This window comes from Rhinichthys klamathensis, unplaced genomic scaffold (genome assembly GCF_029890125.1).
Source record: "Rhinichthys klamathensis goyatoka isolate OS25496 unplaced genomic scaffold, OSU_Roscu_1.1 h1tg000018l_1, whole genome shotgun sequence".
NCBI classification, from domain to species: Eukaryota; Metazoa; Chordata; class Actinopteri; order Cypriniformes; family Leuciscidae; genus Rhinichthys; species Rhinichthys klamathensis.
Window position 1 is genome coordinate 1281033 of NW_026606569.1, and position 72089 is coordinate 1353121.

The 72089-nt window shown below is 41.2% G+C and overlaps 2 protein-coding genes across 2 annotated transcripts; both read right to left on the reverse strand.

Annotated features, from left to right (window-relative positions):
• Positions 1-636: 636 nt before the first annotated feature.
• Positions 637-43860, reverse strand: LOC130070832 (uncharacterized). The gene is made up of 10 exons (XM_056235377.1): positions 43751-43860; positions 43532-43613; positions 43089-43311; positions 19528-19778; positions 14059-19430; positions 13785-13950; positions 5822-6039; positions 4044-4316; positions 1674-1780; positions 637-854 (listed from the first exon to the last, which is right to left on the reverse strand). The coding sequence occupies exons 2-10, from the start codon at positions 43598-43600 to the stop codon at positions 637-639; spliced, it is 6897 nt and encodes a 2298-aa protein (XP_056091352.1). The 5' UTR covers positions 43601-43613; positions 43751-43860.
• A 25204-nt stretch (positions 43861-69064) lies between these two features.
• Positions 69065-69778, reverse strand: LOC130070837 (membrane-spanning 4-domains subfamily A member 15-like). Its single transcript, XM_056235390.1, has 3 exons — positions 69580-69778; positions 69274-69384; positions 69065-69181 (listed from the first exon to the last, which is right to left on the reverse strand). Exons 1-3 carry the CDS (start codon positions 69757-69759, stop codon positions 69065-69067), a joined length of 408 nt encoding a protein of 135 aa, XP_056091365.1. The 5' UTR covers positions 69760-69778.
• Between the last annotated feature and the right edge of the window lie 2311 nt (positions 69779-72089).

Genomic DNA, 72089 nt, shown 5'->3' on the forward strand with positions numbered 1-72089 from the left:
TAGACATTTTTACTGATTTTGAGTTTTAAATGCTCTTATTCTATCACTAATAAATGCTTAAAAATGACCAAAACGATAACCAATGTATCAAGCCATCTTTACTTGCTAAAATAAAAAGAATGTGCTCATTTGCTATTTTCTAAAGCCATCATCTTCATCACCATAATCATCTTCAAAATGTTTTACATGTGTAAAATTTAATTTATTAAAAACTCCCTTAATTTCAATAATTATGAAGAATTACATGATTAAAAGTAAAATGATTTCACAGTGTGTTATTTCTCGTCTACTGAAGAGAAAAACTGCTTTTGGATAACCCTCTACATGTTTAAACCTTAAACACACACATTAGAACATTAGTATCATGAAAACTAAAGTAACTACAATAAAAAACTTTTTTTCAATAGAACACAGAATGTTTTTAGACATTTTTACTGATTTTGAGATTTAAATGCTCTTATTCTATCACTCCTTCCTAGAAATAAATTATTACAATTACCAAAATGATAACAAATAGAACTGCTTCTTTTCAAATAGAAAATGCTTTTTTTTTTGCTTCCATAAATGCGATTTTAGGGGTAGAGATCAATCATTTTCTACTTTCTATAGCCATCATCTTCATCACCAGCATCATCTTCATTTTCCCTGTAATCCCTGCAGAAGTTGTCTGTACTCCTCAGTGTTGGTGTCTTCGTGTCGATCCTGATTCACCCACTCATCGAGACGCTCGCGCTGCGTCTGATCCAGGATTCCCACGCGGCTGTACTCCGACACCAGGTTTCGGTATCCTGCTTTATAGTAGCCTCGGATGCCTTCATCCGACAAAACACAGCTCTGAGACTGAACGCTGTCACCTGGAGTTACACACAAGAATATTATCAAGTGCAGCAACACAACAGCTCTGTTAATCTATCAGTCGTGTTATGCTTTACATTTATCTTCAGTCCAAAGCACATTTCATGACAGCAACAACGCTGACCAAAGTGCTGTACAATATAAAATAAAATAGTAGTTGAACTATCCCTTTAAGACAGAATTTTAAACAAGACACATTCAAAGCAATAACATTTTACATGTATGTATAAGAGATTAATAACAATTTTACAACGGTCTATGGTCAGATCTCATTATATAGACAAAACATTTTAGCTGGCTGTTTTCATTTGTCATTATTTACAGTAAAAGATGTATGTACAATAGCAGCAAACAAACTTTTGGTAAACAGGACAAAACAAACATATGCTGAAATAGTTTCATATTCACAAAGAAGAATCAAAACAACACCTCATTGCCCTTACGAAAAGCATCAATTTTTACTTAATTACACTAAATATCTTGTGTTGTATTTATTGTCTTGTCCGTTTTTTACTGCCAGTTTGTCTTCCTCTAATCTGTGTGCTTCATGTTGTTGAGTGTGTTCACGGCTGTCTGTGACTTCTATAATGTCACACCAAGGCTTTAGAGACTTTTATATCGTTCTACTGTATCGTTGTATATGGCTCAAATGACAATAAAACTCTTTAATCTTTCTTATCTAATTGGTCAAAGATTATATTTCCACCATAAAAGCTGTTGCATTATCGTGTCTATCGTAAACACCCTGGAAAATCACAGTATCTGGAGGGTAGTTTATACACGTGTTTAGCAGGATTATCACCTCAAGAGTTTCTTACCTAGAGCCTCTCTGAGCTTTTGAGAGGTAAACGGGTGATGAAGAGTCATGCAGTGTTTCAGCAGAAGCTCCACGTCTCCACTAATCATTGTGTCTGCTAGAAGTTTCCTGTAAAAAAACAAATGTTAAAAGCAGATTTAAAGGAGCTGTATGTAAGAAATGTATTTCAATTAATCATAAAATGGCCCTGATATGTCACTAGACATTAACCTGTTAAGCTTCAAGCCCACTTTTGAAAAATCCCCAGAAATCACATACCCAAACTGAAACAGATACAGTTCATGAACCCTTTGCACTAAAAGCACAAGTATGATCTCATTTGAAAGCTGACACCTGGTTGTTTATTGTAAATGTAGAATGAATTATTGTCATAATGAAAAAAACAATTTTAAATAGCTTCAAAGTTTTGTAAAGTTATTAGAAATTTATTTTTATGAAACATCTTTATGAAAATAAAATGGAAGTTGGCCCTGGAGCAATCTAGAAATGCACTGCAGCTAAAGCCACATGTCTGACCATTTTATATTTAAAATCTGAAAATGATAAGTATAAAACTCTGTATTTAGTTAAATGTTTTTCAAGATCATGTCAAATTACTTTATTTTGATTAGACTCTATTAGCAAACTGATGTTTAGTCATCCTCTGAGTCATCTATTCAGTCTATTGTCTCTATTGTTTTGTGGTGCCCCATTCAGTGTCAGTCTCCCCTGTACACATTCACACCTCTCCAGACTGGTTATTATGGATCTAAATATGCATTTCTTTTGTCTGCATTATAGCTACTAACGACTGGCTATTCACAGGCTATTCATAGGGTTTCAAACCCTAATTTCTTTTATCAAAATTCTCACTAAATATTTGAAACTGGTATCAAATGCACTGAAACATTTCAGTAAGCATTCCTATTTAGAAAAAAATCATAAAACAATAACTGCTCGTGGCAGGTGCGCCTGGGCTCGCTAGCATGTTAGCTTAGCACACCATCAATACACGACCATTTATGAGATTAAAATTATGTTTGTGCTCCAAACTTACTATATAACGCAAGTCTAGTGTTTTAAATAATCTTCTGTGATCTAACTTGGCTTCATATTAAAAAAAAATCCGACAGAAAATGTATTATTTAGTGTTCTGAACGATGATGAAATCTATATCGATTAGCATTACATTATAAATATAATCTATTATTATGAAATACCTGGCATGGCTTGAAGAACACAGGTAACTCAAATATCATTGCAATCATGTTTATTGTTTTCAAAACATCTTTATCTGCATGTTACAGCGATCTCTGTCAGCTACTTTCTGTATCACTCAGTGACGTCCTGGAATGTCACATGACTATGGGTCTTCTTCATGATCCATATATGGACTTTTATTGGACATAATAGCGCCCCCATGCCATTGGTATGAATGGAAAACACAGCACATCTCAGTAAGAAGCGATCATAACTTACATCGACGCATTTGGGTATAAATTCAATAAATATTATTCCTGTCTATAGAAATATGATGTGAATCTATGAGAATATATCAATATTTCTCCACATCTGCACATTGTTGAGCTAAAAGCCCTCAGGGACGTTGTTTTGTGAATCGCTGTCATGACGACAGCACGGAGTGTTTTTTATGAATGGACCAGCTGACGCTCATAATTCATATTAAAGGTATCGACTCATTGTTTTCATTTCATAACTCCTGACACAAATTAAGACATAACTGTCACTATAAGTTTCTCAGAATACAATAGTGGTCAAATACTGAATCTTGAGGCTTATATCTTTTTAATGATGTATAGTTTGTCAAGGTATAACATTAAATCTGATAGTATATTTGAACTAAATAAAAAAAAAAACGCTTCAGTGCGCCGACGCTCTGGAGACGGTTAAGAGGTTAAGAAATCATTTTCATTTCAAATACTTATATCACTGACAACAGTAGTCCGGCCAGGATATTGTCATTTAAAAAGTGCAGTTGCAGCCCTCAACTGATGTTGATGTTGTCATGTTGTGTTTTGGTCTGATGCTCCGCCCTCCTCCTATCTACCAATCACTGAGTCAGTAGTGTTGCGGCATCCGGGTTGCCAGCTCTGCTCTAGTTACCACTTCTTGTAGCAGCATACGTTCCTGTTGGATCCTGCAGCCTATCTGGCAACCTCGAGTCAGGGGAGAGGGGGAGGGGATACAGCGCTCTACAGTCATTTGAAAGTGATTACAGTACCAGTTTTGTCCACAATCTTACATACAGCTCCTTTAACCTTTGTGATGCTGTACCTAAAATATTCAATGTTAAATACTACTCTAAATTCCTGTAGTGTTCATTCAGTATAATTGTCTTGATGAGGATTTGGTCCGTAACTGTGAACGTTACCTGGCCATCTGTGAGCGGCTGCTTGGGCCTGTAGTTAAAGCTCGTCTGTGATCTTGTCCCAGAACCTCCATGGCAATCAGGTTCTGTCCATTATTGTCAGTCTTTATGCTGCTGATCAGTTTATGAAGCTCAGGGTTTTTATTTTTAAACTCGCTCACTGAGTTTGGGTTTTCTATGAACGTCAGAGCTAGTCTGATGGAGTCCTTGGGTGGAATATGGCTCGTGTTGAGTGTCCCAGTGTTGTTCTTACTGGACCTTCGGGCACTTTGAACACTGTCCAGAGAGAATGAGAATTACTGACAATTTGATTGAATGAAACTAGCATGAAATCTGCATACCGTATTTTCCGGACTGTAAGTCGAACTTTTTTTCATAGTTTGGCTGGTCCTGTAACTTATAGTCAGGTGTGACTTATATATCAAAATTAATTCATACTGACTGACATAAACCAAGAGAAAACATTACCGTCTACAGCCGCGAGAGGGCGCTCTATGCAGCTCCTGTAGCCTACTCCTGAAAAAATTTACTGAAAACAACTGAAAACTGAAGAACTGTTAACTGAAACATTAACTTCAGAAACCACTGAGAAAGACTGAACACAAACAAAATGCCCCAAAAAAGAAAATCCTATTTTGCAGATTACAAACTGCAGGTAGATAAATATGGAGCCGAAAACGGTAATCAAGCAGCAGAAAGAAAGTTTGTAGTGAGTGAGAAACTTGTGAGGGACTGGCGAAAAGCAGGGGTTACTCTAAAGGGGGTCGCACATCGGATGAGAAGCGCAGAGCCATATCTTTCAAATTCAAACACATTATTCTCTATGACTGTACACACACCAGTGGCGCCACTCGGCGTCTGTCCGCGGCACCCAGCAACGGCTCAGGACCTTGTTCAAAACCCTGCCGCGCCACAGAGTGCCATTTACATTTATTACATTTACATTTATTTGTCTCAAATCGTCGTTAACGTATATACTGACTTCACCCTGTGCTGCAATTTACATTTAGTTTTACATTCATTTACAGAAATCAGCTGCTTGAATTAAAATTGCAGATGTTATCGGATTTTCAGGAGAGATTCTCAATTCATTTAGTTAACAGATGCTCTGAGGTAAAGTGTGTTCAGACTGCAGACTTAACCACGATTGTATTTAATTGTACAGTACAATCATAACATACTACAGACATTATCTTAATTCCATAATGTCCTTAAACATAACAATATTGCTGGCCATAAACGGAGAAAGTGCGCGTCCGGTGTGCGATACCTCGAGTTGTTCTAGAGACGCAGCGCTGCGTTTCTCGTCCAGTGTGCGACCCCCTTAACTGTAATAAAGAAAACAAATAAAGCTAAGTCTGAAAGCAAGATGGCCAGAGCTGGAGGAACAAGTCCACAGATGGGTGCTTGAACAACAAAAAAATAATTGCGACTTATAGTCCAGTGTGACTTATATATGTTTTTTTCCTCTTCATGACGCATTTTTTGACTGGAGCGATTTATAGTCCGGAAAATACGGTATTTAAACTAGTAAGCTGATTTAGAGCTCATGTGAGTATTTGATCTTCCTCTAGATTCTGTTGCTGTGTGGAATCAAATAAATGGAAAATTACACTCCTGATTATGTATACTATTTTTCAATACCTAAATTATGTATATATATATATATATATATTTGGTGTATCAGGTGAATCTTCTCTTTTTCCTTTGTGGATCTCCAGACACAGTCTTATTGTTGTGAATAAATAACAGAAAACACCTTCAGCAATCAGAAACTTTACCTGTTATATTCACCAACAAATCCAAGATGGTACATTTTGATGAGGATACGTTCGTCACTTCTGATGAATTTAACACTCTGTAAGTATTTCTGCAGAGCAACGTCTGTCTCCTTTATAATTCCTCCAGTTATGTTGTATATCCTGGGGTTTTTGTGACTGAAGTCGTATCCTCTCTGGAGAATAAGCAGGGGTTTGTACGATTCAAGGTTTGTCTGGATCTAATGAGAAAAAAATTAAGATTGTGAGATTAAACAATCCTGATCATCTGTACAATGATTGGTCAAGAATGGGATTTTCATTAATCTTTCTTCTGTACCACTTATCCTACACAGTGTTGTGGGAAGCCTGAAGCCTATCCCAGGACACTCGGGGCTCAAGGCATGGGACACCGTGGACAAGGTGCAAACCCACCGCAGGGCACGATCACATAAACACGTTCCCTTATCAGTCGGTCACTCTCGACATATATCATGACCGACTGATAGAAATCCCTACCAAAGAGCCACAGCTGCTGCACCCCATCCAGCGCCCTGTGCAAGCCTCTACCCCTTCTTGCCTGGAAGGACGATAGGAGTCTGTCACTGTTGTTCCGTGATAACCCATACAGTGAGACATTGAATAACACTGGGAAGCGTGCCCTTTCTGTTTAGGAAGGATAACGCTGCGGATGCCACTTTCTTCAAGGAGTTATGTGGGAAAAAAAACATATGGACTACCCCGAAGGCTGTACAACATACAAATTACTGGGTGACTTTAGCCCAAGGGAAAGACACGGGCTTCCGTAAGGAGCAGTCGTGGAGAATATACACATATGGGATCCCCGTAGGGTCACACATATGGGACCCAGCCCAGATCCGGTTCTCAAGGATTCAGCGGATAAAGGGCTGACACCTGACGCTCCACCATGTCCGGGCCGAGGGTGTTGGAGGACTCAACAGGTTTTTCACTCTGGAGTAATAAAGGTGCACAGTAGGGTGCAGCAAGCAGACAGAGCCGGATGTGTAGGAGCCAAATGTGTGTTTATCTTTTATTTGGGCCACTAGATGGTGCTGTAGGCTCATATATATATATATATATGTGAGGGGTCAACAGGTAGTTGGGAGGTGTTGACCCCGGAAGGGCAAACAAGTTTTTGACCGCTATGGTGGAGTTTGATAAACGCTGTTGTCGTGTTAAGTTCTGGGAATCTTGTTGTGGCCAAACAAAGAATACAAGGCCTTAGAAAGCGATTTAAATTCAACCAGCACTTTCACCAGGAGTACTTAGAGTACATGAACAATGTCAACTCATGCTGCTATGCAGAGCGGGTACCTGAACATCTGTTACATTGTAACAATGGAAGAATTTGGTATATCCCTCACCATGGAGTCCATCACCCTAGAAAAGGATCACTACGCGTTGTGTTTGATTGTGCTGCAACATTTAAGGGAGTGTCTCTGAACAGTGAGCTATTGCCAGGGCCCAATCTCACGAGCACACTTCTGGGCGTCCTCATGAGGTTCAGACAGGAACCAATAGCCATCATGGGAGATATTAGAGCCATGTTTTATCAGGTGCGTGTGCCTGAAGAGGACAGAGACTTCCTCCGCTTTCTCTGGTGGCCAGAAGGAGACACTACACAAGAACCAGTGCCTTACAGGATGATGGTGCATTTGTTTGGAGCAGTTTCATCTCCAAGCTGTGCGGCCTATGCCTTAAAGAGAACTGCCAAAGACAATCAGAATGAATTTCCAGCAGAGGTCACAGAAACTGTTAGACACAACTTTTATGTTGATGATTGCCTAAAGAGTTCAGCTACAGACAAGGAAGCAATCAAGATGATAAATGATCTTGTTGCGCTGTGTGAAAGGGGAGGCTTCACGTTGGAAAAATGGATAAGCAACAGTCGCGTTGTTCTGCAAGCCATCTCAGAAGAGCAAAGAGCTAAGGATTTAAAGATGTTAGATCTGGATATTGATAAGCTTCCAATGGAAAGAGCTCTGGGTCTCCAGTGGTGTGTGGAAAGTGATGCTTTCAAGTTTAAGATGGATCTGAAACATCAGGCCCTGACCAGGCGTGGAATGCTGTCTGTCAACAGTTCTGTTTTTGACCCATTGGGGTTCCTGGCGCCAGTGACATTGCAGGCAAAAATGATGCAGCAGGAACTGTGTAAAAGAGGCTGCAGCTGGGATGATGCATCACCTCAGGACATTTTACACCAATGGAAAAGGTGGCTGGAGGGGCTGACCCCGCTGGCTGCATTAAGTGTAGACCGGTGCATAAAACCTGTCGGATTTGGAGCCATAAAGCGTGCACAATTACAAAAAATTTCAGACACCAGTGAAGCAGGCTATGGGACTGCTACGTACATTCGTATGACAAACCATGAAAACATCATCCATGTTGCCTTTCTCCTTGGCAAGGCCAGAGTAACACCACTGAAGACCATAACCATTCCACGGCTTGAGCTGTCTGCAGCCGTTCTAGCTGTAAAAATCGATGCTATGGTCAAGGCAGAGCTGAACATACTGTGACACTGCCACAGCCCTGCACGATGCTCACTTAAGTTAAATATACTGTAAACTATATATATATGTTTATGTGTCGTGCCAAAATGTTTGTTTATTTTTTCTAATCTGCCTGTATGTTGATTTTGAGCATTTGCCTATGCTTTTTTGTTGGAGGGGGAATAAGGGGAACTTTTATTGGACTCTTAGGACTCTTATTATGATGAGCCTAGGGTAAAGGGAGGGGCGGCCATTTTGAAAGGTGTGTTTTTGATGAGGTGGCAGGTTTATTGTTTTGGGGAACCGAGAGGGGCCATAAAAAAAAGATCTCTGGGAAGAGAGACATGGTGTGTTAGACGTTGGAGCTGTTTCTTATGCGCACGCTCTGGTCTGGGATATACGTGGTGGACTATACTTTGGGGACTTTTTTCCAACTGGAGGATAACCTGTTTTTTGTGGGGCCTTGAACCAGTGGATTTATACTTTTTTCTCTTTTTGGGGACATGGTTTTTTCATCCGGACTTTAAATTGCCTACCTACCCCCAAAGCAGAAAAGGACTGAGACAGGACTGTTGAGTATTGTCTTTGCTATTTATATTTTGCTTCCACGGACTTACTACTCTTGAACTTTCTCTTTATGGACTATTTTGTTTGAGTTTTATACAAAGATTCAACAGCTTTATGTTATGTTTGTGTGTGCCCTTCAAGCGTCTAAGTTGCCTTTAATTTTTCAATACTATGTTTTTTGGGAACTTTGCTGTCTTTGCAATCATGCTGTTTTTGTGAAGTATGGTGGTGCTGTATGGTGGCTGTATGGTGGTGGTGATGGCGCAGTGGATAAGACACATGCCTTTGGTGTGAGAGACCCGGGTTCGAATCCACTGTGAGACACCAATGTGTCCCTGAGCAAGACACTTAACCCCTAGTTGCTCCAGAGGCGTGCGACCTCTGACATATATAGCAATTGTAAGTCGCTTTGGATAAAAGCGTCAGCTAAAATGTAAAAATGTAAATGTAAGAAATATTGTGAAGTGGTTTTGACAAAGAGTAAAAGGAAACAATAGTCATCTCCCCTTGTTGTAATGATTCAACCATTTTTTGAAGAGTTGAAGTTGTTATAATACGACTGGAAAATTCTGTGTTCTGGACTGATAGCACATCTGTGTTGAAGTACATTAATAATGAGGACAGGCGCTTTCACACATTTGTGCCTAACAGAGTTGCAACCATCAGAGAGTTGTCTGAGCCCACTCAATGGAAACACATCAGCACAAAGGAAAACCCAGCTGATTATGTGTCTATAGGACTGAAGGTATCAGACTTCCTGAAAACCAGTGCGTGGTTGGAAGGACCAGCATTTTTGCGGAAAGAAGAGGAAAAGTGGCCTGAAAATGTGTTGGATGTGGCTTTGGATGTTGGAGACAAGGAGGTTAGGAAGGAGGCTGCAGCTTATGCAATCAGCATTAACACTCCTACTCCCACAGACCAGCTTATTGCACACTTTTCAGACTGGAGAAGACTTAAAAGGGCAGTGGCCTGGTACTTGAGGTTGAAGAGTGTGTTGAAAGAGAAGTGTAAATGTAGAAAACAGTTGGACATTCTAGTGAGAAAAAATCCAGTTGTGCACAAAATGAACACAAGAGGGCGCCAGAGGACCACTAATGACCCAAAGAGCAGCAGTCTGCCCATGGCAGAGTTACAGAGTGCAGAGTTCTTCATCATTTTGTACTGCCAGCAACAAAGGTTCAAGTTTGAGATTGAAGCTCTATCGCAGAACACCAGAGTGAGCCGTCAGAGTTCCATCTATGTGTTGGATCCTGTTTTGGAGGATGGGCGTTTGAGAGTTGGAGGCAGACTTCACAGAAGTGCAATGCCAGAGGAATCTAAACATCTAATAATCCTGGCCAAAGAACAACACATCTCTGAATTAATCCTCAAATGCTTTCATCAAACTCTCGGACATTCCGGATGAGCTCACACTCTGTCGGCTGTAAGAAGAAAGTTTTGGATTACAAAGGGAAATTCTGCTGTGAGAAGGATTATTGGACAGGGCAGTATCTGCAGGCGATACAATGGACGTCTCTTAATGCAAAAAATGACTGACTTACCTGCTGCAAGGATTCTCCCAGACCATCCCCCCTTTACCAACACAGGGGTTGATTACTTTGGACCAATTGAGATTAAAAGAGGAAGAACATGCTGCAGAAGATATGGTGTTATATTTACCTGACTGGCGAGTCGAGCCATTCATTTGGAGGTAGCAGCTACTCTTGACACAGATTCCTGCATAAATGCGTTAAGACGATTCATCAGCCGAAGAGGACAAGTGAAACATCTGTGGTCTGACAATGGAACAAACTTTGTTGGAGCTGAGAGAGAACTGAAAGAAGCTCTTGTCAAACTGGACCAGGACACAATAAATTCGTTCTTGGCACAGGTAGAAATTAATTGGACTTTTAACACACATGCTGCCTCCCATTTTGGTTGTGTTTGGGAGAGAATGATCCGTCTGGTGAGAAGGGTGCTGAACTCAGTGCTGCGTCAACAAACCCTGGATGATGATGGGTTAAATACAGTGTTGTGTGAAGCTGAAGCCATTTTGAATGATCGCCCTATTACAAAACTCTCAGACGATCCAAATGACTTGGAGCCTTTAACACCAAACCATCTGCTCCTGCTTAGAGGAAAGCCATCATTTCCTCCTGGGATTTTTAAGCCAGAGGATCAGTATGGAAGGAAGCGATGGAAACAGATTCAATACCTGGCTGACCTTTTCTGGAAGAGATGGGTTCGAGAATATTTACCCTTGCTTCAAGAAAGACAGAAATGGAACGAGAAGAGGAAAAATCTTGCTGTTGGAGATGTTGTGGCCATTATGGATCCATCTGCCCCTCGAGGATCTTGGCCTCTTGGAAAAGTTTTGGAAGTTTTTCCAGATAGTCACGACCTAAATCCAATATTATTGAGAGACCAATTTCTAAGCTTTGCATGGTATATGGAGTCTAATTACTGTGTATAAGCCACATATGAGAAACTCATTTGGTCTCCTTTATGGTTATTGTTTGAGGAAAAATTGTCATGTTTGTTTATCATGCCAATTAGGGGCCGGTGTGTAGGAGCCAAATGTGTGTTTATCTTTTATTTGGGCCACTAGATGGTGCTGTAGGCTCATATATATATGTGAGGGGTCAACAGGTAGTTGGGAGGTGTTGACCCCGGAAGGGCAAACAAGTTTTTTGACCTCTACGGCGGAGTTTGATAAACGCTGTTGTCGTGTTAAGTTCTGGGAATCTTTGTGCTTGTGGACCTTGTGTGCTGTGCATCTGTGTGGAGGACAATAAAAATGGTAATATTGCAACGAAGACGATGCCTCTGGATCTAATTTACATGTAACAACCGGTTCAACATTAGCTGCCTGGCGTGTCATCACAACTAGCTACGGGACAACAACTCTAGCACAGTATTAGACTGGCTACTATACCGGACCTCTCGGTGCTTCTACCCGTTTAGGGTAAGAACACGGGAGGAGACCGGCTCTACACGTAGGCTATAATATCTAGCGAGTGTGTTAGGTGTCGACCCAGCCCGCAGCTCTACAGATATCTGTTAGCGAGGAGCCACGTGCCAGCGCCCAGAAGGATGCAACGCCTCTCGTGGAGTGAGCATGCAACCTGAGCGGGCAGGGCATGCCTTGTGCTTGGTAAGCCAAGGCGATGGCATTCACTATCCAGTGGGCCATCCTCTGCTTGGAGACAGCCTTTCCCTTCTGCTGGCCTCCGTAACAGACGAAGAGCTAGTCTGAGGTCCTGAGACAGAGCAAAGTCAGGGCTGGGTTTGCCTCCTCCGGGGGCAGCGCTTGCAGGTTCACTACCTGGTCCCTGAAGGGAGTGGTAGGAACCTTGGGCACATAGCCAGGCTGCACACGTAGTCTTAGTACTACGTGGTTGTCACCTGGCCCGAACTCTAGGCACGATTCGTCGACCAAAAATGCCTGCAGGTCCCCTACCCTCTTGACAGAGGCCAGTGCAACCAGCAGCAAAGTCTTCATGTTAAGAAGCTCGGTGAAGGGTTCCACTCAAGCCCAATCCTGTTGGCGGCCCGGGAAAGCTTGGCCATCATCTCTGGGTCCGACTCGGGTACCGCTGGCACTCCGAGCAGTCGTCCACGGAGATGTCTGACCCACCCTCCGATGCAGCGATCGACATCTGGTCATCGCGGGGAGCACCAAAGGAAACGACTGGTACACACCTCGAGGATGGTCCAGCACGTTCGGTTGTTAACTGCGGAGCGTGTTGGCTGCGGAGCGTGAGAGAGATGAGGGTTCCTAGGGGGTTGGTTCCCCGAAGGAAGTGAGCGTGGGCTCACCGTGATCCTCAGGTCTCCCGTGTTACTGCCTGAAGCAACCCTCTGGGGAGGGTTAGAACGAGGCAGAGGCACGGGGACTCCGCCCCTTTGCAGGAACGAGAGTCTCGACCTTAGCTTCAAGATGGTCATATACTACTGTTGAATCAGATCAAATGCATTAATATTATGAACAGCAGCTACGCTAATTATTTCCCATCTGCTTTTCTGCTGTTATCTCAGGACGCTAGTCCCGAGGTAAATAGCGTTCGTCAGCTCCAGTTTGTATCCAGCCTCTCACGGAGACTTCAGATGCCCCAACACCTGCGATGAGACGACTCGACGCCTGTGAAGAGACGACTCAACGCCAGCGATATGTTATGCCCTAAATTAATACATGATGATTAACTAACTATATTCTTCTATGTACATTTCTGAAATGCACTTTCTGTAAAGCTGCTTTGAAACAATATGTATTGTGAAAAGCGCTATTCAAATAAATTTGAATTGAATTGAATTGAATTCCCAAAATGGGTACATGCCTCATCCACGAACGCTGCCTCAGCGAATCCGAGGCCCAGACACACGAGGCAGCGATCGTGACCATCCCATGACCCCAGGTAACGACCACATCCAGAAACAAGTTGCTGTGCAGCTGATGCAAATGATTGCACGCCAATGTGCATTGGTTTGTTTAGTTTCAATCCAAGTAGATTGGCCTCTCTAGCGAGATTCCTATCAGTCGGTCACAACGTACGTCGAGAGTGATCGACCAATAAGGGAACTCTGCTTCATCACTCCACCCGGTGTGTGTTTTATTTCTTACAAAGGAATAATGTTTCATATTTCATCAGGAGGGTGACATGAGCTGGCTAATAACCCACATTTTGTGCTTTTGTATTTTCATAAAAGATAACCTGCTGATAAACTTCTGAGTAGTGATGATTTTTTGTGAATTTCCCTCTGGGATGAATAAAGTGATCTATCAGTTGGTAGTTCGGTCTGTCTGACAATCAGCTAGTGATTTCAGTACATCAGTAAATCTGAGCATATCTTTAACTAAAATCTGGCTTTTGCACTCAGGATGTGCACACATTATCCCATGAAGAAATCGTAGACAAATTAAGTGTACTCACCTCATTTTGCACTTTCTTGCGTAGCATCAATGCTTCCTCCATCTTACTGCCAGTTGCTTGTGCTACGGCATGATAAAGAGCATTCTGATGATCCGAGTTAACACTAATTATCTTGTCATCATCCTGCACAATGTCAAAATGCCCGCTGTACAGCTGTGCATCAGCTCTGTTTTAAAAATTAAAAGTAACCACATTCAGTACACAAAGTTCATAAACATTAACTGAAATGTATTTCTATATGTGAGCAGTATAATGCTCAAGTAATTAGTCTTACTGTGATGTATGTGGGGCTTTTTCAGATTTGGTTAATCTCAGTTTTATATCGCCTGCTGATTTGCTGGTTCCTGGGTAAAGTTCCTCAGTGAGCTGTTTGCCATTTTCATCAATGACAGTGAGTTGAATTCCTTTTCCATCGAGCAGGTTACTTTTTGTGAGCACGTACACTTCAAAAGCTTTAACAGGCTGATCAGTTTTGCACATATCTTCTGTATACTGCATTAGTTTTGTTTTGTCCTCATCTGACAGTTGTTCCACTTCCTTGTGGCTCGCAGATTTCTTGTTGTGTTTTCCTCTCTGGTCATCAAAGAAACGCTGAGTCTTATGTCTGTGCATGACCTTGTCTACCGCCTGTCCTGCAGCACTGTTCAACTGTCTCTTAAATGTGCCGGTCATTAAAGAAGTCATGTGTTCAGAACATGAACTGATGAATTGCTCTGAAACTTTCTGTGCGATAATCTGTAGAAGTTCTCCTTTAAGGCGTTGTACATCGTGTAAACTGTGTCGTCCATCTTGGTCATACTTTGTCATTTCTTTCTCAAGCTCACTGATGCTCTCCAGTAATTCAGGAACAAATTTTTGTTGTATTATTTCCTTTGTTGGTACAGCACCCAATATTTGACAGTAAGTTGTTGAGTACTCATCTACTTTCAGAGCCAGATTTGCCATTTCAAGCACACCTGACAGTTTTGCCTTATTCATAAGCTCTGTTGCTGCTTCACACACCTCAGAGAGTTTGCTGATTACGTCTCGTGCTGTGGTACAGTCCAGTATGTGGTGAGGAATTATCTTTTCACAGAACATATCAACTGATTTTTTTATTTGCTTCTCATAATTCTGGTCAATCTTGAAATTCTCTTTTTTCAATGCAGCTTTCGGAATGCCTGAGCTGATGAAATCGACAAGAGCATGATCCAGTTCACTGCTCTGCTTCACTGATAAAGTAATAGCATTCTCAAAACTGCTTTGTAAAATCTTCTTAAAGACTTCCTGAAGTGCTGAATCGATTGCGTAGTTCATGGCAGTGAGCACAGTATTTTTCTCCATCTCCTGAACTGCATACTTAGTCGCAAGTTTGAAGTTCTGTCTGAGCACTGTAGAAGATGTCATGTTTTTCATTCCAGACTTAAAAGATTCTTTACCAAGGGACGATAAATCAGACTTATCACTTCCTTTGAAAGAAGTAAACACTGCATTTCCTGAATTAATGAATTCAGATGCAATAGAGGAGAAAGACTTTGTACCATTGAGGAGACTTTTTGTTGCTTCAAACACTGCAGGAACTGCTTTCTTGATAACGCTAAAGCCAGCCGTTAGCAAAGCAAGCCCAATGCTCATACTCTTAGATATTGCCCATGACACCCAATCAAATGTGCCCTTTATCATCCCCTTTATTCCATTGACCATGTCAGACACCCCTTCTGAAATCAGGCCCATTCCAAACTTACTGGCTGTTCCAAATGTCAGAGCACAAAGAAGAATCCCAGCGAGAACCTGCAACACCCCGAGGATGAAACAAATCAAAGCATCAATGCAGAACTTGGGCTTCTTTTTCACCTCAAAAACAACACCGAGGCCATAGTCGTATAGCGATCTCAGCTCAGTAGTGATGATGACGTTTTTTTCTTCAGACAGAGTGTAGACTGAACGGTCTTCTGTAATGGCGTCACTGTTGTTTTTCTCCAGCTCTTTAAGTTTATCCAATGCATTATCAATGTACGTCTTCCAAGACTTAAAGATGTTCATTCTGGCCTCCATTTGACTCTGAAAGTTGTTATTGTCTGAACTCTGATATTTGTTACCAGTGACTGATAAGTTACATGAGACCATTGTGTTTGAAACTTCTGAGACATAAACATCAATGGATTTCTTTGCGTCTTCCAGCAGTTTCATAGCGTCTGCTTTATAGTTACCCTTACCGAGGTTGATGGTGATGTACGCCTGGTTATAGAGTGCCACAGCCTTGTAATGTGGGTCAGAGTTACCAACTTTTTGCCAATAGGATTCAGCTCCAAATGCATTGTTGGATTTGTCGCGGCAGTGTAGATCAGTTCTTACAATTGCCTGTTTGATGTGATCATAGAAATTATCACATTCTCCTCGCAGCAGCTTTCCACTTGTTTCCTTTATTGTCCTGATAAGGTCTGCTTCAAGTTGTCTGAAGTCATCATGCCTATTAATGTGATCTTCGTGAAGGGTCAACCACAAGGCCCAAGATTCTTTCAAAGCGTTGATGGCTGGCTGATAATCAAACTTAGGCTGATGATGTTTAAAGCAGTCAGGAATATTTTGGAGCTGCATTCGCATGGGGTCCAGTTTTTCTTGCTGTGTGTAATGAACATCAAAGTCCTTTAGCAATGTACAAAATGTGGAAAACAGATTTTCCTTTAGGTTTATTTCAACCAGCTCATCACTTTCCATGTCGTGGATTCGTTTAATTTCATAATCCTCTCTTAGCTGGCGCATGATTTCCACAGACTGACCTTGGTAAGCTGGTGCGAGATTATCACAGTTCACAACCATCTGGACCATCCCAGGATTGCCTTTTCGAGATGTACGACCAAATATTTGTTTCTCCACTCTTCGGTTGGGTGGAAAGTGAGTAAGAAGTACGAAAAGACCACCACACTTATTCACACTTTCATCAACCTTGATGTCTGTACCCCGTCCTCCGAGATTTGTAGCAATGATGATTCTGCCTGCACAGAATTTCTCTTTTTCAATGTTGTGCTTCTCGCTGATTGTGTACAGAGTAATCTGTTCTGCCTTAAATCTGTCACCATCTTGTATTTTCTCATGTAGATCATCTGCTGTTCTAACATCTTCACAAATTACCAAGACAACTTGCCCTCTGTCTGCTACTTTCCATGAAGTTTCACAAATAGTCTGAATCCATTGGTGATTCCCACCTTTCACCTGGATGACTGGAAGCTCCACCACCCTTTTATGGCGATGTGCAGGTACAGTGTAGCTCTGTGCTTTATAATGTCTCGCCAGAAAGTCCTGATCTGCCTTACCTCCTAAAGTACCAGAAACCCCAAATATACCACTCCCACTGAGATACCTTTGAAAATAATGGAAATTTGACATGTAATTTGTCACATTGGATATTGGTGAAATTGCAAGTTGGTGCTTCAACTCCAAAAATTGTTGCAGACCATTACCCCACTTCTTGTTTTTCTCCAGCACACCGCTTGCTTTGAAGTCCACTGGAATTATTGCATTATACTCGTCTCTGTCATGACTGTCAGCAACTCTTTCACCGGCCGGTGAGGTGTCGATCATGTATTCCCGGCCACGTGACATCTCAACAGCCTTTAGTGCATTCTCAACAAAAACTGGTAACTGATTCTCAACATAGCTTTTCAAGAAAACAGGGATGACAATGAAGTTGTTGAGTTTGTTGGCTGTTTGAGGGTTATCTGAGTACATGATATATGACTTTATTGTGCTTACAGTTGCATCAATGAGGGATTTCTCAGACATGATTTCACATGCCAGTCCTCCTTCCAGCAGAAGCATTTCAACATTAAGGTCACCTCGTTTTTCCCGAGCTTCAAAACATTTTGCTTTCTTGTTCTCTAACGAATAGCACTTAAACACTGCACTGTTCCCCAAGACCTCCTCAAATATACTCAGTAGATCATACTGTTGTGAAACTCCAAGTTTCTTCATGACTTCAGGTAATGCTTTAGACATTCCGTCCTCTTTCATATTATCTTGATATATCATTTCAATATCCTCCTGGGTGTAGAATCCCAAATTTACACCGGGTAGCAAGATCTCTTTTGCTGAAAAGCTGTCTGTTTCCAGTCCCATAACGGCTGCTGTTACGGCTTTGTGAACATACTGTATCCGGGTCGCCCATTTTATCTCCCCCGTTTCAAGCATTTCAATTGGTTTACAAGGAGATATTATGGTCCATATGTTGGAAAGCACTTGCTCCACGTGCCTAAATCCAGTAGATTCATGGGACAAGAATGTTACTTGAACTCCATTGTCCAAGGTCATGTAGTCCACTTCATCCACTATTACAAGCTCAAATTGTCTTGTACCGCGAGTAGTCCTCTTCTCAAATTCCTGTTTAAGTGTGTCAGCTGCAAAGACTCCCACTGTGCCATATACTATTTGTTGCCTGTAAGCATCTTTAAGATGTTCCTCTTGTTCCTCTGGTGAATAGTCACTTGAGTAACATGGAGGTACTACAGACGAGGTGACACCAAACATTTCAAAAAACTTTTTCCACTCTTCTTGATCTCGTCTGGCTAGAACTGGAGAGCTTGTCACAATGTCCACTTTTGTTCCACGGATTGCCAGAATTGTTGCAAACATGGCTAAGATACAGGACTTTCCCTCACCTGTGCCAATCTCTAGAAGACATCCTTTATCTTCTGTCAGCTGTGCCAGTAGGAGCAAAAGCAATGATGCTAGTTGTGTACATCTTGGAAAATAGCCTTGAATCTTCATGTTGTCTTTTGTGGTGATTGTTGAGCAGTCTTGCACTGCTATTGACATTCCAATTAATACGTCTTTCAGAATTTTGATATCTGGGTTTGTAAGATTAAGAGATATTATCTTCTTTATCAAATCAGCAACTTGTTCTTCAGTAAGGTCCACCAATTTATATTTTGGGAATTCCGACTCTACGTATCTAAGCACATCCTTCAACAGCAACAAGACTTTCTCTGGACAGTTTGCTTCACGAAGTTCCTTCACAATTGTATCAGCATCTTTTTCCTTGTCGTTTTTTATTTGTTCTTCAAGAAACATTAGAGGGTTTTCATTCGTAAGAGCAGAGAGAACGTGGATGCAGTCCAGGTGGTAGGTTTGTGCTGTGTGGAGAACTGAATCGAGTTGATCACATTTGATACCTGGACTTTTGCAAATGAAAAGCATTATTTCTGTTGGGGTCCAGATTCTGTTGAACAACATTTGACCCAAAATGCCCCTACTTTGTGGTGAAAGCTCTGAGATTATGTCAAGTACATTTAATAAAATGTGTTCTGCCAAAGTTGCATTTGTGGCATGAAGCTGCTCCACCAAACCCAAGAGAAAGTCATACTTCTTCTCCCAGCCAAGTGGCTGATATTCATCATCTTTAGCGTCTTCAGTGCTACTGTGCAGAATGAACTGTAGAGATGCCTCAAGAACTGTGAGCTTCTCTGTGAGAGACAGCTCATTATATCCTATAGCATGATCAAATGTAAACTGAGACCATACTGAAAGGTTGTTTTCTCTACAATATTGAACTGCAAGTTCATTCTGGAGTGTCTTAATCCTGTCCCAAATCTGGTCATGCTTTATCTCTTCATCTTCTGTGATCTGGTACTTTAACAAAATGTCTTTGAATTTTTCTTCAACATCGGTAACCTACATAAATATGCAAAACAAACATGGGTCTCAGTAAAAAGTGATATTTTATCACATGCTGTATACAGTTATGTTGCTCAATCCAAGTAAGTCATACCTCGTCCCTCTCAATTGCAGCAGCGTCATCTTCTATTTGCTGATGGAGAACTTGTGTGCGTTCATTATGTTGCTCGTGACCTCTGAAGCTCTGTTTTTCACGAAGCCGCTCAGTTGCTCGAGAAAGCTTGAGTCTGGATGATTCACTCTCTCTGTCCAGCTCCTGTTGAATCCTTTGCTCACGTTCCAACCGTTCCAGACGTCTTCTCTCCTCCTCTTGCTGTCTTCGTTTTTCATCTTCTTCTATTTTTCCTGTTTAAAGATATCATAAAATACCACAGGATTAGAAACTACGGAGCCCCTAAAGGGACGTGGTGGTGGAAAGAATTTGGGATGGGAGAAGTTCCCTCGAGAAACTTTGCGTTCCCGTTTAATGGAGCATTTCGTGTTTGAACTTGTCTCAAATATAAAGAAATATGGTCAGTTCTTAAAGGATTAGTTCACTTTTAAAAAACTTTTGCTGATAATTTACTCACCCCCATGTCATCCAAGATGTCCATGTCTTTCTTTCTTCAGTCGAAAAGAAATTACGTTTTTTGATGAAAACATTCCAGGATTTTTCTCCATATAATGCACTTCAATAGAACCCAAACGGTTCAAGGTCCAAATGACAGTTTCAGTGCAGCTTAAAGGGCTTTAAACGATACCAGACGATGAACAAGGGTCTTATCTAGTGAAACGATCGGTCATTTAAAAAATAAATAAAAAAGTTGAAGTTTTATAAGCACAAATGCTCGCCTTGCTCTGTTCTGTGAGTAAATTATCAGCAAAAATTTTTTTTAAAGTGAACTAATCCTTTAACTCAAGGAGTTCAGTGAAGTTGGCAATATATTCACAGATTTAAACTTCCCGGATCAATATTCGAGAGCTAAACATTGTTAAAACACAAATTACACTTATTTACAATTACAGTAACATAGACAACGAGCTACAACCCAATTTCCTCAAAATGAGCTTTATAATGTAAATTTGTCTCTAAGCAGGCGGCTGAAAGACAAGTCCGAATAAGAATTGGGTTTTGCACGTCTGCAAAGTGCAAAACCCAAAACCCTTTTGCACATTTTATATAATGATAATCAATAGCTTAACTATGACACACTACTGTCACCACATTTACTTCACACATCACTGCTGCCTACTTAGTTTAACCCTCTGGGGACCAGAAACGCGCCGGCGCGTTTTGCCGTTTTTTTTTCACATAGCAAAAAAATAGACTTAAAATACTCTGTTGATTTTGATCGTACATATAAGTGTTATACATCAATCGATCCTGTTAATTGTCTATTATTTTTCTGTATACTCACAATAAAAACAAAGTTTTGTGCTTTTTGTCAAATAAAGAAAAATAAACATGATGCGAGTTTTGCCTTCTCTCTGTCAGTGCAGTCCATTCTGAAACACGTCCGAAAAATTAACTCTAACTCTGCAAATACTTGTCATACAGGCACGAGAGATGTTTCTTTATGAAGCTTGAATTCTCTTCTTTTCAATGAAGTAATTTATATAAAAAACAAATATTCTCAGTTTATGTAATCTGTATGAAAAGAGAGTGCTGTCAGATATTTTTTCCCCAGCTCATTACACTTCATTACGCGTTAATCTGACACGCCCACGGAGGACGCGCGCTATTCAAACGCAAATGTTGAGGCAAGCCATGACAATGCCCACATCAGCCGTTCCACCGCGGCGGTAAAATGTGTGGTGTATTTGCTGCCTTTTACCGCTAAGAGGCGCTACAATCGTAGACTCTGAAAAGTGTTCGTTTATTCCGGTTTATTCTCTCTAATGCGTAATCTGCTGCCGCACCGCACTGATTCAGAGCGATTAAAAGCTGGTAGCAGATGAATTCAACAAGTGAAACGTAGTTAAAATAATTCATAATCACAATACTGAAATTAGGCAACTGAAATGTAATTGAATAAATAATGAAAACATTTCAACATAAAACATTGCAATAAAAACATTTAGGCTACATAAATGAGGCTTTACAACTTTATCAGCGTACAGACGATAGCTCAGTGGTTAACGCAACATCACGAGCTTCGAGGAGCTTCAATCGACCCGAGATCGAATCTCAATGTAGCATAGGCCTCTATGTTGTTAACCGATGTTGTCCTACAGCGTTTATATTTTACCTTCTTGATGCTTAAATAGCTAACTGTTTATAACTGTTTACTTATTTAAAGTCAAGAGTTTTGTTTAATTATTATTACAACATAAATTTGCTACATTCCTGGAACCGCAGCGCTGCACAAAGGACATAAACTGATGAAGGAAGATTGTCAGCCGATTGCATCAGAAAATGAAAATGAAGAAGCACGTCTTTAGTCTGCTAAATTATTGTGTAATGTAAAAGAACACTAAAATTACTTAAGTTTGAAACCAAGTTCGAACATTTCAAGGTTTAAATAAAGTGTCGGGACAGTTTTTTTTAATTTAAAACAGGGTTGCATCGGGTTTGGAGTTTATTTATTTTGCGATGCAAAATAAGAGACACTAGGCTAATCTTATTCTTGCGACATTTTAAATTTGTATTGCCAAAGAAATGACAGCTATATTAAACAATTAAAACAGCAGGCCTACAAAACGAAAATTGTCCAAAGCAACATAATTAAATTAAAACATGCGTTTTTTTTTTTGCCTCTCTCGCGCTGAATCTCTTTTTAACAAGTTTATTTAGTCTCCCTCGCTCTCCATATGAAAGAGGAACATTAACACCTAGGCCTATTGTCCTGCGCGCACGATACAGCACTGAACTGTCCCTCCAACCCCCCACCGGCTATCGGAGTCTGAGGCTGATTTAACACAAAGAGACGCTGCAATTCACACTTAGACAGTGTTGATAATGAAGGAATTAAATGATTTAAGTTACATGTAGCCTAGTGATATTTCTGTCATAAAAGTTTATTACTAAATATTTCATTATTTCAGTAATTTATGAAATAAAACTGGTTTGGGCCAGCTTTTTCCAAGCAAAACTAAATATAATATGAAAAAACGCATGTTAATTTGTTGTCATGAACAAAATGTTCAACTCAATATTAAATTCTACAGGGATCTTTGGATCCTTACAACCAGGCATGCAATTTGTGAATTACGTTTTTATTTATTTTTTATTATTCAAATAAATATCGAACCACGGTGCTTCGTGGTAGGAATGCTGCTAAATTAGCTAAATTAAATAAAATGTATAGAATAATTATGAACTTAAATGAAACAATATCGCAACATTTCGACAAATACATTATTTGATCTGTTTTTACATTTTAATTCAGGGCGATTTAGCCTGCTACATTTAATTAGAGCGAGATTTTCACCCTTGTCTTGTCATTTTCTCATTGGGAAGCGCTTACATAGGCTACATGTTTGAGTAGATCCTCTGTAGGCCTACCTCTCGTTTTCATTATGGATTACATAATCAGATAACATTTATTAGCCTGAATATTTAGACATTTAAAGGCTTTAGACATAGCCGATTTCTTATAGTGACTGAGCTGAAGTGGCTTTCGGTTAATTTTTGTGACGCGCAGTTCCTGGAGACAGAGACGACAGATAAACTTTTGTCGTTAGCAAAAGTTCGAATAAAACCCGACTTTAGAAAAATGCACAGGGCCACTCGGCGTGGTCTGCCAAAACACTTAATTATAAACCTCAATATTTCATTCAAAATAATCTCAAAACGCTTTGTGAAATTTTGAAAAGCCGTGCATGCATTAAGGCCACTGGAATGAACAACTGAAACGCTGGTTTTGATTTTATTGTTTGTCGTTTAAACGTGCTTGTTGCATATCTCTATTTTATATTTGATATGGTCTATTGGTGAAGTAGCCTATAGCATTGATTACTGTGGAGGGAGGGGTGTGGGGATTCAAATAATTCAGCAGAAGCAGGGATATTTAGACCAGAAGGAAATCCCCGTCCCCCCTGGCAAATCACACTTTACTTAAAAAAGTTTTTAAAAACTCTAGGTTGTAGGGAATCAAAATAATAATAATAATAGGCCTAATAAAAAAAAAATATATATATAGGCTATATATATAAAATTACTTTTTTTACAGAACTGCTTTTGAAATTACGATTGGTACCCGATTGGTATAGATGCAAAGTCGTTCTGTTGGATACTATTGTTCCTTAGTGTAAAATGGAAATGCATGGTAATTTTATTTTATAAATATAAGCAAAAAACTGTATGGTGTAACAGAGTTTTAGAGCTAGACAAATCTCTCTGCATTAATAAATATAAAATTTACAGTACACAATGTTTGTTCGAGATTCGAACCCGTGTCATCTTGATGATCGAACCGTAAGTTCTACCGCTCGGCTATTAATTTCCTCACTGAGAAATGCCCAAACGTTTGTTTCTCACATGAGCGAGAAAACGTTTTCTCGTTAGCCTGTGAGTGTAGGCCTACTTTAGCCTACATGAATAAAAGTAGACCTTTTACAGTTTTAAAAGATGATATCTTATCTGTATGACCAACAATTACGCAGTAAGTTCTTTTAGCTGTTATGAGAAAAATAAATTCAAATGAACGCGCCGCCGCGTTTGTCAAACTCTAATTCAACATGCCAGAATAAAGCCAGATTTTAGAATAATGCATAGCCACTCGGCGTGGTGTGCCAAAATACCCTAATTATAAACTTCAATATTTCATTCAAAACCATCTCAAAACGCTTTGTGACATTTTAAAAAGCCGTGAATGTATTAAGGCCACTGGAACCAGGATCGTAACTGAAACGCGCTGCATGTCTCAATAGAGGAGCAGAAGCGCTGGTTCAGATTGTATTGTTTGTTGTTTAAACGTGCATGTTGCATATTTCAAAATATTTGTTTAAAAATAAATGTTTGTTGTAGGCTTATTTTTATATTACCATAACTTGTAGAATTTCATCCTTACTGTTAATTGACATTAGCCCCACTTACGTTTTGATAAATGTCCCTTTGCGCCACCTGGCGGTCATTTCGCGAGCGACTGGTTTATTTTTATTGTATTGGTCTACTTTAAAAAATAATACTTTATAAGATATTTATGGGAAAAGACTATTTTCTTTTCAAGATGTTTCCAACTGTAACTTTGAACCAATTCTGTAGAATGGCCCATATAGCATTTGACCAGGATTTGTTTCCAGGTATGACTAAAAATGTGCTTTTGGCTTTCATTTATATTTTGATTGTTTGTATATAATATGTGTGTGTGTGTGTGTGTGTGTGTGTGTGTGTGTGTGTATATATATATATATATGTAGGCTATATATATACAAGAAAGAATGCAATGACAATATATATATATATATATTTATATATATTGTCCTTGCATTCTTTCTTGTGTGACACCCCTGAATGAAAGGCTCATTATTATGCAGGGTCACTGTCTGAGAACCACTTAATTATTCATGATAGGGGTTGGGCCGTTCCACCCATCCGCATATTGCCTTGGCAAACAAAAAAATGTTTTTCACAATTTAAAACAATCTATTGTTTTATGTGAATGATTAGGAAGGATGATTTTCAGATCATTTTGAAGCAAAAACTCTAGGCGACAACGTACATTAGTCAAAAGTCTTGTGGGGACATATTTAGTATGTTTTTTGTGTCCTTATTTCAAAAACTTAATTTTTTAGTTTTTTCAATAACCATGCATAAACAATATTCTCTCAAAAATACAAACATGTACATACATGTTGCTCACACATTATGGTAGACCTGTTTGTGCTAAATAGAGTGTAATTTCACCTGTGCCAGTAATATGTTTATAAGCAACTGAAAAAAACACAAATGTCAGAGCATGTCAAAACATCTCAAGGACCCCAAAAACACCTTGGTCCCCAGAGGGTTAATAAAAAAAATATATTTATATATTATTATGAAACAAAATCAATAACTTATATAACAATAAAAAATATTCAAGAACTTCAAGCCATCAAATTCAGTAAGAAAATCTAGTGCAAAAGCTATGTTTGTAACAATAATGATATCTGCATACCAATATCATTGGTTGTTGGTATCCTACTTGTTTTTTGTGCTATTACTTGCCAAACTAAGTGTTGTATAACCAGCAGGAGAGCAGTTGTCACGGTCACCAGCTCTGTCACCTCAACGGCACTACACTTCCCAGCATCCCTCATGTTTCTCACCTGCACATTATCGGCCATCACCTGATCACCTACAGCAGGGATTCCCAAACTTTTCCATTCCAGGACCCACGTAGACAAGAATAATCTATCTCAAGACCCACCAAAATAATTTTATAAGCATGAATGTGGGGTGGGAGGCGTTAGTTCTCTTTAGAGAAGTTTTTTTCCTTGTCATATTATGACATATAAGTTTAATTGCAATACAAACTTATGGTACATTATCAAAAAGTTTGAGAATTAAAATAGTAGCCTAATGGCTGTTGAAATAATGTGAAGAATACTGAGTAGTTTTTGTCTGCTGCCTCAACTGATTTACCCAAACATGGCAAAACAAATTTAAAGAAATGAAAATGATTGAGTAAGCTTAATCTTAACCAAAGGTTTGATATGACAAAAAATCAGAATATAAAAAAAATAATAGACTAATAATTTTATTTGACAGTATGCCCAGGACCTAGAATTCCAATACTAATATTTATGCTGCGAGTGTTGTTATACTCATTGCGTTGTTCAGTGCAGAAAACGCTTTCGTGCTCGTGTGTATTCATTTTTAAATACTTTTTACATATATAATTTCCTTTTTCGTTGGTAGGTATTAAAATGCATGCGAGGGAACACAAAACAACATACTCTTACGACGACCATATCACTGAAAGACAACAGCGCTGTGTTGAACAGACGACAGAGATTAATGCGTTTCCCAAAAGCATCGTATGCCTAAGTAGATCGTAGAACCGCCACCGATGGTCTCTACAATCAACTCAGCTCACAATGCTTCTGGGAAACGCAGCCCAGACTTGAATCAGCCTTTCGTGACATTTGAATTCTCCGGTGTAATGCGATCTCATGCAGAATGCAGTGCAGTGATTGGTGTAAACGAGTTTCTTCTCGTTAATAATGCGCACCGAACCGCTTAATGAACCGAAGCCGCTCTGAGACGGTGAAAATTGTGATCACAAGTCGCACGCGCGCGCTTCATGAAACACAATACTTACATATTTATCTAACTTTAAATCACTCTAAGCAATATAGCGATTTTGTGGTTCACTGGTTGCACGATGAACCACTCAGAAATGCGTATACAAATGATTTAAAGAAGTATTTAAAAGTACTTGCGACACAGACATACAGTAGGTACTCAACCAGAATGCCTATTACCGCTACGACAGGTGCCGTGGCAAAAATAAACCAGTCGCATTTCAAAGTCGTTCGCGAAATGACCGCAAGGTGGCGCAAAGGGGCATTTAGCAAAACAGCCGCAATTGCCCCATTTTGAAACGTAAGTGGGGCTAATGTCAATTAACAAAAAGGATGAAGTACTACAACTATGGTAATTTCCAAATAAGCCTACAACAAACATGAATAAAATCAAAACAAGAGCTATTTGCATACAATAATGTACAGTAATGAAACAATCAAAGATTTGGTGGAGTTGAAACTGCATGTTAAAGTAATAATTGTATTAATTAAAGAAAGACAATTTGGTTGATGTTATTTAAACAAACGATCATACAAAGTGTAGTATACATATAAACTTTTATTTGTACGAACTATTATATTTCTCTGTTTGTATCTGTTAATTAAAAAACAGCACAAGGTCTTGTAAAAAAAACAAGAATGAGACTGATTGAATATGTAAAATAAAGAAATAAACAAACGAAACAGAATAGACCAAACTTTTAGAACAAAAAAAACAACAACTTTTTTTAAATAGCATATTAGGCTACAACAGATTTGGTTAAATTTAACAAAAGCAAAACATAATTAAGTAAAAGTACATTTTAAACAGAATATACCAAACTTTTAGAGCAGAACATTTTATGAATCAGGGACAGTTGCTTTATCGTGCGTGCAGGACAATACGCTGATTTCACCCAGCCGCCATTTTGAAATCGAAAGCGAGGCTCCGGTGGGAAGAACCCCGGAAGTACAGACAACAATGCCTTGGACTACCAACCTGAAGCTGCTGCCGCGATTTACACTATTGGATGTTAATATCCAATATAGGATATGTATATAGTTTGTTCCTGCTTCTTTTTTTAACGTTATGAATTATATATAAAAAATTAATTTTATTTATAAATTAATTTCACTGTATACACTATAGTCTAAAGTATGAAAGAAATATATGTACATTTTTAGAATAACTAATTTCTACATTAAACACAACAATACGCCATCAGATTCGCGACTCTCCTATGATTAAAGGCGGCACTTCCAGTTTTCTTCCCACCGGAGCCATTTCAAAATGGCGGCTGCGTAAAAGCAGCGTATAGGTGTTAATGTTCCTCTTTCATATGGAGATGTTGGATAGCCTGATGAGCAAGCAAAGGCAACATTCTTTTAAGGATAAATCTCTCGATGTGTCCAAATGTAGGCCTTATATCTTATTAAATTATAAATATTGTAGTTTATTTATTGTATTTAAAGTTTTTTCACACAAAATTTCAATTAAAGAGTTCAATCCAGTTGTTTCAACGTGTTTTGAAGAGTTTTAGAATATTCGAGCAGTGTGTATGATTGTCAACAATCTGGCATTATCTAAACATGAACTGTTGACGAAACGCGTTCATGCCAAGAAACGAATGCGAGTGATCAGCAGATACAGAGCGCTTTAATTCGAGATCAACCACGTTTTATTGCAAGGTGAATTCAACAAGGCAAGCAACAAAGGCTAAATAATTTGTTACAGTTTTTTTTTTTTTGGAGGGAGGGAGACAAAATTAACTTGCTAAAATGAGATCCAGCGCAAGAGAGAGGCAAAGAAAAACGCATGTTCTTAATTTATGTCACTTTGGACTATTTTCGGTTTGTACTGTTTTAATTGTTTAATTTAGCTGCAATTTCTTTGGTAATACAAATTTAAAATGTCGCAAGAATAAGATTCTGCGTTTCTTATTTTGCATCGCAAAGGAAATAAACTCTAAACTCAATGCAACCCTGTTTTAAATAAATAAACTGTGCCGACACTTTATTTAAACCTTGAAATGTGCGATGGGGTTTCAAACTTAATTAATTTTAGTGTTCTTTTACATTTTCATTTGTTTTTATATTGAAAGCAATACTATTTAGTTAGTCTGTTATTTTGTGTAGCCAAGTCAACAAAATCAGTCTTTTTCTGATTTGTTCAATGTATGGATCTGTTTTGAAAAATTTCTTCCGTTGCTATGGCCGGGTATCAGTGTCATATCAATTTCGTGAATGATAAAACAAAACAATAATTTAGCAGATTAAAGACGAGCTTCATCATTTTCATTTTCTGACGCGATCAGCTAATCTTTCCTCATCAGTTTTGTCTGTGCAGCGGCTCTACTTGAATGTAGAAAATTTATGTTGTAATGTGCCATTGATAATTAAACAAAACGCTTGACTTTAAATAAATAAACAGTTAATAAACTCGCTAAAAACAGTTACCTATTTAAGCATCAAGAACAGTAAAACATAAACGATGTCGGCTACATTTAGATTCGATCTCGGATCGCTTGAAGCTCCGTGAGGCTCATGTAGTTGCGTTAACCACTGAGCTGCCTTCTGAACGCAATTAAATTACGTCTTATGCTCTTCCAAAGCCTCATTGATGTAGCCTAATATGTTTCTATTGCAATATTTTTTGTTGAAATGTTTTCATTATTTATTCAATTTAATTTCAGTATTGTGATTATGAATTCGTTTAACCACATGTTTCACTTGAATTCATCTGCTACCAGCTTTCAATCGCTCTGAATGAGCCGCGGTGCGGCGGCAGTTTACGCAATAGAGAGAATAAACTGGCACTTTTCAAAGTCTGTGAAAAGGCAGTAAATACATACCCGAATTTGACCACCGCGGGATATTTGTTTTTTTTTCTGAATAAAATACATTTCAAAGGACTATATGATGATAATAATCATAATAATAATTGTTTAATACCGTGTGATGTTATATTATCTGAGACCGTTATCACACCGTGAAAATCTCATGCCATTACAACCCTAGTGTGTGTGTGTACACATATGTAAGGTTTTCTATGTTTAGTTTCCAACCACTGAGCCATCATTGGAGGACTCTGCAGCCAATTCTGAGTAACAGCTTTTTTGTCTGCTACCTCCAGCTGGTACACATTCCTATAAATGTCCAAGATAAAGATATATTTACTCTTTCTGTCCAGCTCCTGTTGATGTTCCCGACGTCTTCTCTCCTCCTCCAGACGTCTTCTCTCCTCCTCTTGCCGTCTTCTCTCCGCCTCTTGCCGTCTCCGTTTTTCATCTTCTTCAATTTTTCCTATTGAAAGATATCATCAGACAACATGGGATTAGAAACAACGTACAGATTCAACTTTATCATTTTATGGGTGACTTAATTTGCGCATGCAAAAGTTATACGCTATCACTCAGCTCTAAACACGTGCTGCTGTCACAAATGTACATTAGAGATGTTTGTATTAATTGTACAATTGAGACTGTATTGGAAAGGCTTTATCTTTTCATCTCTACTACTTTTATTGATTTTGATATTTACAAAGGTGCGTTCTGCTGGATTTTTTCCTCATGACAGGCGGAAACAACTTAAAATACTCCGTCGTGTTTGGCCATACAGAAAAGTGTGAAACATCATTATAAACTGTTAAGTGTCTACTTTTATTTGTTTACACTCACAGTAAAAACTAAATGTTGTGATTTTCACTAAATTAAGAAAAAAAAACATGATGCGTGTTCTGCCGTCTCTCTCTCATTGAAGTCCACTCAGAAATGCGTATACAAATGATTTAAAGAAGTATTTAAAAGTACTTGCGACACAGACAGTAGGTACTCAACCAGAATGCCTATTACCGCCACGACAGGTGCCGTGGCAAAAATAAACCAGTCGCATTTCAAAGTCGTTCGTGAAATGACCGCCAGGTGGCGCAAAGGGGCATTTAGCAAAACAGACGCAATTGCCCCATTTTGAAACGTAAGTGGGGCTAATGTCAATTAACAGTAAGGATGAAGTACTACAACTATGGTAATTTCCAAATAAGCCTACAACAAACATGAATAAAATCAAAACAAGAGCTATTTGCATACAATAATGAAACAAACAAAGATTTGGTGGAGTTGAAACTGCATGTTAAAGTAATAATTGTATTAATTAAAGAAAGACAATTTGGTTGATGTTATTTAAACAAACGATCATACAAAGTATAGTATACATATAAACTTTTATTTGTACGAACTATTATATTTCTCTGTTTGAATCTGTTAATTAAAAAACAGCACAAGGTCTTGTAAAAAAACAAGAATGAGACTGATTGAATATGTAAAATAAAGAAATAAACAAACGAAACAGAATAGACCAAACTTTTAGAACAAAAAAAACAACAACTTTTTTTAAATAGCATATTAGGCTACAACTGATTTGGTTAAATTTAACAAAAGCAAAACATAATTAAGTAAAAGTACATTTTAAACAGAATATACCAAACTTTTAGAGCAGAACATTTTATGAATCAGGGACAGTTGCTTTATCGTGCGTGCAGGACAATACGCTGATTTCACCCAGCCGCCATTTTGAAATCGAAAGCGAGGCTCCGGTGGGAAGAACCCCGGAAGTACAGACAACAATGCCTTGGACTACCAACCTGAAGCTGCTGCCGCGATTTACACTATTGGATGTTAATATCCAATATAGGATATGTATATAGTTTGTTCCTGCTTCTTTTTTTAACGTTATGAATTATATATAAAAAAATAATTTTATTTATAAATTAATTTCACTGTATACAGTATAGTCTAAAGTATGAAAGAAATATATGTACATTTTTAGAATAACTAATTTCTACATTAAACACAACAATACGCCATCAGATTCGCGACTCTCCTATGATTAAAGGCGGCACTTCCAGTTTTCTTCCCACCGGAGCCATTTCAAAATGGCGGCTGCGTAAAAGCAGCGTATAGGTGTTAATGTTCCTCTTTCATATGGAGATGTTGGATAGCCTGATGAGCAAGCAAAGGCAACATTCTTTTAAGGATAAATCTCTCGATGTGTCCAAATGTAGGCCTTATATCTTATTAAATTATAAATATTGTAGTTTATTTATTGTATTTAAAGTTTTTTCACACAAAATTTCAATTAAAGAGTTCAATCCAGTTGTTTCAACGTGTTTTGAAGAGTTTTAGAATATTCGAGCAGTGTGTATGATTGTCAACAATCTGGCATTATCTAAACATGAACTGTTGACGAAACGCGTTCATGCCAAGAAACGAATGCGAGTGATCAGCAGATACAGAGCGCTTTAATTCGAGATCAACCACGTTTTATTGCAAGGTGAATTCAACAAGGCAAGCAACAAAGGCTAAATAATTTGTTACAGTTTTTTTTTTTTTGGAGGGAGGGAGACAAAATTAACTTGCTAAAATGAGATCCAGCGCAAGAGAGAGGCAAAGAAAAACGCATGTTCTTAATTTATGTCACTTTGGACTATTTTCGGTTTGTACTGTTTTAATTGTTTCATTTAGCTGCAATTTCTTTGGTAATACAAATTTAAAATGTCGCAAGAATAAGATTCTGCGTTTCTTATTTTGCATCGCAAAGGAAATAAACTCTAAACTCAATGCAACCCTGTTTTAAATAAATAAACTGTGCCGACACTTTATTTAAACCTTGAAATGTGCGATGGGGTTTCAAACTTAATTAATTTTAGTGTTCTTTTACATTTTCATTTGTTTTTATATTGAAAGCAATACTATTTAGTTAGTCTGTTATTTTGTGTAGCCAAGTCAACAAAATCAGTCTTTTTCTGATTTGTTCAATATATGGATCTGTTTTGAAAAATTTCTTCCGTTGCTATGGCCGGGTATCAGTGTCATATCAATTTCGTGAATGATAAAACAAAACAATAATTTAGCAGATTAAAGACGAGCTTCATCATTTTCATTTTCTGACGCGATCAGCTAATCTTTCCTCATCAGTTTTGTCTGTGCAGCGGCTCTACTTGAATGTAGAAAATTTATGTTGTAATGTGCCATTGATAATTAAACAAAACGCTTGACTTTAAAAAAATTAACAGTTAATAAACTCGCTAAAAACAGTTACCTATTTAAGCATCAAGAACAGTAAAACATAAACGATGTCGGCTACATTTAGATTCGATCTCGGATCGCTTGAAGCTCCGTGAGGCTCATGTAGTTGCGTTAACCACTGAGCTGCCTTCTGAACGCAATTAAATTACGTCTTATGCTCTTCCAAAGCCTCATTGATGTAGCCTAATATGTTTCTATTGCAATATTTTTTGTTGAAATGTTTTCATTATTTATTCAATTTAATTTCAGTATTGTGATTATGAATTCGTTTAACCACATGTTTCACTTGAATTCATCTGCTACCAGCTTTCAATCGCTCTGAATGAGCCGCGGTGCGGCGGCAGTTTACGCAATAGAGAGAATAAACTGGCACTTTTCAAAGTCTGTGAAAAGGCAGTAAATACATACCCGAATTTGACCACCGTGGGATATTTGTTTTTTTTTCTGAATAAAATACATTTCAAAGGACTATATGATGATAATAATCATAATAATAATTGTTTAATACCGTGTGATGTTCTATTATCTGAGACCGTTATCACACCGTGAAAATCTCATGCCATTACAACCCTAGTGTGTGTGTGTGTACACATATGTAAGGTTTTCTATGTTTAGTTTCCAACCACTGAGCCATCATTGGAGGACTCTGCAGCCAATTCTGAGTAACAGCTTTTTTGTCTGCTACCTCCAGCTGGTACACATGCCTATAAATGTCCAAGATAAAGATATATTTACTCTTTCTGTCCAGCTCCTGTTGATGTTCCCGACGTCTTCTCTCCTCCTCCAGACGTCTTCTCTCCTCCTCTTGCCGTCTTCTCTCCGCCTCTTGCCGTCTTCTCTCCTCCTCCAGACGTCTTCTCTCCTCCTCTTGCCGTCTTCTCTCCTCCTCTTGCCGTCTCTGTTTTTCATCTTCTTCAATTTTTCCTATTGAAAGATATCATCAGACAACATGGGATTAGAAACAACGTACAGATTCAACTTTATCATTTTATGGGTGACTTAATTTGCGCATGCAAAAGTTATACGCTATCACTCAGCTCTAAACACGTGCTGCTGTCACAGATGTACATTAGAGATGTTTGTATTAACTGTACAATTGAGACTGTATTGGAAAGGCTTTATCTTTTCATCTCTACTACTTCTATTGATTTTGATATTAACAAAGGTGCGTTCTGCTGGATTTTTTCCTCATGACAGGCGGAAACAACTTAAAATACTCCGTCGTGTTTGGCCATACAGAAAAGTGTGAAACATCATTATAAACTGTTAAGTGTCTACTTTTATTTGTTTACACTCACAGTAAAAAGTAAATGTTCTGATTTTCGCTAAATTAAGAAAAAAAACATGATACGTGTTCTGCCGTTTCTCTCTCATTGAAGTCCACTCAGAAATGCGTATACAAATGATTTAAAGAAGTATTTAAAAATACTTGCCACACAGACATATGTAGTGAAGTGTCTAAAAGTGTTTAAATAAAGTATGTCATATAAAAAACAAATATTCTGTTCATGTAATCCATATAAAACCAAAGACAGGTACAGTTTGAGGTATCAGTAATATGACCAATCGTCCACGTGAACCATGCGAACCTGTAAACGCCCCCATCACCTCAAAACAAAGCATCAGCTTCATTCTACTTTTCATCGAGTTTGGAAGACAAGCTGTGAGTTTACCTTGGATTTACCTCAGAAGAAGAACGTGATTTTAAGATAAGAAAGGTAAGACATTTATTTTCATTTTCATTGAACTATTGCCAGACTAAAATGTATAAAATCGACGGAAACATGTTGAAATATGAACTATAGACAGGTAGGCAATCTTTCAATGCTAAATAAAAATACATGTAGGACACAATGATGTTTTATGCTCTATAATATAAAACGTCTCAGGTTACGACTGTAACCTATGTTCCCTGAGAACAGGGAACGAGACACTGTGTCGATGATGCTTTGGGGAAAGCCTCCGTGTGAACCAGTGTCTTAAACGCTTATCTAATCACGGCAGTTGTATTGACTGGCGACAGCCTATGACATCACTACTAGTGCGACCTGGAAGTATATAAGGGTGCCTAGAGAACATGTCAGCAACTTATCGTCTGAAGGGGCTGTTCAACAGGCATAAAACAAGTGCGAACAAGAGGCTGCGCGAGCGGGAGAGAGGACGCTGGCGCTGGATTTTCGCCGTTTCTCTGCAAACTCTCTGCAAATTCGTGCAAATCCGCCCTACCGTACTAATCTTACTGTAGTTACTGAAATCGCTACAGAAATAGAAAATAGAAAGCTGAAACCGGCAAAGTCAGAGTGTATTCTCCACCCTTTGGCTTCAAATCCCTGAGCCCTGGAACCAACTTCGGGTTCTGCATTGCCTCTGCCTTCAAGCAGATGTCTGCACGTGGAATACCATCCCTTTGGAAGCTGTGGATTACCTTGGCTTGTGTCGCTGTCTTTCACCGGTACTCGCCTGGATATCGGCTAGCCGCTAACACATCACGCATCATGTTGTGGTCCGACGCCTCGATGCAACATCTCCGAGCTCTCAATGGCAGGGGCCGAGCTCCCCTGCAGAAACTGGATCTTCTGTACCGACCTCGATATATCCATAGGGGATCAAGGCGCCGGTTTGTTGTGTCTAAATCCGGTGACCACAGCTCCATCCCATCCCTCTGGTCGGCATCGCGTCCCGCTGCGAAATTGACACGTCACCGTTTGCGTCATCAGAGTACCGCCACTCCTGGCATAGATAGTGCTGGGTGTAAACGGTGCACTGTAAAATCTGGAGTGGATCGCAGGGTTCTCCGCCCTATCAATAAACTGGATTTTAGAGCTCAAATGACATTTGAACTGCTGAATGTGCTGTCCCTGTCAAACAAAGCTGGACTTATATACGACCACATCCTGGATAAGGAGATAGACATTCTCTGTCTTACAGAGACATGGCAGCAGCCTGGAATATACTCATCCCTAAATGAGGCCTGCCCACCCGGGTACAAATATCTCAATAAGGCTCGTACAACTGGCCGTGGTGCTGTTTTACATCGCAGCAACATTGAATTATCCCTCGTGTCTGTGCCCAGTACTGGCTCATTTGAAAGTCTGGTTTTCAGTTGCAAAAAAAACTTTTCAGCCCTTGTCTATCACCCTCCCAAACCACAACCAACTTTCATCTCTGACATTCATGATTTTCTAATCTCCCTCTGCACAGCGCACTCAAATATTCTGGTTATTGGTGATTTCAACATACACGTGGACTCCCATAACTGTAAACTGGCCTCAAATTTCAAGCAAACCCTGGATTGCCTTAACCTTCAACAGTTTGTGGATGCCCCCACACACAATAGGGGGCATACACTCGACCTTGTCATTACAGACTCCCTCTCAGTTTCAGGCCTTCAGGTGTATGACGTGGGTGTCTCCGATCACCTGGCGGTTACATTTGAAGTGCCAATATTAGTTCCTCCCACCAAAACCAAAACATCTTATGACCTTCAGGAAAATCAAGAACTTGGACGCCACCTCCCTCAGTCAATATCTCCAGCATCTCTCCCCCCCTCCTAACTCATCAGCTGACGACTTAATGGACTACTACAACACCAGCCTCACCTCTATTCTGGATTGTATTGCTCCATTAAAAACCCGGACAGTCACGTTTACCCGCTCTGCCCCCTGGTTTACAAACGAGCTGAGAGGGATGAAGAGGTCTGGCCGTGTCCTGGAGCGTGCCTGTAAAACATCTGACTTGACGGTGCATAAGTTGGCCTACCGGGAAACATCGTAGGGCTTATGCCAAAGCACTCTCCAAGGCTAGGTCAGAACACTACTCAACACTTATAAACAATGATCCAGGTAACTCCAAAAAACTGTTCTCCACAATAAATCACATCATCAAACCACAGATCTCCCCATTCTATAGTCCAACCGATATAAATTGCAACCGGTTTCTTGATTTTTTCACATCAAAAATGGACAATATTCGCTCCTCATTTCCACTTCTAAATAGCACCTCACTAGACCTGCCCGCAAAACCGATTGCTCAAACCCTATCAAAACTGTCGCCCACAACGCAGCAGGAGGTCGAAAACATAATTCGTAAATCCAAAACATCCACTTGCCGCCTTGATCCCTTCCCATCTCCTCTGCTTAAAACTCACACTAATTCTATCAGTTCCCTCATAACCAAAATAATAAACGTGTCCGTAGAGACGGGCTATGTTCCCACCTCCCTCAAAATTGCTCTCATCAAACCCCTCCTTAAAAAACACACTCTGGACCCCACACTGCTGTTGAATTACAGACCAATTTCAAATCTCCCATTCATCTCCAAACTCCTGGAAAAAGTTGTTTCCACCCAGCTCCATAATCATCTCAAATCCAACAGGCTATATGAGAAATTTCAATCTGGTTTTCGTCCATCCCATAGCGCAGAAACAGCTCTTATCAGAGTCACCAGCGATTTGCTGGTGGCTTCTGATTCCGGTTCCACATCCCTCCTCATTTTTCTCGACCTCTCTGCTGCGTTTGACACTGTCACCATCACATTCTCCTGCACCGACTTCAACACTACACAGGTCTCTCTGGTACTGCCCTGAAATGGTTTCACTCCTATCTCACTGATAGAACCGAGTATGTAGCTCTGGGGGATGTAAAATCCAGACCCCACACTGTCATCTGTGGGGTCCCCCAGGGCTCCGTACTCGGTCCAACCCTCTTCACCATTTACATGCTCCCCTTGGGTTGTGTCGTCAGCAGGCATGGAGTTAATTTCCATTGCTATGCTGATGACACACAACTCTACCTTCAAGTTACTCCCTCTAGCTCCCCCTCTGACACGGCTGCACGCCTTAGCTCCTGCCTGGAGGAGATAGAGGCGTGGATGAGTCAAAACTTCCTGCAGCTAAATGGCTCCAAAACAGAGGCCATTCAAACTGGAACTGCTCATCATCTCCGCTCCTCTCCAATCACCACTGTTTCATTTTTTGGACACACCACTCCCCTCTCTTCCTCTGTTATTAACCTAGGGGTAAAATTTGACCCCCACCTTTCCTTTGACAGTCATGTCACCACCATCTGCAAAACTGCATTTTTTTTGTACCTACGCAATATTTTCAAACTGCGCCCCTCCCTCTCCCTTTCTGCTGCAGAGAAGCTCGTCCATGCTTTTGTGTCCTCCAGGCTGGACTACTATAATGCACTCCTCTTCGGGATTCCTGGCAGGAGCCTTCAAAAGCTCCAGTATGTTCAGAACAGCGCTGCCAGGGTCCTGATGGGGGTGCGAAAACATCTGCGTTAGCCAGAACCGTGTCGGAATCCACAATCCACAGAAGGGAAGGCTACCCAACCATACCAAGAATTGACACCACAAAAGACAAAATGACGAGAGAGCGGAGACTCACAGTATCAGATGTCGAGAGGGATGTAAGGATAGGAATGGAGAGGGCTCGCAGCCGATCTGTGTGACAGGATCACAGAGACAGCCAGGTCAGTTATCCAAAAACTTTTGAGGGTGTGAAAATAGTCCAGTGAATAATCCAAAAGGTTGAATCCGAGAAAAACATATCCAGAAAGCAAAAGGCAACAACAGCAGACAAACAGGTACCAGCGTGAAGCGGCAGCACAAGTGCGCCTAGCGTTCTCACACCGGAAGTCAGAAGACTGAAGGACATAAGAGGAGGCCTCTGGGAAGGGTATGCACAGTCTACCTATATATGGGAACTTCAGGGCCCTAATTTTACCATCCTATAAAAACCCTACCTAACACACCCCTTAATACTTTCTAACAGGGAACCGTGGTCTACTGTTCAACCTTACTAAACTCTCGTAACGGGATAAATGGCCTAAACGGCATTCACAAAATTGGAGGACTATCATAATAAGAGCTTGAAAGAGCGCACTTACTACAAAACCCAATGACAGACCTATGGACTGGTTCCAAATTGAATTGAAATTGCAGCCGAGCGCACCTTCGCCTCTCTGAACTTTCCCACCACCGCCTCGACGGAGGTGCCAAAAAGTTCAGAAGGCGACACTAGTGCAATGAGAAGAAAGGCTTTCTCTTTCTCTCCAATTTCAGAAAAGTTCAACCACCGATGTTTGTCCCTGGCAACCATCGAGTTTGTCCGATCGTGGTGGCTGTTTATTTGGTGGCACGGAGAGCTAATCTGTAGTGCGGCGCAGCTCATTTTCACTGCGTCAGGGGAAAGACCCTGACTTTGTTTCAAATCTGTCAGCAGATCAGCCTGGTATTCTTGCAACACCGCCATTGTGTGCAAGGCATCACCAGCCAGACCTGCCGCCGCGTATGCCCTGCCATTTAAGCACAACGTCATATTTAAGTGGCTTAAGGCGAGACACTACAGGTGAATAGGGTAAAAATGTTAACTTACAGATATCTACATGAAACCTTACAAGTTGATTACTCACATGAATAGGAGAGAAAAAATATATATTAAAAGTTTTCTGTAATTTTATGTTTAAATATGATAATCAGGCTATATCTTATTAAATATGCGCTAATTTGCATATATTTTGAAGTGACGAATCGGACCATTTGAAAAAAACAAGGTTCAAAATTATTTTTGCATTTTGTTGATATATTCAATGAAAAGACATTACCAGTGGGGATTATGAATATCTCCTTTTGTTATCCTGTAAATCAGAAAATACTGCCAATAGCCGTAAAAAATTGATTTCCGCCCTATTTTTAGGCATAAAATGTCATATAAATCAGGCCAAGAATGATATATCAACAAATCCCTTTGGACAAACCTTCACAATATAGTTAGGAATACGACTGTAAAGTTTGGTGTATGTAGGTGCTACAGAAGTGGAAAATCGTCACTAGAAGTGTGAGAAAAAACTCATTTTGAGAAAACGGCCTTTAACCCTCTGGGGTCGGCTATCGCGCCGGCGCGACAAGCTCACTTTTTTCCTTATCAGTGCAAAAGAGACTCAAATTACTCTGTTGATTTTGATCTTACATATAAGTGTTTTACATCATTAGATCCTGTTAAGTGTCTATTTTATTTGTGGATACTCACAATAAAAACAGTGTTCTGCTTTTTGTCAAATAAAGAAAAATAAACATGATGCAAATTTTGCCTTCTCTCTGTCAGTGAAGTTCATTCTGAGTCCGAAAATGAACTGTAACTAAGTAAATATTTGTCACACAGGCAGATTTTTCGTTATGAAGCTGAAATTCTCTATATATATTATGTGTGTGTATTTTTTGTGAATTTTAAATAGCAATTTTAACCAGAAAAATCACAATTAGATTTTCTTTAGCAAATCGGGCAGCCTTAGTTGCTCCTGATATCAGCATGTTTACGGCAATTATTCCTCATAGTAACACAGCTTGTTGAGGTGTGAACTTAATATTTATCTTTGTAAAGAAAATGTTTTTCAACCTCTGCCCATGACTTTTATAAATAAAACAGCTTCACTACTGAAAGCTACATTATATTTCTCAGCAATCAGGTGATAACTTTTCTGTAGTTAAACCATAAAGCTTCCCTATTAGGTTACTCACTCGCGCTCTCTCTCTCTCTCTCTCTGGTTAATTCATTTGAATTCATAAAAAAAAAACTACTTTATTTCACTTCAGAATTCTAGATCTAAACTGTAGATAAACAAAAATTATTTCAGGACTATATATATATCTGTTTTGTCAGATTTTGCGCAGCAAAACATTCATGAGTCATGACAGCTGTTATCTTTGTCCATGCTGGAAACGAATCATGAACACCCGACATGAATTATATAAATAATTTTAATAGCACGGCCATTTAAATCCAGAGTCTACCATGTACATAGTAAAACGATCACCAAAAATAATTTTGGGCGGGAATTATTGTAAACACAGATATCGGATACCAGTCCTGTCTAAAGTGAGTGTAAACAGGCGGCTAAAAAATCGGATATGGTCAAAAGATTGGATCTGTGCATTAAGACTTAAGAGCAGTGTAAATGCAGCCTTAAACTGTGTAAGTCAATGAAAAAGTACAGCTCTGATAAATCATTAGCGCAAACACTGCATGTCATGCAAACACAAGTTACTGACAGCTAACAGCTTGTTCCGCTGTAACATAGTCAATACTATAAATATTGGATAAGATATTCAACCAAGTGTTTTGAGTCCTATTAAATATTCCACACTTATCAAAATGACTGTGATGCATGTAGAAACTGTGTACCAGGTCACTTTGTGTTTTCTCTGATCGGACAGCTATCCAACCGTGAAAATATCAAAAGAGAGGGCATTTTTCACATTCCAGATTGAACTGAACAAAATGCATCTGATTGTTGAAGCCACATATATAAATTTTACTCCTTCCAAAATGGTTAAAAAAAATCCACATGCGAGATTGTGTTATAACGGCTCCCGGTTTACAGATACACGCATCGCCACAGATATGGCTAAGCACCTCTTGAGGAATTCATTAAAAGTTCAGCATCTCCATTCAAAGTAGTGACACTAAATGGTCTTACCAGTGCTGATGCCGCTCTTTCTCCAATTGCAGTCTTTGATCTTGAAATTGGCTGATGATAAATAAATTAATCTTGCTTTCTATGACGTGAACTCTGTTAAATTTGCATATAGCATGGGAATTGAAGATTAGATTTATATTTGTTCTGCGGAGACACAGTTATGTGGCCTAGTGTAAATAGAACAAAATGGATAGCTATCTGATCAATACAAAATTATATTATTCCATAATTATATTCTATCCATTATAACATCTATAAGACAGGCTAGGGACAGCTAGACAGACCTTCTTCTAAAATATTATAAACAGCAACTTAAACAAATGCAGTCTTTTTGCTACTGTAGAGAGACAAAAAAAACTGCAATGAGTTTGCGTCATTTTTTCTGAGAAGATCATTAAAGGGTTAGTTGACCCAAAAATGAAAATTTTAACCACCACATCGAGACCCATCTGCGTCATCTTCTCAGTTCTCGCGCATGCGTCGTGTTGCTCTCGTGAACTCACTCAGAGGCCCACAGAAGAAAATGAATAGTTGAATAAAGTTGTTATTATTGAGGGTTTTCTGCGTACAAAAAGTATTCTCGTCGCTTGACAAACTTAAGGTTGAGCCACTGTAGTCACTTGGACTATTTTAATGATGTCTTTAATAACTTTCCTGGGCTGGCAGATGCCATTACCTAGCAGCCAATGGAGGAGTGAGACAGATCTCATCAAAAATATCTTAATTTGTGTTCCGAAGATGAACGAAAGTCTTACGGGGTTGGAACAACATGAGGGTGAGTAACTACTGACAGAATTTTAATTTTTGGGTCAGAGATTAAAACTCGCTTTAAAATGCTGAATGTGCTTTTCGTGTGCTTCATCTTCATCATTACTTCAACTGCTTTTACAAAAAAAAGTAGGCCATATGTCTTTATTTTTTATTTATCTCACATCATGTTGTTATAATACGTATTTGCTTGTCCATCGGGATCAGGAAAACGCGGATTCGAACTAGGGTCAGTCACGTCAAAGACTGAAACAACTGCAACCTGTTCTTACTCGCTGATGCCACTCCTGATAAACACATGGCATTCTTTTGTCAAATTTTTTTGTTCTAGGCTATTAGTGTAAATGGCCTTTGCCAGCAAGATGGGATATTTGCACTTAGTTTATGTTAAATTAAGCTGAATGTGCATTTAATTATGGGCTCTTCAGTTTGTCTGACTTGCATGACCGCTATCTTTTTCATGTTCTATAGAGGAGAAAATGCTTAATGTAAAATATTATTTGTCTCCTTAAATTATGGTGTCATTGGTTTGTTAGTGAATTGGGCATAAGACAAAAAATTTTTGGTTTCTGGTCGTTGTTTTTTTACCGCTCTACAACATGTGTTTTAGATGAACATATACTGTAACAGAGCATATAATACAACTCAGTGCTATACAGTAGTAATGAGAGATAATTTATCCATGATCAAACTAGCATGTTGAACATGTCATAATATTGTGAATAACAGAATCATGAATATTTTATAGGCATGAGCGCAGAATAATACTTGAACAATAAAATTGAATATGCTCTGTCTCGCCCATGTGCATTGTGCTCTGCCACCTCAGTACGTGGCATGACTGCCCTCTACTGCCCATGTATTTCCTGTGCCAGAGCATCCCACCTGACCAAGCGTGACCCCTTTTTCTTTTGGAAGCGCATTCTCAAAGGCCACATCTGTAGTTGATTGAACACACAGCCATGCTCCAAAATCTAGCGGAAAGCCGTCCCAGAAGAGTGGAGCTTTGTTATAACAGAAAAGGGGAAATAAATCTGGAATGGGACGTTCAACAAGCACATATGGGTGTGATGGTCAGGGGCGCACATACTTTTGGCTGTATAGTGTAGTGCAGAACTGATCTACTTGCAGAAACTTACCATAGTTGGGACAGTAATGAGTGCCGCCCTCAGAGGTGCAGTGCATCTGAATCTGGGAACGGTCATAGGTTTCCCTTAAGATGAAGGAAGCGTCACCTTTATGGGTGTTAAACTCGTACTTAAAACTGTTCCACGTGTGATGATCATATCTGACGTAGATGTAGCGGTGGATTAACCTTTTCTCCTCATAGGAAGTTCTGCAGCCAGCACCAACACGTGTAAACTGGGGAGCAGAATTATACATCAGTTTTCATCAGAAAAGCAATCATTAAAATGACATGCAAAGAACAGTATTACAGTGTTGTGAGATATTATTTCATGCTCTCAGTTATTATCTGGTTAATCAGAGGACATGCTAAATATGGAAAAAAATAACTAAGAAACAGAATTTAGAATACATAATTGTATAAATAATCTGGTGTAGTGAATGCAAAAGTTCTTACCCCTCTGTCCTGGGTGGCAAAGTGCCAGGTATAAGGAGTCTCGTTGACGACTGTAACCTGGGCCCCCATTATTCAGGATATTCTGTTACAGTAAAACAGTAAACATTGGTCAGTATTTAACAGTTATCCAAGGTAAGATGCAAAACAACAACAATTGGATTTGCATTAATTATAGCTAAATTTATTAAAGTAAAAAAAAAAAAAAACACAAAATACAACCTGATTTCATTCCTGTGCAGAGAAGTCGGTGTCTGTGAGAAAAGTGAAGCGGCTCATGCAGTCTGATGCTCTTTATAAACCATCCATCAGAGTGAGAGGACAGAAGGGGCTGAGCTTAGGACTTCTTAAAGGGTTAGTTCACCCCAAAATGAAAATTATGTCAGTAATTACTCAAGACTTTCGTTCATCTTCAGAACACAAATTAAGATATTTTTGATTAAATCTGAGAGCTGTCTCACTCCTCCATAGGCTTCTTAAGGGATCGAAACTTGCCGGCCCAGAAAAGTTTTTAAAGACATCGTTAAAATAGTCCAAGTGACTACAGTGGCTCAATCTTAAGTTTATTAAAGGGTCACTTCACCCATTTCAACATTAATCTTTATTGAAAGTGGGTTATATATGTAGTCGAAATGTAAAAGAAATTTTGAATTTGGTGCCCTAAAACAACTTTTGGGCGCATTTGTATGTAAGACAACAACTCCCAGAATGCACCACGTTGCACAGCTCCGCAAGCCACTCCCACTAATCCAGAACAGCACAAACATCAGAGAAATCACTCTTCCGTCTACAAGGCTAGCTGCCAAATAAGTTTGAAATTCATTTCACATAAAATGTCTAGTTAGTTGGCTGTGGCGAGCAGGACGAGGGCGAGGGACGTGAGAGGACGACGCGAGTGATAATGAATGACACCTGTGCAGCGGTCTCATATCTCTCACGGAGGAGCGGAAGCACAAAAGGAACAGGCCTGATTTTATGTTTTGTTTCTGTTGTGTGTGGCCAGCTGGCTTATACTTTTGTTTTGTATTTGTTTATTTTACTATTAAAATGTTTAAATGTTCGCCGGTTCCCGCCTCCTTCTTCCCACAACAACGAACCACGTTACATTGGCAAACTCATTAGCGAATTACTCCTCGTTTGTATTTTTTTCTATATGGTGAATTATTGCATGATACCTGGATGTTCAGTCAGAAGAACATATGCGGTGCGAAACTAGGATGGTTCACATCACAACACAACGTCCGTGTGCTCGTCTGATTCAGAGATTTCGTCCAGGAGAAATTGCGATCGTTGAAATTCTCTGCAGCAGACGGAGTCTATCTGTGTCCGTAGCGCACAGCGAGAGCACTGGCACCAGCAGTCCGCCCAGCTCGAGCCAGTCCGGGCTCCTCGTCCGCCTCCTGTTCCTCCATCAGCCTCAGCTGCTCTTCACTATATTGCGGCTCGTAAAGATAGCCACGAACAGCGGATTCGAGCAGCAGAATTTCAAAATCCTCTACTTCCATATCATGTTTAGTTTCTTCCATATCATGTTTAGTTTCTTCCGTCATTGTCGTAACTTCCTATCTCCACAGCGCTTGTTAGCTTAGCTTATAAACAAGATGCCGCCCACGGGCCTCGCCACTCTCGTCCTCCTCTGACCCCCTCTGAGTTCTCGGATGACAGTGTGTGTTGTCCCCGGACCGTACTACTCTCATCCCCCTCAGTCGCCAGAACGCTGGGAGAGCAGGCCCCCGCGGAACACTGGTCCTTCCCTGGCCTCCTCTGTCAGGGGGCGGTTTATGACCGTACCCCCACACCGGGCCGTTATGCCGTCCACGTCCGGGCCAGTCATTCCGCTTCGCTGCACCACCGAGGGGACGTCTGTGGTTTGCGTGACCCCGCTGGAACAGTCCTTGGGAGCCTGGCTAGAGCTTCCCAACCTGTCTCGCTGGGTCACACAAACTATCAGGCTCGGCTATGCGATTCAGTTCGCACGGTCTCCTCCCTGCTTCAGGGGAGTCCGCTCCACTATGGTCGATGGCAATGCCCCTATCATGAGAGCAGAGGTTGCTACCCTACTAGCGAAGGGTGTGATCGAGACTGTCCCTCCAGCCGAAATGAGGTCCGGGTTCTACAGCCCCTACTTCATTGTTCCGAAGAAATCCGGTGGGTTACGGCCAATCCTGGACCTGCGCATCCTGAACCGCTTCCTTCACAGGCTGCCGTTCAAAATGCTCACGGCCAAAAGCATCTTCAAGTGTGTGCGGCCCCAGGATTGGTTTGCAGCGATCGACCTGAAGGACGCCTACTTCCATGTCTCCATTCTCCCTCGACACAGACCGTTCCTGCGGTTTGCTTTCGAGGGGCAGGCATACCAGTACGTGGTTCTCCCTTTCGGGCAAGCCTATGGGGCATATGGCATCTGCAGCCTCGGCAAAGCTCTGGCTTTGCGACTGAGTCCTGAGGTGGGCATGGCAACACGGCACGCTCCGAGTACCAGTCACTCCGACCTGCCGTCAGATCTTCACCCCGTGGTTGAACCTCAGCTTTCTACGGGCTGGAGTGCCCTTAGAACGAGTTTCCAGGCATGTTGTCTCATCAGATGGGCCTCCACCACGGGCTGGGGTGCCATGTGCAATGGACATGCTGCCGCGGGCTCTTGGACAGGACCCCAGCGCCAATGGCATGTCAATTGCCTCGAGTTGCTGGCAGTACGTCTTGCTCTGCACCGCTTTCGGGCACTGCTCAAGGGTCAACACGTACTAGTCTGATCAGACAATACCGCCACAGTAGTGTACATCAACCATCAGGGTGGTCTACGCTCTCGCCGTATGTCGCAACTCACCCACCAACTCCTCTTTTGGAGTCAGAAGCATCTGAGGTCGCTTCGAGCCATTTACATTCCCGGAGCCCTGAACTGTGCAGCCGACGAGCTCTCACGGCTTCAGCCCCTCCCTGGAACATAGCGACTCCATCCCCAGTCGGTTCACCTGATTTGGGACCAGTTCGGGGATGCTCAGGTAGATCTGTCTGCCTCCCACGACTCGACCCATTGCGCCCTGTTTTACTCCCTTACCAAGGGCACGCTCGGCATGGACGCACTGGCGCCAGCTGGCCGTGGGGCCTCCACAAATGTGTTTCCCCCCGTGAGCCTTCTTGCACAGACCCTGTGCAAGAAGGCTCACGACACTGTGCAAGATCAGGGAGGACGAGGAGCGGGTCGTTCTGGTCTCGCCTCACTCGTCCCGAACTTTGGAACCTCCACGTGTGGCTCCTGGACGGGAGACATGTCTATGCGTTGAAGTGGAACCTCTTTGTCAACTGGTGCTCTTCTCACCGAGAAGACCCCCGGAGATGCCCGATCAGTGTCGTGCTTTCCTTCCTGCAAGATAGGTTGGAGTGAAGGCTGTCTCCCTCCACCCTGAAAGTGTATGTCCCCGCTATTGCCGCACATCATGACGCTGTTGAAGGTAAGTCCGTGGGAAAGCACGACCTGATCATCAGGTTCCTGAGAGAAGCGAGGAGACTGAAAGAGGGTAGGTGACCTGCACGCATTCTCCGTTGACGAAGCGTGCCTGGAGTTCGGGCCGGCCTACTCTCACGTGATCCTGAGACCCCGGCCTCAATATGTGCCCAAGGTTCCCACCACTCCCTTTCGGGACCAGGTGGAGAACCTGCAAGCACTGCCCCTGGAGGAGGGAGACCCAGCCTTGGCACTGCGCTCTCCACGCCTATGTAGACAACGCAGTGTTTCAGGACCTCAGACCAGCTCTTTGTCTGTTATGGTGGGAAGCTGAAGGGAAAGGCTCTCTCCAAGCAAAGTTTGTCTCACTGGATAGTGGACGCCATTGCTTTGGCTTACCAGCAGCAAGGTCGACCATGCCCCCTTGGTTGTGACAGCCCACTCTACCCGGAGTGTGGCTTCCTCTTGGGCTCTAGCGCATGGTGCCTCGCTAACAGACATCTGCAGAGCTGCAGGCTGGGCGACACCCAACACATTCGCCAGATTCTACAATCTCCGAGTGGAACCTGTGTCCTCTCGTGTACTCGCTTCAACCAGCCAGTACTAGGACCTGCTCAGGTGTCTTCGCTTACTCGCCATTCCACTCCACGGACTGGATACCTGTGATATTTCCTCAGGTGAGCTTCCCCAACAAGCCCTGAGTTCCTCCAGCACTGCTGACGTTGACGCCAGTGTCTATTGCCTGCGCATTGGCTAGGTGCCTCCGTGTGCATGGTCCCCCCTCTGGGCGACCCCAACATGTGTATTTCCACTGTAAGCCTCTCTGAGCATGTGTCTTTCCCTTGGCAAGCCACCTTGCCACCCCTGGCGTTGAAATATTCCACCTTCAGCTGGACACCCCAGTGTTCCCCATATGCACCCCCCTTCCGGGTCATATGTGTATTCTGTAAGTCCTCCCTTTGGGCAGGCACTGATTGTATATTTCCACTGAGATATGCTTTGTGTACCTTGGTATTCCTGTGTTAAGTAGGAGTCATTTGTCCGTGCTAGTCTCACGACAGGGAGCTCAGACTTACGCAGGGTACTGGAAGACAGCTGTAAAGGTGGCGTGATTGGACTGAAACCCCATTCGTCGTCACGACGGAACTCGTAGAGACAATGAAAGGGAACGTCTCGGTTACGTATGTTCCGTCTTCCTGCCACTTCTGCTGTATCGCGGGGACCGCCTGAGTTCAGTCTCGGCTCCTCAGCGAAGAAACATACCTGCATATTGCCGGCGTCCTCCTTTTATACCCACGAGGTGGGGCGGAGTTGCGCCATGCAAATTCCGCAGACCCATGGCATTTCTTTGCCATTGGCTCATTTTGTATACTCGAAGTCGATAGGCTTTCTTAGCGAAACCCCATTCGTCATCACGATGGAATGTCTTCGTTCCCTACTCAGGAAACGAGGTTTACATACGTAACCGAGGCGATTCTGTTGCTGTTCTTTTGAACTTAGCAAATCATCATATTATAATGATTTCTGAAGGATCATGTGACACTGAAGATTCAGCTTTGCATCACAATAATAAGTTAAATTTGAAAATACATTAAAAAAAACAGTTATTTTAAATTGTAATAATATTTCAATAAATTACTGTTTGTATTGTATTTTTAATCTAATAAATACAGCCTTGGTTACCATAAGAGACTCAAAAGAAAATAAACCGTACAGATCCCAAAGTTTTAAATGGAAGTGTTTAATTTAACGCATTAATGCATGCAGCATCTGTTTTTTAAATGTTACAGTTATTGAACCATTCAAGTGTGATAATATGTAAAAAAAGAACTGTACTTTACTGGAGCGCTGTGAACAAATACCTGAAACGGGTGCACAGAATACCGCTTCAGAAAAAGGCAGAAACACACAAAATTATATCAAAATTTCGGTTTTGTCAAGTAAAGTCATTACCACAGTCGTAAATGTGTTAAAAAGTGTTAAATGAATATAAACAGTTGTGAGAAAATAGGATGTGTCAGGTATTAAATTGACAGCAGGCTAATAAAATCACTGCTGTTTATTAACTGCAGAGATACAGAAATTATTCAAGAAATTATTCAATTTCTGTATATTTACCTATTAGCCCTTCGTGAAAATTTTAAAGCACTGTTTACAGTTGTGAAGATTGTTTTCAATCCACTTAAATGAAAAGTTGATATATTTTTTAAAGGCTACGGAAATGTTAAAAATGATAGCTTTCAATTATACTGTAGTGCTGAATGGCTATTATTAATGGCTAAAATTGAGAAGAAAAAAAACGTGTAATCGAGACATCAGTAGCAGTATTTGTATCAGTAATACTGGCCTTTAAAGGGGTCATATAATGCCATTTTTGTACAAGCTAATATGATTCTTTAGGGTCTAAATTAAAAGTTTGTAATATACTTTAATTAAAAATTCTCATTAGTATTGTAAGAAAACACTTATTTTACCTGGTCAAAAACAGCTCTGTTTTCAGCACGCCGTTTCAGTGCATATGACAAATGATCATGAGCTTTGCTCACTCCGCCTCTCTGTTCTATGTACACCGTTTGTAACTCAATAACTCAATAACCATAATGCGTTGTTCAGTATAAACGTGGGATTATGAATTATATTGAGAATATCATACATAGAAAACATGCCGTAATGTACCCTGAGTGTAAACCTTAGACGCATTCATTGTGAAGCGTGCAGCTAGCGATTTGCAAAGATTAATATATTAATATAAAGTTTAATAAGACGTTACACTCACTTCCGTTCTTCTGGAGGTTCAGCAGGAACACGAATATCTGGTACCGATGCTTTTTCATGAGCAGCTTCTTAGCAAATCCAGCTTTATACTGACCCTCGTTTATTAAGCAGTCTGGTGTGAAATGATTCGCGCAAACATGAGAGCAGTGACGTTGCTCGTGGGGAATATTCCCTTCGAAAACAAACACAGCCACTGCGTCTTCAGCGGTTCGGATTTAGGAACATTAAAATGACTGCTGTGTTCGTTATTACACCCAAGAACAGAACACCACAATCGCTTAGACGCCATTCTGCTCATAGACAGTGCTCCAGCATATCAACAATGACCGCGCCTGTCCGCGCAGACTATGATTGACAGCTGGTTCACAAGCGAGGGCGGGTCTGTGTTGACTCGCTCATGTCAATCAACAATCGTGGGAGGGGCTTCCGAGCGTGTGACGTCACACGGTCGAACGGCTCAATTTGAGGCAGGGGAAAACATATGAGGAGATTAAAACAAAAACACTGGATGGATTTTTATCATTATATGATGGTTGTGTACAGGCACTGCCAACACACATTTCAGTACAATCAACTTGTAAAAGTGCAGGTACCATTATATGACCCCTTTAAGTGTCTCAGCTGAAGTAAATAAATCATTTTCTATCGCCTTTAATATATTGGGCAAATTTTCATATCTGATCGATAACGATAACATTAAAAATAACCATTTATTGGCCGAAATCGATATATGGTCGATATATCGTGCATTCCTAAAAAAAAAAACTAAAAAAAAAAATACAACATAAAGGGAAAATAGACTTGAACAGACTTGACAAACTCTACAACAGCAGGTTATGTAAAATAATGAAGATTAAGGTTTAGATATAATGAATATGTAATATAGTGCGTTTATTTAGCAAATGCTCCTCTCAATAATTATTTTAACTAACTAATGAGGCATTTAATCAGAATGGCATTCCTTAGGCTTTCATTGTGTTTAGTTTCTGTTTTGCCTGCCTTTGTTTTTCATGTGTGGGAGCAGACATGAAAAACAAAAGCATATTTGTTTAAGTAAAGCTGCTCACTATAACTGCTCACTTTCTCACAGTTCATGCTGTAGCAGCACAATGGAGGGAAAGTTCCAGACCCTGGATTTATTATTTGAATCTAATGAGGCAGATAGAGACCAGGCTGACTCTGACCCAGATGAAGCCTTTGATGAGGACTCTGAAACAAGGACATCAATGAGACTGAACACAAACAGAGATTCAGAGGAAGAGTGCCCAGAACAAATCACGTTCTAGTCCAAAAATAGCCTGACACCAGGGAGACTTAGCAGAGAAAACATAATCTAAAAGACACCAGGACAAACAAGTTTAACAGGTTCTCATGCTGAGGATATTTGGTCTACATTTGCCTTGTTTTTGTATGATGGAATTCAGAGCATTTAATGGAAATTCAGACACATTCATAATACACACAAAAAATGAATGGTGAAACAAATCTCATCCCTTTGTGTATGTGTGTTCTGGATTTTGCCAGATACTTTTTTTTTTTTGACAAATTCCCATTTATTCCAATGGGGGTCGAATTAACCGGCTAGGGAAAGATTTGTTACTATTTATCTTACAACCACTCAATGTCACAAGGTCTTGTACCACTCCGATGGACACTTGATTTTAAAAAAAGATGACCCGCCAGAATGGGCGTGGTCTAAGACTATAAAGGGATCGAGACTCGTCTAGAAAATTCAGATTCTTCAGCGAAATCACCACTTCGCTGACCTCCGGTTTGGAGCCTTTGCCGCCGTCGAAAAGCCTTCAGCGGAACAAGCAGCAAACAATTTTACATCACTGAATAAGCAGGAACACCTGTTCGATTTCTCATTAATGCAATTATCTAATCAACCAATCACATGGCAGTTGCTTCAATGCATTTAGGGGTGTGGTCCTGGTCAAGACAATCTCCTGAACTCCATACTGAATGTCAGAATGGGAAAGAAAGGTGATTTAAGCAATTTTGAGCATGGCATGGTTGTTGGTGCCAGACGGGCCCATCTGAGTATTTCACAATCTGCTCAGTTACTGGGATTTTCACGCAAAACCATTTCTTGGGTTTACAAAGAATGGTGGGAAAAGGGAAAAACATCCAGTATGCGGCAGTCCTGTGGGTGAAAATGCCTTGTTGATGCTAGAGGTCAGAGGAGAATGGGCCGACTGATTCAAGCTGATAGAAGAGCAACTTTGACTGAAATAACTACTTGTTACAACCGAGGTATGCAGCAAAGCATTTGTGAAGCCAAAACACGCACAACCTTGAGGCGGATGGGCTACAACAGCAGAAGATCCCACCGAGTACCACTCATCTCCGCTACAAATAGGAAAAAGAGGCTACAATTTGCAAGAGCTCACCAAAATTGGACAGTTGAAGACTGGAAAAATGCTGCCTGGTCTGATGAGTCTCGATTTCTGTTGAGACATTCAGATGGTAGAGTCAGAATTTGGCATAAACAGAATGAGAACATGGATCCATCATGCCTTGTTACCACTGTGCAGGCTGGTGGTGTAATGGTGTGGGGAATGTTTTCTTGGCACACTTTAGGCCCCTTAGTGCCAATTGGGCATCGTTTAAATGCCATGGCCTACCTGAGCATTGTTTCTGACCATGTCCATCCCTTTATGGCCACCATGTACCCATCCTCTGATGGCTACTTCCAGCAGGATAATGCACCATGTCACAAAGCTCGAATCATTTCAAATTGGTTTCTTGAAAATGACAATGAGTTCACTGTACTAAAATGGCCCCCACAGTCACCAGATCTCAACCCAATAGAGCATCTTTGGGATGTGGTGGAACGGGAGCTTCATGCCCTGGATGTGCATCCCACAGATCTCCATCAACTGCAAGATGCTATCCTATCAATATGGGCCAACATTTCTAAAGAATGCTTTCAGCACCTTGTTGAATCAATGCCACGTAGAATTAACCCTCTGGGGACCAGAAACGCGCCGACGCGTTTTGCTCGTTTTTTTTCACATAGCAGAAAAATAGACTTAAAGTACTACCATCATTTCTGTTCATATAGAGTTAAGAAATATGAGAAAAATAATCTGTTAAATGTCTACTTTTTTATGTGCCACATACAATCGAAATAAAATATTGTGCTTTTGTAAAATAAAGAAAATAAACAGGGTGTGCGTTCTGCCTCTCAGTCACCGTGAACTTTTTTTCTGGAGCACGTCTCTAATCTTCAACACAACTCAGCTAATACTATTCTCCCAGCCATAAGCAATATATCTTTTAAATCATTTGAGTTTGTACTTTTAATGATCCGATTCAAAACTAAAATAAATATTCTCCGTTTATGTCATCTATATAAAAAGAGAGACGTGTCAGCCGTTCTAATTATCTTTCTCTCAGCTCATTTTTCTGGTAATGTGACACGCCCACGGAGAGCACGCGCTATTCAAACGCAAATATGTGAAGCAACACATTGAGACGCGTTAACGCCCATACACTCTGAAAACACGATATTTTTTAGCCAGATTAATCTGCTGTTGTCTTGCGCGGCTATATGAGGAACAATCCTGGGACATTTACCACAGAACAAGTGCTGGTTTATTTCCACTTCGAGGATGAGCAACAGATTCAGCTGAGAAATAAGTGTTTTATGCAAGTGCTTTGTTCTAATCGCGATATAGAATAACGTTAGTGTCTGTTAATGGAAAAATAGCATACTGTTTAAATGTGAATCATGTTTGTGTGTGTGTGTGTGTGTGTGTGTGTGTGAATGAATGAATGAATGAACGCACAGATACGCACTGTTACAGACTAAATAAAAGACAACATTTCGTTGACTAGTTTTGGATAAAGTTTTTACTCTAAAATAGACATCAAATAAGCTTTTGTTAGGAGTTTCTGCTCATATGTTAAATATATAGTATGTTTTGTCATTAAACTAATCAACTAAGATGTTATAGTGTTTGTTCCAATGCAAGCTATATCAAAATAATGAATCCTCAACTTTGAAATATGTATGATCAAACTAAGACATTTATGGAAAAAGACAATTTTCTTTTCAAGATGTTTCCAACTCTAACTTTGAACTGAAATAAAACTTACTCGGTTACCTAACGTAACCTCTGTTCTCTCTAGAAGAGGGAACGAGTATTGCGTAAGTAACTCACGCTACGGGTAAAGTTATCTTTTCTCGAGATCTGAAGCCAAAAATTATCCTTAATTTTTCACACTTTGTCAAGGCAGTGCAGCAGGCAGCAGACCAAAGCAGGCTAAGGGAGCGTGCTTATTGGCTGCCTCACGGCAACTGCAGCAGCCTATCCATGAGCCTGGCGTCACGCCCAGTGAGGACACTTTGCGCCCTACGTGCATCACAGCCCGCCAAAAGGGGTGTGGTCTATGTGTATAAAGGGAAGGCTCATAGGCTGATCTCTGGTTTTCTTCTATGAAGCGAGTGAGCTCGTGGCGCGAGCACGGCAGGTTACGCAATACTCGTTCCCTCTTCTAGAGAGAACAGAGGTTACGTTAGGTAACCGAGTAAGTTCTCTTACGAGAGGTTCTCTCGTATTGCGTAAGTAACTTACGCTACGGGAACTCTTTGTCAATGCCGTGCGCGCCAAGCATACGCTGCATACATCCCAGGAGCCCGGGGAGCATACAAGCGAGAACAGGTGGCCAGCAACGCGGGCCAACACATGTAATAATCACTCTTGAACATATAACAGAATACAGAGCGGCGCTGCCGGTCTATATTTGTTTGTAATTAAGGTGGCCAGCAACGCGGGCCAGCACAGTGCATAAGCACAAGAATTAGGCAAAACACACAGAGCGAATGATGGTCTGTGTGTAGGCATCCAATCCTTTATGTGCAGCTCAACCAGGAGAGCTAATAAACATATGACGGTAGCCTGCGCATGCATAATGGGCAGATCATACACATCACCTATACTGATAACATTTTAGCCTGCAACGCGGGCACTTCTAGGTTATAAAACCTCACGAATGTGGAGGGGGAGGCCTCCGTGCGTCGACTCCACGAACGCCGCAATGGCCGCAACGTACACTTTGAGCGTGGAGGGGGACCTACCCTTGTCCAGTAGCTCTTGTAGGAAGGAAAGCACCCGTGCGACACCACATGTGTGTGGGTCAGCGCCTTTAGTGGAGCACCACTGAGCGAACACTTATTTTAGAAGCATAGAGCCTTCTCGTGGAGGGCGCTCTAGCCTGTGTGATCGTGTTCACGACCCCTTCTGGCAAAGCAACGAGTAATCGTTGATCACCCACGCATGCAGAGCCCATCGCTCTGGGTGGGGGTGCCAAACCGATCCGCTGGCCTGAGAGAGGAGATCTCTCCTCACCGGGATCGGCCACGGGGCAACCTCCATGTGACAACCTCACCAGCTCTGGGAACCAGGTCTGGTTTTCCCATCGTAGAGCTATGAGGAGCACAGAGTGGCGCGCTTCCCTGATCCTCTTGATTACCTGTGGTAACATAGAGATCGGAGGGAAAGCGTACAGCGGGCGGCTGGGCCAGGTCTGGGCCAGCGCGTCCTCACTTTTGGAGAAAAAGCTCGGGCAGTGCGCATTGTCCTTCGACGCAAAAAGGTCTACTTCCGCTTTGCCGAATAGGTGCCACAGCCGCTGGACTGTCTGGGGGTGCAGGGACCATTCTCCCAGAGGAATGTTGTCCCTGGACAGTCTGTCTGGGCCGACATTGATGAGGCCTGGCACATGCGCGGCTCTCAGCGAGCGCAGTGAATGCTGGGCCCACACCAGAAGGCGTTCTGTCAGAATGCAGAGTTTCCTGGTTCTGACACCGCCCTGTCGGTTCACGTAGGACACCACCACAGTATTGTCCGACCGGACTAGAACGTGGTGGTCCTGTATAAACGGGAGGAAGCGCTTCAGCGCGTTCTCAACCGCTAACATCTCCAAACAGTTTATGTGGAGGCATTTCTCCTGGTCTGACCAGAGGCCGAAGACCGGTCTGCCCTCGAGAACGGCGCCCCAGCCCATGTTGGAGGCGTCCGTCGAGATGACTTTTCGGTGTGAGACAGCCCCCACTGTCACACCCTGCTGGTACCAGTCGGCTACCGACCAGGGGCTCAGGGCTGAGACACAGCTGTGAGTCACCCTGATACGTATGCCGCCGGACGTCCAGGCTCGTTGAGGCACACGAGCGTTCAACCAGCGCTGCGCAGCAGACCTAGCTGAAGGACTGCTGCAGCCGATGCCATGAAGCCCAGCATCCTCTGAAACTTTTTCAGGGGTGCGATGCTGCCTTCCTGGAAACACGCGACCAAGCGTTGGATACGGCGCGCGCGCTCTGTTGACAGCCGCGCCGTCAAAGCCACAGAGTCCAGTTCTATACCCAAAAAAGAAGTAGACTGACTGGGCAGTAATGAGCTCTTGGTCCAGTTGACCGTGAGACCCAAGCTTTCCAGGTGGCTGAGAAGCACTGTCCTGTGAGAAATCAGCTCTTTCTCTGATTGTGCTAAAATCAACCAATCGTCCAAATAGTTCAATATTCACATTCCCTGACTCCGCAGGGGGGCGAGCGCCGTGTCCATGCACTTCGTGAATGTGCGGGGTGCTAGGGACAGGCCGAACGGCAGGACGGTGTACTGGTATACCTGACCGTCGAAGGCGAATCTCAGGAATGGCCTGTGACGGGGTATGATTTGAATCTGAAAGTAAGCATCTTTCAGATCGAGGGTGATAAACCAGTCTCCTGGGCGAACGTGCGCAAGGATTTTTCTGGTAGTGAGCATTTTGAACGGTCTCCTCATCAGGGCTTTGTTCAAATATCTCAGATCCAATATTGGTCTGAGGGCTCCGTCCTTCTTTGGAACGAGGAAGTAACGGCTGTAAAAGCCCGACTCGCTCAGAGAAGGGTGCACCCTTTCTATGGCCCCTTTGCACAGAAGTTTCGCTATTTCTGCACGAAGTAGATGTGCTACTTCCCCATTCACTTTCGTCTCGAGGCGCGATATAAAGCGCGGGGGACGGCGAGCGAACTGCAGTGTATAGCCCTTCTTTACTGTGCTCAGCACCCATTCTGACGCACCCTGAATAGCATCCCATGCTTTTGCATGTAAAGCTAGGGGCAGAATGGCGTCCGTGTTCTGATCGCCGCGCTCTGCGGGGCTTGAGAACCTGAATCGGAGGCGTGCGCTGTGCTTGTATACGGCAGCTGGCACACAGCGATGGCTGGCCGTTTTATACACGATGTCCCGGTGGCTTTGTACGGGGAACATATTGTGTGGTATATGGGGGATGACCGTGAAACAGAGCGGGCAGTGGGTAGGCGTGTGCATGGGGTTGTGGGCACGTGATCTACATCTAACACTCGAGAGGCATTTGCCAGCTTTATGAGAGTGGGCTCTGTGAGAGACACGGGATTTATAGTTCTTGTGTGTAGGGGTGAACACTGGGATGTGGGCACATTTTCTACACTTGAAACACATGCGGCGTGAGCCATGTAACCAGGCTTTATGCTCTTTTTGAGATATCTCTGGGTCGCCGTGACAACGACGTTTGTGTACAGGCGAGCGGGCTGAATTGCCGGCTCGTTGACTGCAATAAACACATTTTGAGTCGCCGTGATAACGACGTTTGAATGCAGGCGAGTGGGTTGTATTACTGCAGTAACCATGGTGACGGGGACTGACAAGGCAGGAAACTTTGACGGCGGTCCGGCCGCAGCGGGACTGGTCCGTCTTCTCCTTCCTAGGCTTGCTAGGAGGACTTCGCGGGCTCGGGTTTCAGCGTTATCCTCGGCCGGGGTCCCCGCAGGGGAGGCGGTCCGTGGCGGCTGTTCGCTCTGAGCGGAGCTGCGCGCAGGCTGGTCACGTGGACGGCGTGCGGCTGAGCTCGAACGACGAGGCAGAAAGAGGTTCATGGCCTGAGTCGTTTTCTGCACCTCCGAGAAGCGGTCAACGATCCCGTTGACGGCTGGGCCGAAGAGGCCGGTGGGGGAGAGCGGGGCGTTGAGAAAGACCGCGCGCTCTGACTCTCTCATGTCCGCGAGCGTCAACCACAGGTGCCTCTCTGTGACGGTCAGCGAGGACATGCATCTTCCCAGGGCCTGAGCAGCGGATTTAGTGGCGCAAAGGGAGAGATCCGTCGCGCTCCTTAAGTCCGTGAGGGAAGCCGGATCCGGGCCTCTCTCGTCCAGTTCGCGGAGGAGATCAGCTTGGAGGATCTGGAGGACTGCCATCGAGTGCAGAACCGAAGCGGCCTGTCCGGCGGCGGAGAAAGCGCGGGCGACGAGGGCTGAAGTGGTTCTGCAGGCCTTAGAAGGGAGTGCAGCCTTTGAGCGCCAACCAGCGGGCGGGCAAAGGTGTGCAGCTACCACTTCTTCCACTGGGGGGATAGCGGTGTATCCCTTCTCGGCGGCGCCATCAACCTGAGAGAGCGCCGAGGGGACGTGAGAGCAGACTCTGGCCGAAAACGGAGCGTTCCACGACTTATAATTCCGCGTGGAGCTCTGGCAGGAAGGGTGCAGTCCTGGATGCTGGCGCTTGACGGCGGCGAGAGAGAAAGCAGCCGTCGAGCCAATCGAGGCCCAGCCGGTCAACGGCCTTGGTGAGGAGGCGCATAAGCTCCGCATCCACGCCGGCGCGAGTCCGGCCGGATTCCTGGATCGACGAGGCGGAAGAGAGGTGCGAACCGGACCAATCCTCGCGGTCGGATGCCAGGATGGAGCAGCTGTCAGCGTCGTCCCCCACGAGAGAATCCACTTCATCCCCTGAGGCGGCGGCGGGAACCGGCGGCTGCGCGTCAGGAAGGGGGGGCGGGGACGGAGACCGCGAAACCCGAGGGAGAGGTTCCGGCGGGCTTCTGGGCTCAACGTCCGTTTCCGGCCGTCTCTGGGAACGGCGCTTCTTTCTGCGCGGTCCCACAGAGGTGGAAGGAGTGACAGCTTCCTCGTTGAAAGCTTCAAGCCGAGCCCGCAGGGTCGACATTGAAAGCTCTTCGCACTCGGGGCAGCCGCCCAAAGCGAGCGCGGAGGCTGCAGCTCACGGCCCAGGCAGAGAGCGCATATGAGGTGGCGGTCTCCGACGCTGAGCGAGGCTTTGCACGAGCGGCAAGAAAAACGAGGCATTTTTAGAAAAACGCCTCGGCTCTTTTAGAATGTTTTGGTGTAATGCAACGGCAAAACACAGCAGTGAAAAAGGATATCGACGCCGGATAGCGTAGCAGGCACGGATGGCTGAAGGTGGCGAAGACGGCCGGCTTCCTCAGACGCTTCCTAAGCTTGCTGGTCGCTTGATTCCAACGGCGGCGGCTCTCAAGATCCAGCGATGCGAAGAGCACGCTGAAGAGAAGGAAATCAGAGATCGGCCTATGAGCCTTCCCTTTATACACATAGACCACACCCCTTTTGGCGGGCTGTGACGCGCGTAGGGCGCGAAGTGTCTTAGCCTGCTTTGGTCTGCTGCCTGCTGCACTGCGTTGACAAAGTGTGAAAAATTAAGGATAATTTTTGGCTTCAGATCTCGAGAAAAGATAACTTTACCCGTAGCGCAAGTTACTTACGCAATACGAGAGAACCTCTCGTAAGAGAACCATGTCTATATAAAGGTTCTAGTTTTCCTCATTAAGGCATTAAGATTTTTTATTCCTCTTTTTAGTCAACTTTAGCATGGGTGTATTCACTTATATTAAGCAGTGTGTGTGTGTGTGTGCGTGTGTGTGTGTGTGTTGTAAATAAATCCAAACAATCTAAAAGCCATTCTTTATTAAATCTCCTCATTCTTTGTGCAAGGCTCCTCTAATGATATGGCCTGATAGCACCTAATAGGGCCATTAGGGGAGGGTCTTTGTCTTTCTCAGGTGTGGAATGCCACACATATTAATGAGATATCACGCCTCCTTGCATAAAGCTTTCTCAAACAAAACACGTCATTAAAAATGTAAAAGACTTTATTGACTTATCTGAATGAGTAGTCAGGATGATTCTCACATAGTTTTGGAGCAAATATTCTAGATTATGTGATACAATTTTCAAAAGTCTTGTGAAGAAATAATCAATATGTGACCGATCACGGAAACTAGGGACACAAGTCGGTTCTTCGGCATTTTGAGTTATTCATAGATTCTGAAAGTGTAGTCTCCAAGCTTTCCAACGATGTGTAACACGTGGAAATCTGATAATATTTGGAGAAGTTGTGGCCATTTGAAGGTAGGAACTCAAAAAAGGTAAAATGGGTGAAAACGGCCTCAAAAGATTGTGCATTCTCACCTCTCTCTCCTGCTGGGAGTGACAATAGGGCTCATTTACATCTCATTTAGATAAGCCATACCCCCTGTAAAGCTCCCCCTGTGCTTTACAGCTTTTTTTTCTTTCCTGAGCTAGCTAATAACAATAGGTAGGTATGGGAAGGTCTAAACAGACTAAACATGAGATAACATGTACGTGTTCTTAGAATTAAAACAAAACGACAAACTTTAATGCTTAATGCAAACTTACCCCCAGGACCGGCGAATGCACTTCTGCCGCTCTAGGCGAAAAACAATTGTGCTGCCCCTCTATTTGCAACGTTTACCAGCAACAACACACAAAGACCAATATGCCATATACATATAACGCAAAACCAGCAACAACACACAAAGACCAATAAGCCATAGGCCTACATATAACGCAAATAGTGCGCAACGCGCGTGTGCCCAAAATGTCAACAATATTAAAGTTTATGCAGGAGGTAAATGCCTGCTGGCATTTTTCTTTAAGCAGTCATGACAGGAATTTTCCAAATAATCATATTTCCTCCTCAGATTACTGTTGCAAATCTCTTTACACCACTTTCTTATGTGCGTATACACACACAAATGAAATGTCCGCAAGCACATTATATCATCAGCAGGTTCAGCATCTTAAATAACGACTAGAGAGCAAATGAAGCTTAACTTACGTTTCAGAAACGCGCACGGCAGGCCTTCATCGCAGCAAAGGTCTTAACTGCATCCTCTATTTCGATTCTCTGTGCCAGTTCATGTTCTATGGAGATTGTTGCCAGTCCATTAAGTCTGTTCCCTGTTCACAAAACGTTCCCCATTCAAAGCAATCGGGACATCACATATGAAACAGTTAGCCACCGCTGTCAGCGAGCCGAGCCGCCGTATTCAAGCACCGAGGGCGCGCGCGCCGCGCCCATACCTCCGGTTCAGTTTCCCGAGCCCACAAAGTGCGGCGAAAACATTTTCGGTGTAACTGCCACGCTTCAGCTCGTCTGCGACAATCTTTGCGGCGTCCATCTTCATTGAATTTTGATATCAGATAGAGCCGGCCAGAGCGCTGCATATTAAGTAGCCACGCTGTTGGGGGGCGGGGGCAAAAGCGCCGGCGGCTATTCAGTATGGAAATACACACAGACAATGACACGCCCCTACTGCATGCTAGAATCTCCGAAAAACAAGCCGATTTCAACCTCAAAATGTACGCTTTTAAATATACCAATACTGTTATCTCAAACATGTAGAGGCTTCTTCATGATCTCAACTAACAGATTCTGCAAAAAAGCGGAAATCACCAATTTTGGAAAAAAACGCTTCTTTCTCATTTTGCTCGCAAGTTGTGCTGCCGACTTGTGTCCCTGGTTTCCGTGACGGGTCACATATGTGTTTTGTGGTCTTATTTCAGTAACTTTCATTTTTATTTTTTTCAATAACCACGCATAAACATTATTCTCTTAAAAATACAAACATGTACATACATGTTGCTAACATATCATGGTAGCCCCGTTTGTGCTATATAGAGTGAATTTACACCTTTGCCATTAACATGTTTATAAATAACTGAAAAAAGCACAAATGTCAGTGCATGTCAAAACATCCCAAGGGCCCCAAAAACACCCTGGTCCCCAGAGGGTTATGGCAGTTCTGAAGGCGAAAGGGGGTCAAACACAGTATTAGTATGGTGTTTCTAATAATCCTTTAGGTGAGTGTATATATATATATATATAATTCAGCCCGCAGAAATGGCAGTAGGAGTGACTGTAACACGCCACTGCTGAAACACACACGCATTTGGCGGGTGTTAATGTCAAGCCGTGATTCATGTAAATGATCAGGAACGGTAGGAGGTCTATTAAATTCTTCCATTAAATGCCGGTAAAGAAAATAAAGGACAGGTTATTGCAGATTATAGCTGGACTTAAACCGACTGACAACATAGTGATCTTATTGTAATTACTAAATAAAAGTGACTAGAAAAGTTGTTAACATACCATATCCAAATATTCACATCTATGGCTAAAGCAGTGAGCTATAGGTGGTAAAGTCAAATCCAATGAAAGGATAATAATGTAAATGCCTGCAGTTAAAGCACTTGAGATGTTCATTCCAAGTGAACCTTTCACCTATAGGCAAAAAAACAAAAACAAAAAATAGGTTAGAAAGCACTTTACCCAGTGTGTTAAAGCAGATCATGAAACAATATATGGAGCACTATAAAAATAAATAATAAAGTTGCAAGTTGCAATTAACGGGGTCCAAGTACAAATGACTCGTGAAAACAATACAGTTACAATTACAATATCTCTCTTCAAATATAATAAAAGTCTTAGAAGAATAGTTCCATACAGAGAGAACCATATTATATTTGAAATTCTATGTACTATTTTACAATATACAATATTGTCTCTTCATTTTAGTTGCATAGCAATACATTCATTCTTGTCTGGCAACTTGACATTATTCTGTATCATGTTAAAGGGGTGATGAACTGAGAAATCAAATTTTCCTTGAGCTTTTGACATCTAAGAGGTCCTCAAATTATAAGAATATCCTGTAAGTTTCAGAACTGAAAACGTCCTTGTTAGTCCAATAAAAGCTTTTATTGACACCAGGCTCAGCAAACGACTCGTTTTTCAAAGTGGGGATCTATGACGACAGAGGATAAAACACCACCCCCGCAGAAGAAGATCAACGCCTACTTCAACACCGCCGGTTTAGCCCCGCCCACCGATTCGCGCATTACACGAAACTCATTATAATATGCAAAACTGTTATCCACTCACAGCAGTGGGCGTTTACTTCTAAGTCTTCAATGCGAGACGCCCATAAAAACCGAGCGTTTTTGAGCTAGGCTCAAAACTAGGGTAGAAAATAGCCTATTACTTATTCATTTAGATGTTTTTGAATGTAAAAACCAAGCGAATGTCATAAGTTGACCTCAGACAACAATATAAAACAATTTAAAAAGCCAGTTCATGACCCCTTTAAATAAAGGTAATTTGGAGATCACCGATTTCTTTGCAAACTGATTCGATTTTGATTAGACTTCATTGAGATTTATGAAAATATAAAGAATTTTATGCATAGTCGATCAAATGAACCATTTACAGTGCATCCCGAAAGTATTTACAGAACTTCATTTTTTCACATTTTATGTTATGTTAAAGGCTTAAAGGGTTAGTTCACCCAAAAATGAAAATTCTGTCAGTAATAACTCACCCTCATGTTGTTCCAACCCCATAAGACGTTCGTTCATCTTCGGAACACAAATTAAGATATTTTTGATTAAATCTGAGAGCTGGATCACTCCTCCATAGGCTTCTTAAGGGATCGAAACTGACCGGCCCAAAAGTTATGAAAAACATCGTTAAAATAGTCCAAGTGACTACAGTGGCTCAATCTTAAGTTTATCAAGCGACGAGAATACTTTTTGTGCGCAAAAAACAAACAAAAATAACGACTTTATTCAACTAATCATTTCCTTCTCTGTACGGCCGTGATATTTCACGTAGTGGAACTGCGCAAAGTTTCTAGGTTGTACGTCACGCATCACACACATGACCAGCGTCGGCCAATAGTGAGCCTACGTGTGACGTGCAACCTAGAAGCTTTGCGCAATATCACCACGTGAAATATCACGGCCCACAGAGAAAGAAATGATTAGTTGAATAAAGTCGTTCTTTTTGTTTGTTTTTATGCGCACAAAAAGTATTCTCGTCGCTTGATAAACTTAAGATTGAGCCACTGTAGTCACTTGGACTATTTTAACGATGTCTTTCATAACTTTTGGGCCGGTCAGTTTCAATCCCTTTAGAAGCCTATGGAGGAGTGATCCAGCTCTCAGATTTAATCAAAAATATCTTAATTTGTGTTCCGAAGATGAACGAACGTCTTACGGGGTTGGAACAACATGAGGGTGAGTAATTACTGACAGAATTTTCATTTTTGGGTGAACTAACCCTTTAATACATGTCTCAAAGGTCTACAGACAATTCCTTGGACTTCATGGCTTGGTTTGTGCTCTGACATGCACTGTTAACTGTGGGACCATATATAGGCAGGTGTGTACCTTTCCAAATCATGTCCAATCAAGTTTTAGAAACACCTCAAGGAGGATCAGTGGACACAGGATCAGTGGACACAGGATCAGTGGACACAGGATCAGTGGAAACAGGATCAGTGGACACAGGATCAGTGGAAACAGGATCAGTGAACACAGGATCAGTGGACACAGGATCAGTGAACACAGGATCAGTGGACACAGGATCAGTGGAAACAGGATCAGTGGACACAGGATCAGTGGAAACAGGATCAGTGGACACAGGATCAGTGGACACAGGATCAGTGGACACAGGATCAGTGGAAACAGGATCAGTGGACACAGAAACAGTGGAAACAGGATCAGTGGAAACAGGATCATTGGACACAGGATCAGTGGACACAGGATCAGTGGACACAGGATCAGTGGAAACAGGATCAGTGGGCACAGGATCAGTGGAAACAGGATCAGTGGACACAGGATCAGTGGAAACGGGATCAGTGGACACAAGATCAGTGGACACAAGATCAGTGGACACAGGATCAGTGGAAATAGGATCAGTGGACGCAGGATCAGTGGAAACAGGATCAGGGGACACAGGATCAGTGGAAACGGGATCAGTGGACACAAGATCAGTGGACACAGGATCAGTGGAAATAGGATCAGTGGACACAGGATCAGTGGAAACAGGATCAGTGGACACAGGATCAGTGGACACAGGATCAGTGGAAACAGGATCAGTGGAAACAGGATCAGTGGAAATAGGATCAGTGGAAATAGGATCAGTGGAAATAGGATCAGTGGAAACAGGATCAGTGGAAATAGGATCAGTGGAAACAGGATCAGTGGAAACAGGATCAGTGGACACAGGATCAGTGGAAACGGGATCAGTGGACACAGGATCAGTGGAAACAGGATCAGTGGAAATAGGATCAGTGGAAACAGGATCAGTGGAAACAGGATCAGTGGAAATAGGATCAGTGGAAATAGGATCAGTGGAAATAGGATCAGTGGAAACAGGATCAGTGGAAATAGGATCAGTGGAAACAGGATCAGTGGAAATAGGATCAGTGGAAACAGGATCAGTGGAAACAGGATCAGTGGAAACAGGATGCACCTGGGGCCCGTTCTTCGTACGTTGCTTAAAACATCCGAGATCAAACGAGACATCCAAGATAATATCATCGTGCTCATCATGATCCGGCTAATTAGTTTCTTCGAACACACCTGTTGTTTATGATTAGTATCGCTGGATTGAGTTATCTGAGATAATTGCGCGTTCATGCGCTGGTTTAAAAGGGGATATGTATCGATAGTAGAAACATTGATCAGCAACGCTGCTATTGGCTGCTCACCGTGGCCAAAGAGCGCGCTCAGTTTTTTTCTCCACAGAAGAGCAAGAGTTATTGCTTAAAGGATATGTTGAATTTGAAAACTTAATTAAAACGCCAAGGAACACCTTAAAGTGTGCAAAAGCCAGGAGAGAGGGCTGGCAAAACGTAGCAGACAAATTAAGTTTGTAGTTAGATGTTTTTATCACTTATTACAGTATATATTTTTATATTTTAATAATTCCTAAATAATTAATAACTTTGTTCATTATAATCTCAGAGTCACCACTCACAACTAGAACATAGGAACAAGTAAAAGAGAAGTAGGCCTACTAGAATATTCTACATAATAGTAATTTGTACTAACTAATCTCTTTTAAAAAGGCACTGTAAATAAATGTTTGCCTGTTTATAAAAGCTACCAAGAAAAAGGCTGATAAAAAAAAAGAAAAGAAAAACAAACAGGTGGTGGTCCTGCACCCCCACATTATACCAAGGCAGAAGAGCTGGCCCTTGGGTTGAATGTGAACTTGTGGAGGGCATCCCTGGGTTCAGCTCTTCCTCAGACCCACAGCCAGGAGCAGCAACACCTTCACTGCTGGGAAATCAACTTTAAATGATCCTAGTACACTGTAAAATAATTTGTTGCTGCATCAAATGAAGTAGGCCAATAATCCAAATGGCTGTCCAGTCATATCAGCTGTTAAACCTTGAGTAGTAATGAATTGCTTTGACTTGTGAAAGTCTACATGTGTGACTGTGAAACTACATAGTTAATGTAAAAATTATTGTTATTGATCACATTTCCCCCCAGTGTACTTCATTGTAATGAAATTGTGTTTTCCTCTTTTGTGCAGTATTAAACAATACACCAACACTTTTATGTGTTCCCAAGCAAGTGGTGTCTGAAGCATGTGCAGTAAGTGGACTTTTTCTAATGTTACATCAAAAGGGAAGAAAGTACAACACTTTGTAATGCCCATTTCCCCCCCAATGCACAGGACAATGAAGAAACCCTCTCAGGTATCTTTAAGTGCATAAATAACTTTACTTAATTTACACTTGAGTACCTATTATTTCTGAATGCAATATGAGTTGCAGGAGTCCACATCTACAGAAGAGTCTGCACAAAGCAGTGATGCAGAGGTGGGCAGTGCTGTCATTTTCATTGTTGATGCATAAGCCATGTGTTTGACAAGTTTACCCCTACCCCTAGAAAACAGAGTATTTTGAAAATACTTGACAACTTAAAAAAAAAAAAAAAACTGGCACTAGAGATAGAGTTGCTTCATAGGAACTTCAGAGTAAGTGCTAATATATTATTTCACACAGAGTACAATATATTATTTGCAGGCAAAAGATGACTTGATCACTGGCTTTTCTTTACAAAGAACAATTAAAATAAAACTCAAAGAACTAAGCATATTTGTCTTGTCTTTTATTAAACATTAATGAAATGTTTTATATTTTTTCTGATGGTGATGTTGTGTAATATGGCCCATGCAATGTCACAGGCCCTGTCAGGTGCAACCCTCAGGCTTTTCAGACACTTTAGTTGGCTAAAGTTCACTTCATTTACCCCTTTTCCACCAAAAACGAACTGGTTCGGAACTGGTGCTGGTTCAAAGTTGGTTCGGAGTTGGTTCAACTTGCGAACCTTCTCAGAACCTGTTTGTTTATCCACTGACTAGAGCGCCCAGCGAACGACGTCATTACGTCACTGTGTACGTCGCCATACATCTTAGCTAGAAACGCTTGCAAGTACAACATTACTTTGGGATTATCTCTAACTCGTGAACCAAGAAGGCTTTAAAAACAATTGAAATATGTAAGTATTTTAATCTTTTCCTTTGATATGTAATCTTTTCTGATTAGTTATGTACTCCTGTCTTGTGTCTTTTTTTTCTTTCCATTTATTTGTTCTATATTGTGACTGTTTTCTCCTTTGCTTACATAACGTTTTCAATAAAAAAATAAATTAAAAAAACTAGAAACGCTTGCGCCAACTTCAAGCACAACAATTACAATGGCGGACTACATCGTGTTTCTGCAAATGTTTCTCCTGGCTTTGCGATCCTATATTATGTCAGAAAATATGTTATCTAAACCCGCCCCCAGCCCCCGACGTAAGCATGACGTGGTAAAAGAACGGTTCTAGTCCAGCAAAGAGTTGGTGCCGCTTTGGAACCAGTTTTCCTGGCCGAGAACCGGTTCTTTGGCTGTCGAAACACAAAGAACTGGTTCGCGCGCAGGCACCGGCTCCGAACCGGCTCTCAAAATGCGTTGGTGGAAAAGGGGTAATTGTGTGCCCTTGTCCTGGCTAGAGCTGCATTGTAACTGGTCTGGGGTTTGGGTCAGGGAATGGGTTCATAAACACCTGTCTCCAAGCAGGATCCTGCTGTAATCACCTGTTTAATGGAAAAATTCAGTTCTGGCATAAGTGTATGTAATACAGTGAGCTTGATATTTAGCCTATATTTTTCCTTACCACGTTCAAATAATGTGCATAAATCTCTGAAAATTCTTGAGTCATGCACAGATCCTGGCCATATTTGTGATATGGAACACACCATCTAAGAGATTTTAGTCAGTCAACTGCCTTTTTAAAATTTGATATAATATTACTAATCTGGATAAGAATCGCAGTAGTAACTTGCCTGCACTGTTATTAAAGCCCGACTCCGACGAGTCCAACATTTATGCGTTTCCAACAAATTAATGATGTAAACGACATCCGCACGAGTCATGAGAAAAACGATATCAATCAAAAAGTACACTATCGCGCTGCGCTAAAATACTTCCCGTATCAGCTCCGCTTATAAAGCCGCGATCTAATCCTGTTAACATGAAATAAGCCTGCTCGCGAGCAGGTTCAAGCTGGCGCACCTGTTGCTATGACAGCAAGTCCAGGATGAGCGTCGAAGAACCAAACAATCCAAGATCATGCCAAATCGCCAACAATCAAATCCAGCTAACTGAGTTAGCGACGTACGAAGAACGGGCCCCTGAGCTCAATTTTGAGTGTCATGCAAAGGCTGCGAATACCTTTAAAAATATGTGATTTTTTATTATTAGTATAATTTTTAAAATAAATTTGCAATGATTTCAAACAATCTTCATTTGCGTTGTCATTATGAGGTATTATTTGTTGAATTTTGAGGAAAATAATTAATTTAATCCATTTTGGAATAAGGCTGTAACATAAAATGAGGAAAAAGTGAAGTGTTGTGAATGTTAGTTGTTTGTTGGTCTTGTCATATTATCCACACACACACACACACACACACACACACACACACACACACACACACACACACACACACACACACACACACACACTTATATATATTGTACCAGTCAAAAGTTTGGAAACATTACTACTTTTAATGTTTTTGAAAGATGTCTCTTATGCTCATCAGGTCTGCATGCATTCGCTCACAAATACAGTAATATTGTGAAATATTATTACAATATATTCAAATAGAAAACTATAATTTTAAACTTTAAAATATAATTATTCCTGTGATCAAAGTCTTCAGTGTCACATGATCCTTCAGAAATCATTACTACCGTTCAAAAGTTTGGGTGCAGTAATATTTCTTTTCTTTCTTTCTTTTTTTTAGAGAAATTAATACTTCTATAAAGTATTAATAGTAATTAATACTTAATACTTTCATCCAGTTTTGGGCAGTTTGTTTAGTCTTACATTAAATAAAGTTCGGTGCTTGGACCCCTGAATGTGCGCATACCAAACACAAACTGGAGGAGGCTTTGCCATGGAGTTTATTTTCTGCAGCAATGCAGAGTGATCCTGCGATAATGTACTGAGAGGATAGAGAAAGGAATCTTCTGTTAGAATATTTAGCTTGTGTTAGAAAACACTGAACTGTACTTACATTATATATCGTTTGCTTACGATGAGAGATCCCCAATAAGGAAAACCACTGAAGACAAAGAGGGAATCTGCATTGATTGTAGACACGATTCCCAACAGGAGAATCAGCAGGCCGATCATTATCTGGACAGTCTGAGGAAGACCAGAAAACAGGCACTTATTGCAGGGAAATAGTGAATTAACAGTTATTAGCTGAGCAGAGTTGCCAGATTTGCACAACAAAACCCACCCATCTCAACAGTTTGTTAATGTTTGTACTACTGTATTTTTGGATTTGTTCCTCTACCTTTCACACGTACACAAATTAATTATTGAAAGATTTCTCACCCCGAGTGCTTTTGGTTGGTCTTTCAGAAAAGCCTGAAGTCCTTGAGGAGCTGAAGCTGTCTGTGGCACATAAACAGTCACTGGAGCCGTTGTCCCCGTTTCAGCTGGAGCCATTTGTTCTGGGGCCTGAAACTGGATGATCAGCGTCGACGAGTTTGTGGGAATGACAGTACTAGACATTCTTCTTTCTGAATCTGAAATTGACCTGTACAAAATCAAGACATGTAAAAACATGTGAAGGATAAGAATATAAAATAGATTTTCATAAATAATCTTACCAGTGTATTTATTAAAATACTATATGTTCATATTTATTATTATAAACAATGTGGTCTTTATATTCTGGAAAAACTTATGAACGCAGTCATGTCACAGAATTATTGGTAACTATAATAACTCTTCACAGATATTTTATTACAAACATCTCAAGTTTAAACTGATCTACAGCTGTCACCATCTCACAGGTGGGACATTTGCCAGTATATATTTAAAACAATAATATCTTAGTTTAAACCTAAAGTAATATTGACAAACTATATATCATGGTGACTGTTTTTTTTAAATACATTACAGATGAGCAGTAATTTATCAATTAGCAACTAGAATATTTAACTATCATTAGACATGTTCAGGCCTTTATTTTGAAAGAGATGAACATGAAAAATCATGAAATATTGGTAGAAACTCAGTTTGTTTTCATGGCAAGAGTTCAAAAGATAACACCAATTCAATTTTCTGAGAAAAAAGGTCTGAAAATGTTTTAAGTATACAGAACAAAATGATGGATTCTCAATTTAATTTTCCCAAATATATTTTATATAAAATATAAATAATTATATCATAAGATTGTACATTTTAATAAACTCAAACTTCTATAACTTTTTTTCACTTTCATATTTTAAAAACATGACCAACCATAGGTCTATACTCCAGCATTCTTGAATTAGAACCATTTAAGTTTGGACATTGATTTACATGTTTATGTGGAAAAAAGGGGGGTGACCCTACTGTCGTTATAAATCCATACATTTCTAAATAAAGTAATAAACTACTCATTAATGAAATTTTTGTCTTAAAAAAACAACAAAAAGGCAGACATAATGCAAAGATTATAATTTTTATAAAAGTAGTCAGATGAGATCTAATTTGTTTTACCAGGGGAATGATAATGCACTCTTCCGTTGGTACTTCACATTTTGCTGTGTTTTTATAAGTTCACTCATCTGAGATAACGCATTCTGTGGTCTAATATTGTTTCCCAGAATGAAAGTTAAAGTGGGTGGAGCTCAGATATTTAGGAGGGGTGGCAAAGCTACCCACTATTTCCAGTAAATCAAGCCTGACGCACTACTGTAATATAATCTCTTTTCATACAATAAGATTAAATAAAATTTTACTTAATTTGTCTTTGTTGTATTTTATATAATCTGCATGGTGGTTTGGAAACAGACTTGTAAATATTGTACGAAACATGTGACAGAACAATGATCAGCACAGTCAAAACCATTAATCTTACCTCATTTGGAACAAATTTGGCACAATAATCAGTAGTTCAAGATTTCTAAAAAAGAGGGGAAAATAGAGAACGAATTGACTTGTTTATTTTTGGATTGTAAAAAACACCAAATTTTGCATCATCCTGTATCATTTGGGTTTATTATGGGCATATCATAAGCCAGATTCATTACCTTAGTATGCTGTTAAAAATGAAGCAAGAAATCTTGATCTATATGCAGACAACAGAAAACACAGGGCTACAAATACACGACTAGACGAGGGAAAACAAGGAGCACTTTTTCAAAGAGGAAAAATTAGGGTGGGGAAACAGTAGAAGAACTACAAAGACCAAGTGAAAGACTACAAAAGGACAGGAAATCATGAATGATACAAAATACAAGACACTAAACAAAATACCTAACACTAGTCCATCACAGACTCAAACTAATCAAAGAACACCCTTTCTGGACTCAGCTTATAGTCAAGTCAAGTCATCTTCATTTATATAGCGCTTTTAACAATGTAGATTGTTTCAAAGCAGCTTTACAGAGATAAACATACATTTTACGGTCACAGAGATTGTTTTGGCTTTATAGCGATTTTTGAATAATGTTATTTCCAGCTAAAGTTAGTTTTGATTGATTCACTTACAGCAAAATTATCATTTGTTATTACATTAGGGGCCACTAAGACGACGGCGTTCTCTTTAAACAGACTTTAAACGCGAACCTGTGACCGGATGGCATTCACATGCGCATTAAAAATTGATTCTATAGTTATATTCGTTTAAATATGTGTGCGCAGGTTTGTAATTTCCCTACAAACCATGCCTAAACATACTACTTATCTTGCCTATACATTTGATAAAGAATATTTATTTTATTTTATCACTTCGGGGTACGCGAGGCGGATTTTCAACAACGCTTTATCTGTAGAGTGGGAAAGGGATCCTCCATAGGGAGAGGCTAGTTGACACTTCAGCACTGCATTGTCATCGGGTTCAGGTAATGCTC

Coding starts and splice junctions, on each gene's coding strand:
- LOC130070832 (XM_056235377.1), bottom strand. CDS start 43,600: ATGGGGGCCCAGGTTACAGTCGTCAACGAGACTCCTTATACCTGGCAC. Junction 13,951..14,058: donor AAAGCCCCACATACATCACA/GTAAGACTAATT, acceptor TTTTTAAAACAG/AGCTGATGCACAGCTGTACA. Junction 1,781..4,043: donor AGCCGCTCACAGATGGCCAG/GTAACGTTCACA, acceptor GTTTTTTTACAG/GAAACTTCTAGCAGACACAA.
- LOC130070837 (XM_056235390.1), bottom strand. CDS start 69,759: ATGTCTAGTACTGTCATTCCCACAAACTCGTCGACGCTGATCATCCAG. Junction 69,385..69,579: donor ACCAACCAAAAGCACTCGGG/GTGAGAAATCTT, acceptor GGTCTTCCTCAG/ACTGTCCAGATAATGATCGG. Junction 69,182..69,273: donor CTTATTGGGGATCTCTCATC/GTAAGCAAACGA, acceptor CTATCCTCTCAG/TACATTATCGCAGGATCACT.